The 62989-nt window shown below is 36.0% G+C and overlaps 1 protein-coding gene across 3 annotated transcripts; it reads left to right on the top strand.

Annotated features, from left to right (window-relative positions):
- Positions 1 to 3863: 3863 nt before the first annotated feature.
- On the top strand, positions 3864 to 35978 carry LOC144965161 (D-3-phosphoglycerate dehydrogenase-like). 3 transcript variants are annotated; one of them, XM_078900194.1, is made up of 12 exons: positions 3864 to 4115; positions 7811 to 7962; positions 9603 to 9668; positions 11997 to 12150; positions 15118 to 15250; positions 16026 to 16174; positions 18152 to 18304; positions 18739 to 18874; positions 23943 to 24076; positions 25256 to 25472; positions 30736 to 30904; positions 32428 to 35978. In XM_078900194.1, exons 1-12 carry the CDS (start codon positions 3981 to 3983, stop codon positions 32528 to 32530), a joined length of 1701 nt encoding a protein of 566 aa, XP_078756320.1. In that variant the 5' UTR covers positions 3864 to 3980; the 3' UTR covers positions 32531 to 35978. The 3 variants fall into 3 exon arrangements, with proteins under 3 accessions (XP_078756320.1, XP_078756321.1, XP_078756322.1); XM_078900195.1 differs by having other exon boundaries at positions 3865 to 4115; positions 30826 to 30904; positions 32428 to 32662; XM_078900196.1 differs by lacking the exon at positions 30736 to 30904 and having other exon boundaries at positions 3867 to 4115; positions 32428 to 35564.
- The last annotated feature ends 27011 nt before the right edge of the window (positions 35979 to 62989 follow it).

Here is a 62989-nt window from a genome sequence, read left to right as displayed (position 1 = left end):
TGAAATGAGCAAATCAATATTCATAATGTTACCAAAGAAACCGGAGCCAACAAATGTGGACTTCACAGAACAATCAGTTTAATGGGTCATATTACAAAAATCTTGCTTCGTATATTGATGGAGAGAATGAGGAATAAGATCAGACCAGAAATTAGTAATCTTCAATTTGGATTTGTACCAGATAGTGGGACAAGACATGCTATTTTCATATTAACAACATTGATAGATCGCTATCTTGAAATGCAAAAGGATGTGTATATATGTTTCATTGATTACAAAAAGGCCTTTGACCGTGTAAAACAAGAAAGAGTTATTGACATTCTGCAGAAGTTGGATATAGATGGAAAAGAATTTCGACTTGTTAGAAATATTTACTGGGAGAAAAAAGCGGCTGCTCGAATTGATAGTGAGGTAAGCGAGTACACACACACTACACATACTGCGAGGTGTGAGGCAAGGATGTGTCCCATCTCCCGACCATTTCTATGTACAGCGAGTTCATTCTACGTAAAATACAGCTGAAGGTTGGAGTGAATATAGGGGGACATATCATCAACAATCTAAGATATGCGGATGACACTGCTCCAATCGCAGAATCAGAAAAAGAGTTACAAGAACAACTCGATAATGTGGTCAAACATAGCGTAGACATGGGGTTAGAACTCAATGTGAAAAAAAAAAAAACAGAATGTATGGTCTTGAGCAGAAATAATGTTAAACCACCCTGCAAGTTATCCTATCAAAACGATGAGATCAGGAGAGTTGAAAGTTTTACATATTTGGGATACAGTATTACATCTGATGGTAGATCCACCCATGAAATTAAAAGAAGAATTGCTTTAGCAAAGAACACATATAATCAAATCAAAGCAAATCATGAACAACCACAACATTGAGATGGCAACAAAACTCCGGGTAATGAAATCATACGTGTGGTCTGTGCTTCTTTATGGCAGCCAGCGAGTGTTGGAAAATTAACAAAGAGTGTGAACGTAAAATAACTGCAGCCGAAATTTGGTTTTATAGACGCATTCTTAGGATCTCATGGAAAGATCAAATTTAAAACGAGGAGGTATTAAAAGAAATTGGAGTACGACCATAGCCCTACTATAATGACTCTTTTAGTACGCCATGAGTACGACCAACTTTGGTAAACACCGTCAGAAAAAGGCAGTTAAAATTTCTCGGACATATTTACAGAAAAAAAAACGGAATTGAAAAGATTGTACTTACGGGTATTTGCTGGGAAGAGAAGAAGAGGGAGACAAAGGATAGATTACATTGACAATCTGAACGGATGGATTGGTGGAGGAGGAACAGGAATCGAGCTATTGAGAAGATCTGAGGACAGATATGGTTGGAGGGACATGATCGCCGATGTCTGCAACAGGCCTGGCACTTGATGATGATGGTGATATAGCTTACAATTCTGTAGTCAATCTCAAGAGTTACATGAATGCAAGTCAACAGGTTTGTCATACAAACCAATTTAAAATCGTTAAATTAAAGGCAAGTCTTTCAATTTTGCTTTTTCATTTTCATAAACATTTACCATAGGTGACAGGTCTCAAATATATTTCAAGATTTCAGACCAAAATTAGACATAGATAGAATGAAAACATTGAATAGTCCCAGTTTAACATTAAAAAAAATGCATGTGTGATTTGAACAGTTTAAAATCATGGTAGACGCAAGTTAATTCCGATTTAGGTATGATTTTAAAAAATTACTCTATGAAATTTTTACAATTTTTAGTTAACTATGAAATCTTTAATGTCACCAGCAGTCCGTAAATGTTAGTTTTGACTTCGCATTGCCAAATTATAGATATTCTAGATGTTTTCATTACTTTAAACAATTTATAATAAAAAACCAAACACACACACACACACACAACACACACACACACACACACACACACTAAATTTAATTTCCTTATGGACCATGCTTTTTGAGCGGCATTTAAATGATTAAGTCATAGATTTGGCCTTGAATGAGGTAAGATAGATAGTAGTTCACAGCTAGATAGAGGTGCTATTGAGGGATGTGATTTAAGTATGAGACATAATTTGTTTGTTTTTAGAACAGCTAGATTACCATGAGGCAGAGTTTGCGAGACAATTAAAAGATTCATAAACTAACCTTATGAAGAACTTTGTTCTATTATTTGCAAATTTGATTTGTAGTATCGGAAGCAGCGTGGCTCAGCGGTACGGTCTTTGCTTCGTACTCGAAAGATACCGAGTTCGATCACCCGTCGCCGCGCTGTTTGGCCTTGAGCAAGTCATCTCGCCTTAGCTCAATTTGCGGCGCTGCACTGCGGCCGACCCCTGGGTTATTCCAGTCTTCCCTTGGACTAGATCCGAGAGACAAATGTCCCCTATGGGATGAATAAAGGGATTTTTTTTTGGTATTTAAAGATAAACGTTTAAACTGTTGTTTTTCAGTATTCGTTTGGTTCTATTAAGTGACAAGATTGGTAAATTGTATGATATTTAAATTTATTTTCTTAAAAATAAATGTTTGTGCCAATTTCTTTGCTTTGTGCGACATGAGATACTATGTATGTCAATTTCTTCTTTTGTTTGTCATGATTATTAGAAGATAGATATTCCTTACAACCCCTGACAGATTAGACAAAATCAAAGTTATCAAGAACTATGCTATATCTTAGTCTAATTAGTAATCTTGTTATCATTAGAGCAGCTAATTATTTGAACCAAATTCGTTATTTAAGACAAAAATACTAATCAAGTAAATAAAAAATTGTCGACAAAGTACTGTTTCTGATAGGTAAAAAGAACGACGAAAGTTTTTTTTTTTTTTTGTTGTTGCTTTTTTTTTTCAGAGTACCTAGATCTTCTTTCTAAAAAAATTCTCGTTCTTTCTATTAAAAGAATATTTTGTCAATGCTCAATTCAAATGGTATGTAACTATTTCTCAAAACCTATAGTCAGGAGACAACTTTATACATGTTAGAAAAACATTCAAATGAGGCACAATACCATCGTCTACTGCGCTATTGAAAATCATGGTTTGGTCTTTCAAATGAGTACGTAGATAATTACTTTCCCACATCAGTGTTAAATGGCCACAAGTTGCCGTGGTCGTCCCACGTTGACGTAATCACACGTAATAGCAAACACTGTATGCACCATACATGTCTACGGCCGAGAGCAATTAAATACGTATGCGCGCTTCGGAGGTAATGGAGTTCACCAAACTAAACCAAGTGGCTCGGAGTTCTAAAGACATTTTCCTTATACTTATAAACCAATTCCCGCCCCAGCTCTAGTGCGGACTATACCATTGTAGGTTTTTAATTTCCAGTGGCCTTGAGTTGTTAAACTTTGTACTTTTATCTCATTTCATTGTTGAAATTTTGTGCTTGGGCTCATAATTTCAATCATAGGGAATACTCCCCGATCGACAAGGTCATTTGTCTTGACTTGTACTAGGCTAAGCTATCATAGTTTACCCAGTAGAGCTTTTAACAGTCTGCCAGGCCCAGTACCCAGCGTGCGTCTACCAACTGCCAACAGTTCAGGGGAAGGAAGAATGGAAAATTATTGGCCCGCTCCAAAAAGCGACAAAACACGTGATATGTGAATGAACGACCTTTGAGCTGTCAGTCTTAATTCAATATTCTGTTTTAATCCATAATTCCATTTGAAATATAGATATTCAAACTCGTTATTTCACTGCTTTTCTTCATGTGATATTCCCTTGTTGGGATAACGTTGTGAAAGATGAAAACAAAATTTAAACCAAAAAAAAAAAAAATGAAAAAAGGTAAAAATCGTCTGCGCTTGACTTTGACCATGAAAAAGGTAAAGGTCAAAGGCCACGAGTCATGGGTCACTTGTCACCACAATTAAAGTCAACGCGACCCATGTCCCATGCCACACTTACTTTTACTTAGGTAACATTTAAACGCAAGCCGGTCTCATTGTGATAATTGTTTAGTCTACGGTTGCAAAATGGTAATAAAACTCGGTAAAGTATTGATCAGCGATGAAGTTGATCCAAAATGTGTACAAATTCTTCAAAACAACAATATCGAAGTTGTGAAAAATACCAAACTTTCAGCAGAGGAGCTTGTCTCTGAAATTGCGGTAAGTAAACGTATAGAATTAGAATAAAATTAGACTCACTGTCACGTCACTATCACGGCTCTGTCGTCGTTTCTCCATTCGTACATTTCGACAGGGCTTTTACTATTACTATTACAATTTTACAATCGGTATCTCGCATTATTTTTGTCTCTAATTGTCTCAAAATTAATTGATTCAGAGATTTTACCATGCCATTATTAGTTTACAATTTTTTTAGTTTTAGTCTAGTGAACTTGTATTTTGAAATGAAAGTGTGGTAAAGAAAAGGGGAAAAAAACAACATAAAAACGAATAAAGCAAAATGAAAAAAACCCCAAAAATATAGGTATTTATGATTATGATCCTTCAACTATCCAGCCAACGAATTTCTAAGTAAGCTCATGTTTGTTTGGGTTTACTTTTCTTTTCTTTTCTTTTTCTTCTAAATTTTAAATCAGTGGCGGTTGGAATGGATGGGAAGGGTGGGCATTGCGCATTGAGGAAAGTTTCAACTAACTCAATCATACTATAGGATTAAATTGAAAATATATTAATTTGGATCTTTTGGCAGCAAACTATTCCTATGTATTTTATGATGTAATCAGAATTCCGACTTCTAACATCCTGTACAATGTGTAATCCTGGAGATGCTCCAGTTTCTTTCACTCCTCCCACTCTTTTCCCATTGCCACTGCCTTTAATTTTTCGAAGTGACTATTTCTCCGAATGCTCGGGAAAATAAACTTGATCTCTATTCCTCCAAACGGTTTCCATTCTCAAGATCATCTCTGTTATGCACTGTACTGTATAGTATTATTATGTGGCGCTTATTATGTTTTGTTTACATATTATATATGATTTGTAAACATTTGAATGTATTCCTCTTAGTAGGACCTGTGCTTTTGTCTGGTTGAGACTTTTAGGTGAGCGGGTGGTTGGATGGGAGCATCACCCTTGAATCATATACCTATGATGTTCGCATGGGTGTACGATCCGATAGTGATGTCGTTTCTTCTTCTCTTTACTAGCCTATCCTGCGTCTTTGGTTTGTGATTGTATTTTTGACAGGGGATATTTTTTTTCCTGTAAATCCTCTGCCTGTTTGTTCTTGGTTATTTATAATTTAGCTTATGATATCTTTAGGTTATGATTTTGATTGACATTTGTACTATTTTTGTTAGATTGCTTGTTTTTTTGTTTCAGCGGTCTCTCATATAACCTCAATTGTGTTGGAAGAGACCTAAAGCAACAAACAAAAAAAAAACCAAACTTTTAGGTGATCTCAAACTAAGTACATTGATGGTGTGCTCTAGGAATCTACACCTGTTTACTGTTTCCTATTTGAACCAATTCCCTTTTGTCTTACCTTTTCTTGGACTTTTTACTATCCCATTTTCATCCTTTTTACTAGCACTGATATGACCTTAATGTGTTGCAGGCGCTGTAAAACCCTTAGAAACAAACAAAACAACTAGAAGTAGATAATTAATGCCTTGATAGTGAAAGATATGTACTGCCACTCTCTCAAATGGTCCTTGTGATAAGTCGATTTGCAATAAAGGCTCACGAGTCTGACTTCTCTCGTACATATTGCGCTGCATGACTTGACATAGTTTGGGATGTCGTTTTTCATTCCGAACCAAAAACATTTCGTTATTCAACCAGTTGGCATTTTTCCTGACGTCGGTGGCCTGCATGAATTTTTTCCAGCATCAATTTTTGCAAACTTTTAGGTACACTGATGACTCTTCCTTTTAATACTTGTCCATCATCGACTGACAAGATGTCTTTTATAGACCAATTGGCTTTACGGCTTTCGGTATACTTCTTTTGCTATCCAGCCATCCATTTACCATATATATGTTAATAGTTTAAGCACAAGATCATTTGCCGTTTCCTGTTGTAATTCGGTTTTCCTTTGCTCACTATCCATTACTTAGTGGATAGTAGAATCCAGTTGTATAGTTTCTCATTTAGTCAGACATAATCGCGACAAGTAATCGGCAAAAATCATGTCTTTCCCTCGCTTGCATTGAATTGTTCATTAGTACTGTTGTATCTACAGTAGCATTCTTTGTAGTTTCGGTGGTGCCTTCAATATGTTTTTGAGTCGTATCGTTTCCAGTGGTTGTTGGTCTGTGTGTACTGTAATTTCTTTCCCATAAATATAGGTATGAAAGCGTTCTAACTCAAACACAACAGCAAGTATTTTTCGTTCAATGTTCGCATATCTCCTTTCTGTGTTAGTAAGTGATGCAAATGCCACTGGCTTGCCCTCTTAAAGGAGATACGCTCAAGTCCCTGGAGTGAGCTGTCATCCCCCAAGTGGTATCAAGGTTGCCAATTTTCCGTATATTTACAGAATTCAGTATCTTATAAAACCTCAGTATATTTTCCAGTCACCTGCTAAATGGAAAAAAGTAAGTACATTTGCATTTTTCCTGGAGTCCAGCACTCAGTATGGGGTTGTCCATGTGTTTGTGTAAAAATTCAGAAATTTTTTTGCTTCCTGAATTGGCACCACAGTGTTATGATTCTGTCGATCAAAGTAAGTTAGGCACATTTCATCTTTATGTGTCTGGAAGACTTTTTCATGGGAAGGACTCCAATTCCATATGTTGTCTTTTTTTTTAGCAAATTTCTGAATGGGGCTGTCCTGTTGCTTAGTCTTGGAATGAATGGGCTCATATACTGAATCATGCCAAGAAATTTCTGTAGGTCTGCTTTGTTCGATGGGGATGCCTTTGTTTTAATGTTGTCACATTTTGAGGCATCTGCTTTCCACGTCAGGCCGAAAAATCACATCTCTCCCATTGTTTGATATAACATTTTGAAGTTTTGAAAACCAGTCGACTTTGTTTCGCAACTTTCATATAAGACTGATTAGATTAGTATCGTGTTCTTCAGCAGTGACTCCGTACACGCATATATCATCTGATATCCCAATAGTTCCAGGACATTGTTCCTATATCTGATCCATCTTGAGCTGGAAGATGTCCTGAGATACGCATAGACCAAAGTGAAGTCTTTTGAATTTATACCGCCCAAATGGTGAATTGAAAATTGTGACAAGAATCGATTCATCTAGTGAGATAGCCCAGTACCTGTGTTAAGCATCCAATTTTGAGAAAAATTGCGCATTCATGAATTTATGTGAAATCTCCTCTGCAGTTGGAGTTTTATGGTATACTTGTTTAATTGCACGGTTAAGGTCTTTTGGGTCTAGACATATTCTGAGTTTAACGTTTGATTTTCTACTGAAAGCAAGGGAGTTTACCTAGTCTGTTGGCCTATATATCTGTTTTATCACTCCAATTTGTTCCATTTTCTCCAGGTCTTTGTGAAATTCCGTCTTGATGTGATTTCACAGTGCAGTTGCTTTTTACAAGGTAGAGTTCAGTTGAGGCATTCAATCCTAAAATATTCAGGCTATTAGAATCAACAATGTGGAAGTCTAGACTTTTTCCTTCGCACTAACTGTAATGGTGCCATGCTGTTCAATTCTGCCTCCTCCGCAATCTAGATTTAAGTATTATTGGTGAATAACATATTCCTGTTATCAATTATTATTATTATTATTATTATTATTATTATTATTATTATTATTATTATTATTATTATTATTATTATTATTATTATTATTATTATTATTATTATTATTATTATTATTGTTATTTTATCTTCATAACTTTAATTCATCATGTTTTTTCTTCCAGAAATATGATGGCTTGATTGTTCGTTCAGCAACAAAAGTCACTGCTGATGTCATAAATGCAGCAACAAATTTAAAGATTATTGGAAGGGCAGGAACAGGAGTGGATAACATAGACACTGATGCAGCTACAAAAAGAGGAATTATTGTAATGAAGTAAGAGGATTGCTTGTCTGGTGCATCTGAGGTTACTCACTGTTATGGACAATTTTTATGGGATACCATACGCGCGCAACTGCATATCTACTTTTCACACTTATTCATTCAAATTCTGTTTATTTGCTTTGTCATCTTCTTTTCAAGAACATCTGTTTCAATGTCACCTATATTAGTTATTTTTATAAAATCTCATTAAATCAAAACAAAATATAGCTGATGGCTCATCCAACTTCCCCACAACACCTTACCAATCCTTGGCACAATGCTATACTGTACCTATCCTTATCACAACACTGATACTGTATCGATCCTTGCCAAACCACCATACTGTACCGATCCTTGCTACAACTCTCCAGAAAATGTATACTGAACTGTTGCAATCTTCACAACAATATCCCACTGGATTAAAGCTTGATAGCTCCCCTCTTTAGTGAATACTTTTTTATTCTTGAGATGGGTATCAAATTCAATTTAAACCTAAAATGATAAAGTACTGTGCAGTTTTGTTTATTAGATTTTGAATAAAATTTCAGAAAAAAAAGGTTGAGCTGTCTGAAGATGAAAAACAAGGAATTTGGGAGGGGTGAGAGGAGTTGGAGCGCTTCAATGACCACGACTTGATGGATAATTATTGTTCATTGAGATTTTTACTGGTTGTCACATGTTTGGGTATTTAACATGCTCAGATTCACTCCAGAAAGTAGACTCTTTGCATTGCCTAATGATAAGTCCACTGCTCTCTCCCCCACTGTTCTATTTTTCAATTGTTCACAACCTAAGGACTTCTAGTCAATTTAAGGCACATCCTTGTTAATGGGTTTCTTTGTCCGTAATATTATCAAATCATTTTCACGGAGGGGGTTGAAGTTGAAAAAGAAAAGTTTCTTACAAATATTTTGCTGTGCAATCAACTTGTTTAAATTTGATTGAAAATATGACATTTATTTCTTCCATATCATTCAATATAATGAAACATGGTTGCTTCTAAGACAATGTTCTCAGTATAGACATTTAACCCAGTATCATAAAGTTGAAGAATCAATAATTATGACTTTATAGGCTATTTCAAGTTAGTTTTGTATTTGAAATTTTAATCAAAAGTTTTAAGCTGGGTACAATGGAATATAAGTTAATTCTGTCGCAAAACATTTAAGGCTTGTATAATTTTGTTTGTTAAGAATTTTTTGGCTGTTGTTATGTTATGTTTTGCGCACGAATGCATGGCTCAGCGGTACAGTCTTTGCTACATACCCGAAATGCTCTTAGTTTCAATACCCATTGCGCTGTGTGATCTTGAGCAAGTTCTACATGTTACATGCTGCTGTTGGTCAGGGACCCCTTGTAAAGCGCTTTGAGCACATTTAGATAGACATTCGAGACAAATTTTTTTCTATGGGATGAATAAAGGGAATTTTATTTTAATTAATTAATACATTTTATTGTTGAAACACATTATAGTCACTAGTTTCTTGAAATTTACTAGTAGGTGATATGTATAGGCAGTATGAATGTTTTGACATGATTTGTTGAAAGAAAAAGCGTTTTTTTCAATTGTTCTTTTTTTTTTTTTTTTTTTTTTTTGATTTATTGTTGTTACAACTAAGCCATTCTATTTATTAATTTTTCCCCTTTCCCAGCACTCCTGGTGGTAACACTCTTAGCGCTGCTGAACATACTTGTACCCTCATTATTGGTCTCACCAGGTATGTCTTCAATGCTGTTGTACATTTTATTAGTTCATTTTATATTCACTTTGGCCTTTTTCCCGATTTTTAAATAAATTGTTTTAGCTTGATATTGTATTACACTCTATAGGTCTTTGATTAATGATTATTAGAATGCACAGTATTTGTATGTCAAACCAGATAGGATCGAGGACCGTTTTTTTTTTCTTTTGAAATGGGATACAGTGGAAACAGAGTATAGAAGTCATTGGATATGTGCACGTTCTGCAAAGGTGATAGATTAAGAAAACTATATGTCTAAGAGGTTCTCATATCAGTACCTTAAAAATTCAAAGATGGCCATAAATTTATTATTTTTATATTCCACATTACTACAATTGCTACTTTGTAGTCTCCATAACGTGATTCCATTTTAAGGCCATCTGCAGAATTGAATTGGAATGCCTCTTAATTGGAACTATTTCGGTGCAACGCCGCTATAAGTTGTTTTGACTTTGTTATTATAATCTCATTTCTTTGTCTCTTGACCCACTTCTTTCTCTGATTGTATTACAGATTCAAAATTGGTTTATAAACCCACACTTCAGTGTCTTCAATTTCATAAGATATTGTGCGATTGTAATTAATAATGAAATTTATATCGACAGCCTTAAATAGAACCTTTCATACTTTCCACCTTTGCTGAATATCTCACATCTGTCAACTAGGTACAGTAGTACGTGGTCACTAAATTAATTAACATTGAACATTAACATTGAGGATGTTGATAAACAAATCGATAACATGGTACAAACAATTGATTTTTTATATTAAGAAAAATTGCCAATATAAAAGATTTTTATTCTTTAAACTCTTTAAAAATGGTTGTATTGTCCTTAGTTTTATCTCGTTTAGACGATTATAATTCTCTTCTTACTGGTCTACCTGAAGTTTCATCTCACTACTGTAATTCTCTTCTTGCTGGTCTGCCTGATGTCCAGTTAACAGTCTGCAGTGAGTGCAGAGCTATGCTGCAAAATTAATCCTTGGATTTACTTATTTTGATAGTGCCACTGTATTGCTAATTTGATTGCATGACTGCCTATGAAGAATTGAGATCGAGTATAAGATCTTGTTTGCGTTACAAAGCAGTTGTCGACCATCCTGTTTGCATTTACTAAGATTTAGTTACTCCGTACAATTGTCAGAGAGCACTCGATCTACTGATTTGACAGAGCAAAGTTTGGCCCTTCTACATAGAATTCCCTTCCTGAAACTTTAAGAGATAGTCTGAGCCCGATTCTGTTCACAATATACTTAGAACACGCTCTGAAAGAAGTTCGAAAAGTCATTCCAAAACCAACGACTCATATTGAGAATGCAATCCCTAGAGAAATCGCCTATGCAGATGATGTAGATTTTATTGGATCAACACCAGCAAATATAGACATCATACAAAATACCCTCATGAAATATAACCTCCAAGTCAATGCCAATAAAACCGAATTTACAACAATATCGAGGAACAAAGAGGAATGGAAAAGAACAAAGAAAGTCGGCTCACTAATTGGAGACACCGAGGATGTACAAAGAAGAAAACAGCTATCAAACGCCGCACTCAGTAAACTCACCAATGTATGGATTAGAGGTGACAAAATAAAGAGAAAAACCAAACTGAAACTGTACCGTGCTCTTGTAAAACCGGTACTTCTGTATAACTGCGGCACTTGGGCGTTGACAAAATCCGAAGAAGAACATCTGGATGCCTTCCATCGCACACAGCTAAGAAGGGTACTGGACATCAAATACCCAAAAAAGATCTCAAATGAATCACTCTATAAGATCACAAAAGAAAGGCCAATCTCCCTTGACATTTTACAACAACGATGGCAACTTTTCGGTCACATACTACGCAGGGACAAAAACATACCAGCTAACCAAGCCATGTCGGGATAATTCCAAAAACACAGGAACCTTTTCAGAGGAAGACCGATCACAACACTCCCTGTGATCCTAAACAAAAACCTCACAACACTTGGACAAAGCATTAGTCTCATAACGGCAGGGGACCTTGAAAATCTGAGAACCCTAGCAGAGGACCGGCAATATTGCAGACACCTCACACAGGAAATACTGGAAACAGCCAAGGCGACCCGATCTTTCGGTCGAGATGCGAAAGGCATCTAAGTCAAGTCAAGTCAAACTTTAAGATTGATAGCTTTGAAACATTTAAGGAACTCCTCAAAACTTTCCTTTTTGATGAATACCTATTGTGAACAAATTATTGTTGTTTTATAAAAGCAATTGGGCTACTCTTTTTTTTTTTATAGAATCTAATTTTAATATGCCTCTGATTTGTATTTTCAGGAGACTTGGGGCAGCTGACAAGTCTATGAAAGAAGGAAAGTGGGACAGGAAGCGATTTATGGGATCAGAGTTGAATGGCAAGACCCTGGGAATTATTGGTTTGGGAAGGATTGGAAAGGAGGTAGCCCTTCGTATGCAAGCCTTTGGGATGACTGTACGTGGTTTTTGTTTTAAAAAAAAAAATTGTTGATCAGTTGTTTTTATATTCAGTCCAACTTGTACTCTCCTTTTGAGGTCAGTGCCACTGGTTGCATACAATTTAGTAAATTTTATGTTTGTCACTTGGATTCTACCAAACCAAAATATTATGATAATCATCAGTTGATAGCAGGCTTTGGACTGTCATTGGCTTAAGATTCGGTTTCCTCATTATTTGATTTTAATCATTTTTTTGTTGTTGTTGTAGTTTGTTATTATTATATTTTAAATTATATATTTTTTGATGTGCGTGTTACACAATAAAATAGATTTTAGTCAGTTACTCAAAACCAGTAGTATACAAACCATGGACTTTTAAACAAAAAGACATCTTTCAGTGTTGCTTGTGCTGTTCTGCTGTACATTAATGAAAAATTTTTCACATATGAACAACAAAATGTTTACTTCATACTGTCCAAACCGGTATTGGGATGCCACTTTATTGGGACGATTTGTTGGGAATGGAATTTTTTCTTAAAGAGTAATACCCTTTCCAATTCCCAGCCGCTTAATTTGGAAGTCCCTCTGCTTAATGGGGACGAAATTTGACAATGACCATCCTCATAAAAGAGCTTTTTTGTTCTCTACAATCATTGGTTCATAAGGTGCAAATTAGTCATTTGGGACAGTCAACCGGGTACGTGGTCGTCCTGTTCATCAACAATAGAATCTACCTGTATCCCTTGTCAGGGATCATCATCACGTTCATGATCAAGGTTCAATAGCCACGATGCTAGGTTCACCAATGGTGCGATGAGTAATGGGTGCTGGCTTTTTGATCAAGGTTGTCACCACCAAATGGTTTGTTTGTTAATGAGACAAATGAGTAGATAATGTAGTTTTAATCCATTGCTTACTTATGCAGTTGTAATGAGTGGTATATTCATTGTTTTGTGTAGCTTGATTCGTCTCTCATTGTTTGAGGTAGATTAAGATAAATCTGAAAATTGCTCAATTTCATGGCCGCTGCTTAATTGGGGTGCCATGCTGCTTAATTGGGATGATTTGTCGGGAACCGAGCCGTCCCAATAAATCGGCCTGGACTTTTATTTAAAGTGACACCCCCAGTGAATACAGTCTTAAACCTGGAACTTCTTTGAAGTCTCAGATTTAAGACTTTTTGATAAGTTGTTCTGAGTCATTTTAATCTTTTCATAAAATTGTTATTGATAAGAATTTTCTTGCTGAAATAAGGAAAACACATTGTGTAAATGTATGATTGTGTTAAGGGTTTGATGTCTCTCTGTCTCTCTCCATCTATGGAGATTTCATTTTCTATATGTTGACCTAGGGTTGGGTCCAGTCCTTTCTATTCTCTTTTTCAGTGGGGATATCCTTATCAATAATTGGTGAGAATCAAAACTGGATTATCAAAATGTTAGAATTTTAATATCGATGTAATTATGGTGCAAATGCAGTGAAGCCATCTAAACTTGTTGGCAATTGTAATGTTGTAAGTTGTGATATCCTCTTTCACACCCAATCACCATCTGTCCTGCTCATTATTGTGTATTTGCGCAGCTGTCATCAAATAAATTGAACTATCAGTTTGGTCATGTTTTACAATCTTAACGACTTGGAGGGGACTTAAGGACATAACTATTGTCCACCTTTTTTTCCATGTCTGCCTTGATCATCTTGTAAAATCGCTACTCTCTCACCAAATTTGATTGGTCAGGTGCATTTTAAAATTGTCTAATGCAGTCAGTGTCTGATTAATATGGTTTATCCCTCATTTATGTCCTCCACTTGTCTTGCAGACTTTAAAACTCAATCAATGATTCTGCTGAGGTGTATTGTTGCTTTGCCTGGCAAGCTATTAACATCGATGTATTTTTTTTCTATTATCTTATAGTATGAGTCTAGGGTTATTCAATTAACATACAGTGCATACACTTTTGATAATCACATTAGTTACCATATATTTTATCAAAACTATTCGAATGAACATTTCATTGGTTCTATTTTTATTCGAAAATTTAAAAATAAGTATTTTTTGCCCTTGTTATCAACTGTGAAGCCCCGACTCAATAGTCAACTTTAGTACTTGCCTATCATCTGAAGCAATCAGCCTCATAGCTCTTGAGCATCACTCACAATTTTCTCAAAGGTGATAAAAAAAAATGCAAAGTGTCATCATGTGTCATGTGGCAATTCCTTAATCAGTGTGTCAAAATACTGTGATCTATACTCACACACTGTAGGGCTGACTGAATCGGCTGCTTGTACTAAAGGTAACAACTGACCACATCGAGAAATCCATCTCAAACACTTTTCATGTTGCCTTTATTGGCTTTGGGAAGGGAATGAAAAATACTCCACAAACCAAACATTTGAGGTTCACGGTCATAACTGTTCCACATATGCACCACTTCTAAAATCTACTTTTTGTTCCCCAGATATTATAAAGTCAGGGAGACGGATTGGGCTTAATGTTAAAAAATATTTTGATTGTTTAATGCTGGAATCATCAATTGTCACATCTTATTAGTTAAAAAAAAAAAAAATTTTAAATGTGACTCATCGTCTCAAAACTGTATCATGTCGGGATGCACCAGGCACTAGAAATTGAGTTTATAGCCATAAATATGAAACTGGAAGTATATTTCTCTTCGTAATGGTGAAAAATAAATACTGCAATCTCTAGCATTGGAAAATATTCTAAGGTCATATTTCTCATCGTTTTATCTCTCAATTCAATTTTCGGGGTCTGATTCACCCCGGCATATTAACGTTTTGAGATGGTGGATCATATATTTGCACAGCAGTTTCTTTAATTAAATTCCTTGTAAAAAGGTATTTTGAAATTTTGGGCAGGATATGTAACATTTATTATATGATATGAAATAATGGCATGTTTGAATTATTTTTTAAATTTGTATTTATTTATTATTTTTTAATTAATTTCTTTTTGATTTGATAGACAATTGGTTATGATCCTTTCTTTCTGGGAGATGTGAGTGCAACATTCAACACAGAGTGGGTTGAGCTGAAAGAGATATGGGCTAGATCGGATTACATTACTGTTCACACCCCTCTCATCCCCTCAACCAAAAGTAAGTAACATCTTACACTCGAAATTATACAAATAAAATACATGAGAGCTTAAACAATTATCCACTCATATCTGTTAGGAACGCATTATAAGGGTGCAGATGTCAAATGAATCAAAGCTTCTTGGATAAATGACTATAGGGCTAATATCCTATTAATGCCCTACCATAAGCTTCAAAATGAGATTAAACTGAATCATTTAATGACTCTATAATACAAAGTTAATGTTGGTTAAGTTAGAAAGAACAGCTCATAGAGAGAGAAGGGGTTGGTATTGGTTCATCTCATTGCTATGTATTGGCAGATGTATGCCATTGATGATGTTGATGGTGGTGTCATCAAAGAGATTTATTATTATTATTATTATTATTATTATTATTATTATTATTATTATTATTATTATTATTATTATTATTATTATTATCATCTCCATCCTTTCCAAACCGGAATATCGGTTCACTCCATACTATAAGTAGATCATCCATAAGCTATCTTGGGATAATTTTAATCATTGTCCACTTTATCCAGGTTTGTGAAATTTTTGATAAGATCCAAGTCAATGTAAATTATTCCTTTACAGGTAAGGTTAAAAGATGTGAAGTCTCATACTTGAGATAGGATATGTTCGGATATGTATGAATTGTATCTCATGATTGTTTGCGTTAGAAAAATGGCATTTATTTGTGAGCAGAGATACTTTTAAAAAAATGATTGGTTCAGCTATTTTGTGGTTTATGTTAATGTACGACATGTTGCTCCCTTTTTATAAATCATCAGACCTCCTCAATGATGATGTATTTGCCCAGTGTAAGAAAGGTGTCAAAGTTGTCAATTGTGCAAGGGGTGGAATCATTGATGAGGCTGCTCTTCTTCGAGCTCTTGAATCAGGGCAGTGTGGTGGAGCTGGCTTGGATGTCTTTATTGAGGTTTGCAGAGGCGCTTAGAGTTTTTAAAACAATTTTAAAAATTAATCCTTATTTTTCATTAAAAAAATTATTTTTTTTTAAATGACTGTGATTATGTTGTGATCATGCTGAGAAGTTTGAAGATTGATAAAAATCTTTTGGTTAGTTTTTAGACATAGACAGTGATGCCACAACTCCGGTTTCACTGGAGCAAAAAATTCTGGGTTACGGGCAACTTCTGTGAAATTCCTGTGAGGTCATATTGCTCCAAGGGAACACCTCCCCCCCCCCAACACCTCTACCACCACATTATCATCACTGACACTACTTTTACAACCACCACCACCACCACCACATCATCATTACTACCACAACTACTACAACCACCATAACCACATCATTATCACTACCAATACTATAACAACCAAGACCACCACATCGTCATCACTACTACAAACACTACTACTACAACAATCACCACCATGTCATCATCACTAACACGACTACATCAACCACCACCACATCATCACTAACACGACTACAACAACCACCACCACGTCATCATCACTTACACGACTACAACAACCACCACCACCACCATCACATCAACATCACTAACACCAATACTACAACCACTACATCATCATTATCACTACAGCCATCATCGCTACTGCTACTACTACTACTACTACTACTACTACTACTACTACTACTACTACTACTACTACTACTACTACAACCACCACATCAATATCATTACCATCTCTACTACAACCACCACCACCACACCATTATCACTATCACTACTACTATAATCACCACCACCACCACATCATCATCACTACCAATACCACTACAAGCATGTATCACTAATATACCATGTATTATTATCACTACCACCACCATTAAGTTTTGGAGCTTTACTTCATTTGAAATAAAGGAACTTTGGATGGGATAGTATTTGGCATTGTGTTTAATAATAGTATAGTTCTAATCGGCTATCAATCTAGAATTATAGTATATATAAACACAATGACAAATAGCATCCAAATTCCCTTGTCTTGTTTACGGAAATTCCTCTGAGTGGTGTGAGAAATTTCTGTGAGCCAAATTTTAAGTTGGCGTCTCTGCATAGAAAAAGCTTTTGTGTTATGGAATTTATAAAGGAAGCTACGTGCTTTGATAAATGTTATTTGAATGTCAGATTGAATTGATGGTAAAATTGAAGGAGGGGAAAGGCCATTTCTTTATATTACAATACCACAGTTATAATAGTCCAAATGCTGATGGAAGATTAGCAGAAAAAATATAAACAGTAAGGCAAAACAGTTTAGACAAATTTGATTTTAGCACTCCTTCTCCAATACGCATTTCCAGGGTTTCGTCTTCACTTTCAATAATTCTTTATTTCCCAATTTGGACATGTAGAACACAGTTTTTATTTTATACAATACTGTTGCAGTTAGGTAACCATTAATTCATATATATTAATTAATTAATTTTTTTTGGCTGGTTCTTAACCAATTTTACTGGTTACTTTTGGCATTATTGTGTGAATATTGTCCCTAGCATTTCTCTGAAATTTTGAGTTGAAGGTAGATATTCTCAACCACTGGATTCTATTCCCATGCCCTATTGATCTCTTAATGAGGCCCGAGCCCCGATTCTTGAATGATGCTATTTCATGTTAATCATAGCCTTTATAATCAGAACAAGAACAAGAACCTGACAGATAGGTGAAAGCAGATAAGTGTAACTTATTTTCAGCACTGACTTCAGTATTTCACAAATTTTGCTTAAATTGTTTAAGCTAAATTTGTGAAATACTGAAGGCAGTTGTGAGTGCGGCTTTTTGGGCATTCATTTCTCTAGGCCAGGGTTTGAGTGTCTGTTTCCTTAATCTGCCTTACATAAGTAGGTTAAATCAATATTTGAAAACTTTTGACTCTTTGTTTTGGATTAGATCTCACAATCCTCACTTTCCTCTCTATCTCACAGGAACCCCCTAAAGACTTCACTTTGGCTAAGCATGAGAAAGTTATTGCTACTCCTCATCTTGGTGCTAGCACTATTGAAGCTCAAACACGCGTTGCTGAAGAGATTGCACAGCAGTTTGTTGACCTGGTGCAGGGAAAGTCTTCATTCGGGGCTGTAAGTATGGGTGTTGCTAGTAATAAGATTGTGCTCATTCCATTTTTTTTCTTACTTCGTTTTTATTGTGCACTGAATTTATAGAACCTATTATGTAGGAGGATAATAACAATTCAGACAGGCTAGAGATCAAGAGCTGCTCTGCAAGAAAGTTCAAGGTAATGTTTTACTATGGGATGAGTTAACAAACAGGTAGAGACTGCTTATATGCAATAAGAAGTGTCCTAATATACATACGATGGATCGTAAATTTAAAAAAAAAATAATCAGAATCATGCAAACTTTAAACTCAGTTTAGAAGATGTTTGCTTGGATTTAGACCTCAAAATTAACTTTTCAGTGTTTTTATTGTATAATTATCAGTCCTGGTAGCTATTTGTCTGAAATGTTATAACTTTAAAAGAAAAACACAATTTTCTCACACTATCACACAGATCAATGCATCAGCTTTAACAAATGCCTTAAGTCCGTCCTCCCAACCATGGGTCAGTCTAGGTCAGAAACTTGGAGTGATATCTGTTTGTCTCAGCAATTCTCAATCTCCTGTCAGTGTACAAGTCACAGTCTCAGGTTTGTTGAAAATGTGTACATTATTTTGTAGATCAAACAAAACAGGAATACTGACATTCTTGACATTTATGATAAGAACCCAAACCGTTGCTTGGTAAATATTTTGTTCTTTTTTAAAGCTGTTTTACTCATTGAAGAAAGTGCAGTACACAGCTTCTAGTATTTAGATACACAAGTAAATCAATTCTAAATGAAAATCATGGCTCTTGTTTTTTTGTTGAGTGTTGTTATTGATCTTTGTCTTGAATTTTGAATTTTCTTCTAAAAATATACAGATTTTTGTTTTCCTTAGTCTCTAGAAACATACGATTAAGCTATATTGCACTTGTTTTTATATGACAATGAGACATACATTTGAACATTAAAAGGCCAGACCTAGAGTATGAAGCATTAAGTTGAATGATATAAGAAAATAAAGTAGGTGAAGCAGACAATTGTCATAAGGATAACCCTACCTTATTTATACCAACCATATTACAATATAGTTCATTGCCAGTACAAAATAGGTGTCTAACTAATTGATGTGTTCCGTATGACCTGCTTGGAGAATAAATGAGTGACTGAAGCGTATTGGCTTTATTGAAATATGTTTATATATATATATATATATATATATATATATATATATATATATATATATATATATATATATATATATATATATATATATATATATAAACATTTGAAATATAATTAAGATAGTTTGACTTCTACAACGTTGTTATCGAGCGTTGCTCTCATCAGGAAGTGGAAGTGAAAGTAGATTGTTGTGTTTTCGTATTTTTATAGATTCGTGTTTATGGATGTTCGTAATTTTTTACATAAAAGGTGTTTGTTTCTGTGTCTGCATGAGGAAGTTAGTTCATTTCTTCTGTTGAGTGTTGCTATGTTCGGTTTAGTGATGATGAAGAATTTTTCTTCCAAGCAGAGGTTGCAAATCTTAGAAGAGGGGGAGTACGACTCTGCTCTGGAGATGATTTTCCATGTGATGCTGTGTCAGAGCTGCCAACCTACTGCAAAAAATGCGGAATTGTACTCATTTTCAGTGATTGTACGCTTGTACACATTTCCCCCAAGATTGTACCCATTTTAGTGTCACTTCAGTTTTCTTTAGTTGTAAATCATATTATTACTAGCCTATTGAGAAACCTTGGTGACCAAGTGGATATTTATATATTTTTTGACCAATTATGATCTTCATGCGGGGAGGTAGAATTCTGAAAGGATTGGATTATAGTCTTGGGAACATCATTGTTGCTGCAATTGAGCTTGTGTGGTGTGACTTATGTAATTAAACTTTCCTCTTACTTTCACAATGGTTAGTTTCCATCGATTTCAGAATTGTACCCATTTTTATGAAATCTCCCCCATTTTGAGGTCCCATTGTACACATTCTCATCAGATGGGGTTGGCAGCTCTGCTGTGTTGTATGTTTTTTTCTTTGAGGTTCCAAATGTGTTCGCTTAGTGTAGTAGAATGTCGTTTGTGTATGTTTCTGAAGGAAGATGTATGCAGGTTGTATCTGGTTTTGAATGGACACTCGGTGAGGCCAATGTATGTTTCTTGTTTTGGTGTGTCTGGTCGTGTTACTGTGGCTTGATAAATTACGTTTTGAGTCAGGCAATTGCCGTTTAGTGGGCATGTTGTCTGGGTCCTACAGTTGCATTTTTTCTCTAGGTTGTTGCTGGGCTGATCTGGCTGTGATAGTTTTCGGTTATTGTTGGATGAAATAATGTTTTGTATGTTTGGCATGCAGGTGTATCCTATTTTGATGGTGTTTTTGTTCATGATTGGGTGTAGAACGTGACCGGGAGGGAAGCATTTTTGTAGTAGATTGAAGAATTTGTTACCGATAGAAGTTGTCACATTCTTGCTGTAGGGTGGGTTGAACCATGTTATGTGTCGTTTTCTTTGTCGTTTTTTTGTTGGGGTGGTAATGGTCTCTTCCTCATATTCTAGTTTGTAGTTATATCCACTTTTTTGTAGTGCGTTTGTGTACGGTGGGATTGCATCGTTGAATATGTTGTTGTCTGTAGAGTTGTTAGATAGTCGTTTGTTAATGCTCTCGGGGATGTTTTTTATTATAGATGGCGGATGATTGCTGTGTCTATGAACGTACAATGGGATGTTGTTGGGTTTTGAAAATGGTTGATAGGTGCCGTCGTTTAGGTTGATGGTTATGTCTAGGAAGTCGAATGTTTTTTTGTTGGCTTCGATTGTAATTTTCAGATTGTTGTCCTGGAAGATTTTGCATATTTTTTTCTTTATTAATTCTGTCTGTCTCTGTGTTTTATTGCACAATGCGAGTCCGTCGTCCCTGTATAGTCCAATGTTTATATCGAGATTTTGCATTTGAGAAAGTAGATATAGTCCGACGAGCTCGCATGTTTCTGCTCCATCGTAGCTCCCCATGGTGACATCAAAGTTTGTTGATTTTTTTGTCCATGCTGTTCCATTATTGTAAAGTGATGTATTCTTCGAGTGTAGGATAATGTGTATTTCTTCTTCGGTGATGTTGTCGAAGGTTTTTGCGAACTGTAGTGCTTTGAGGAGTAGGGTTTTGGTGATTGAAGGGTAGAAATTACAGATGTCAAAGATGATTGCGTTTTGTCGTTGTTTGTTTTCTGTGTTTCTGTACCAGTTGATAACTTCAGCGGTGTTTCTCCATTATATATATATATATATATATATATATATATATATATATATATATATATATATATATATATATATATATTATATATATATATATATATATATATATATATATATATATATATATAAATTATTTATATCAGGATGGAGACAATCTTTATGGTGATCATTATTAAATCCTTGTTGTGAGGAATTGACAACACTGTTCTGGCAACAACTTTATTCTTAACAAAAATTTAACCATTTGCTTGCAAGGCGTTTCAAGAATATTCTTTTTAGGACATAACCTAGCAATGACTATGAAAAATGTTTTTTTCTCTTTTTGAGGAAAATGTTTGTCTAAAATCAAAGCCCTATCTCCACTGAGTAAAAATGTTTTTGAATTTTGAAAATCCATTCATAAATAAACAAGTTATGCAGTTTCAAAGGTGTCATTTATTTGGATGACTCACAAAGAAGAAAAAAACGCAAAAATATGGGACGCTTTTTCAGCATTTTTTTCGACCTTTGGTTGTATCTTGCGTAATAAGTGGATTAAAAGATTGAAATTTGGCAAATTTGATAGAGAAGAGTTCTAACTTATATAATTTTAGAGCTGGATGGTATATAACACACACACACACACACACACACACACACACACACAGAGAAGAGGGGGGGGGGGGGGGGGGTGAGATATTGCGTACATAAACGAAAGAAATATAGAAGGAAAAGAGAAATTGGACAAGGGGACAAAGGTTACTGGTGGAACGTGACTTGGAACACATTAATTAAAGCCATGCTGAGATTGTAGATCAAATTGCAATCGAAAACTTTTAACATCATAATTTCTTAAATTCTTGTAATTAAAACAGTCAAATTATCAACTGTTTATTGAACCCAAACTCAATGGCAGACGATAAACACCCCTCTGCCAGTGAGATCGCACAGATATTTTGACTAGTCATGAACTTTAAAACGAGGTCAACCTATCAGAAAGCGCTTTGCCACGACCCACTCAGCCGCTCAGTTTGGTGCCAAATCGTTTTGAACTTGTATTGTGATTCAGGCTGTAGGGGGGCAAAATGGCTTTCTGTCTTTTACGAATGAAGAGCAAATTAGGATGGTGTTTTGTAAAATACAGGAAAAGTACTCGTCATATTCATATGAAATTTTACAACTAAAAAGAAGAAATGTTCATGAATTACCTTGTCAGCGACAAAACCCCCACGCCCGGTAGTTTTAGAAATATTTTACTCCAAAGAGTAAAAATCTATATTTAACGGTCTTCTGGTAATCGCACGAGTTTTGTCGCTTGACATTATCTAAAATGACCTTTTTTTCTAACTGTGCCAACTTTCAGTCGTATTCATCGATAAACAGCGTCGTAATAAATTTTTTTAAATAGCATATATACGAAACCGCTTCGTCCCATATTTTGTCGCGAATTCGGGCACTTTGTGAGCGAAAAAGAGGCCCAAAGATTTGTGCGGGATAGTCATTGCTACATAACCATTCTTAGATGAATTTAATGCATGTCAGAATGACTTCCCAATAGTCAATGCACGTGATTGATCGCCATTTCATGCTATTGCAAAATCTCTGGAAAATTTTCATTGGTTCAATCCCTCACCCCATGCACGCACAATGGAGCTCATGTCAATTGATTAGGTAAATTGTTGGCATGAAATGCCTGTTTAGATGGCAGTGTGATGCCTGGTATTGTCTGGGAGAAGAGTACCATTATATTGTACTCTATCTCTACTCTGTAAATTTGTATAAAATATGTTCGGAAAATTTGTATAGGTGTTAGAATGTGGTATAAATGCCAGTGAAATGCTCCTAATTTGAAAGCAGTTGTGGAAATGAAATTGTATGACAATATTGTTATGCTCATCTCTGTAGTTTTGAAATACTTCATTTCCAAACAATAAAGACGTTACCTTATAATTATTGATTGGTGCCATCTAAAGTCAAAGACGGAGATTGCTGTAGTATTTTCAGCATGCCATTTTACCAAAATGGGAGAATTTGGTATCCTAATGTAAAATGAACACAATGTTTCATAAGGATGCTATCATTCATAATGATCTGGGGTAAAAGTGTTGCTTTACACCTGAAGCCAAAGTCAATATCTGATAACATAACTAATGAGAATTTTTTTTTTTTTAATTCACGATTTGGAGCCAATTGAAGCATTATGTTGAATGTTATGATTTTATGCAAACCTCATTATTGACAAATTGTCAGATTATCCCTATTATAAAGTTTGTTAGAAGAATTTAATTAAATTTATTATTATTGAAGTTTTAAAACTTGAATGGAATCCCATAGGATTAAACAAAACCAGAGAGTTGATTGTAAAGTTCTCATGACTTTTTTTTTCATTTTAAAACACCAAGCATATAGATTCTTTTCTACATTTCCGATACAGGTAATTGTCTTGAGAAAGCTACTTCTTATCTCCAAGCTGCAGTCTTAGCAGGATGTTTTAAGGCTGTCAACAAAGGAGATAATCATGTTAACTTGATTAATTCTTCTCTCTTGGCCCAACAAGCTGGAATTAAAGTGAGTTTCTTATATGTTTTTTTTTCATTCAACATTATAAAGTTCTGTTGCTTTCAAAATGTCACAAAAACAAACTGAGATTTCCTTTTCTTACGACAATAAGCAAAACCTAAAATATTCATAAGAAACAAATTCAGCTATGCCATGGATATCTTAATATTGAAAATAATTGGTTGGTTTCCATCTAATGGAATTGTAGGATATGAATTAAAAAATAAAAATGAGAACAAGTACTTGCGAATGTGAAGGGTGTCCAGCAAGGTCGTCAAGTTGTAAAAAAACCTCTTAAATTTGACCTCTTGGTCGTAAAGGTCGTAAATGGTCGTAAATATGCATCCATGGTCGTGAAAAAGTCATAAATTTGTTGAATCAAAGAATTAACATTTGAAAAAGTTTATTGAAGATATAATCTGACAGCACAAAATTACGAATGCAAAAGACGATGAGGATACATCTAGCAGCCATTTTGAAAATCCTTGGCACCTGTTAAACATGGTCTTGACTATTGTAATGTCCCTCGGTGGTCATTTTCCTTCCCCACTTTGATCAAGTCTATGGGGTACTCTGACCCCATGTGAACTCAGCACAAGATTATACCATCACTAACAACATGGACAACTCCTCACAATACTCCTCCCCCTATCTTTAGCATCTGGAGATGTTATTATTGCTATTATTTCTACTACGACTACTACTACTACTACTACTACTACTACTACTACTACCACTACGACTACTACTACCACTACCACTACTACTACTACTACCACTACTACTACTACTACTACTACTACTACTACTACTACTACTACTACTATTGCTTTATTAAACACCACCAACTGGATTGGGTTCCTACCACCCATAGCGGGCAGGGAGGTACTTGCTGTGTCTTCTATCCCCTCTTATCTGTTTTCCAATTGCTTTCTGTCTTTGTCTTGGAATGTGATTGCTTGGTTTTGTCCTGACCTTGGTCAGAGTCCTTGGCTGAGAGGGAAACAGTCGAATGTATAGTATAGTTTTGGGAGATGATATTTTTTTCCTTGTAAATCATCTCTCTGTTATGCATTGTATTATGTTTAGTTTACATATTATATTATATGATTGGTAAATATTTGAGTGTATTCCTCTTAGTTGGGACCTGTGCTTGTGTAATCTCTAATTAAACTTTCTAACCCACAGACAACATCAACGTATGTGTCTGGAATGGACATACCATCAGTCAAAGTGGAGCTACAGTACAGTGGAAGGGAATCTGTGGTTGTGTGTGGCACAGTCGAAGGCTGTCAGCCCAAGCTCACCAGTGTTCAAGGTCTGAGTTTTGATATACCAGCAGTCCTGGAGGGCCATATCATTTTATACCAACTGGATAGGGATATCTCTATCGGTGATATTATTGGTAAGGATATGGTAAAGTAGTCTTTCAGAACCATTAGGCTCATGGAGCTGAGTTTATACCCGTTTCTGTAGCGTGAAAATGACAATATCTTGGATAGTATGCTTGTCTATCACAAAATTGTTGTTGTTGGTGTTGTAATTAGTCAATTCAAATGTCTTTCGTTAGAATAAGTTACAAATGTTAGTGAGTAATATTGCTTTATTAAACACCACCAACTGGATGGGGTTCCTACCACCCATAGCGGCAGGGAGGTACTTGCTGTGTCTTCTATCCCCTCTTATCTGTTTTCCAATTGCTTTCGGTCTTTGTCTTGGTATGTGTATGTATGTTTCATAATAACTATGTGTGAGTTTGTGTGCATGTATATGTGTTTCATATGTATTCTCAAAATTGTCAAAGAATGAATGTTTGAATGACAATTAATATTGTAAAGCGCCACTGAGCACTTATGTGGAAGTTGAGCGCTATTTATATAACTTATTATTATTATATTATTATTATTATTATTATTATTATTATTATTATTATTATTATTATTATTATTATTATTATTATTATTATTATTATTATTATTATTATAATTAAGCTCTTTCCGCCAGATCTAACAGACCCAATACCCAATGACTGCTGGGAGGACAAGGGGTACGAAAACAACCTATTTTAACTTTAGTCGGGATTGATCTCAGTCCTATTGTACGTGAAATGAGTGCTCTACAAACTGAGCTATCAGGACCCCTTAGTGATATAGTGCGATTTAGTTATTTTAATGAATTGAAGACAGTTATTTTAAAAAAAATTAACATGCTCTTCAATTTTTTATTATTGATAAGATCCTGACACAATCAATGATTTCGAAATGCTCATCTAAAATCCAGGTTGTAAAATCGATTGAAAATCCAGGTTGTAAAAACGCCCATAATGAGAAAACAACTCACACATTGGCTTTTTTTAGGACAGATTCATGAATGAATGTTCTTGAGAAAGAAAAAAAAAAAGAGACAGTGGCGGTCAATGCTCTTTATATAACTAGTTGTTTTATTTATTATATATTTTTATTTTGTAATTTGATGAGGGATGATAAATATTTACACATGGACTACCCATGGAATTTGTGTTAAGTCTATATCTGTCTTGAAACAGACTCGATTCCATTTGCATAGGCTACTAGTCTATCATAAGTATTCAATCCCATATCAAATCAACTCATTTTACCTTTCACTGCTGTGTGGACTTACTTACTTACTTATCCGAACCAGCGACCACCTGAGCTCTAGCCCTTCGGTCTTGTGCCATAACGTAGAAGTTAGATGTCTTTTGTAGTTGTTCCAGGTGACTATAAAGTGTGTTACTGATGCTTGGATTTGGTGGGAGGAATGTGCATCTCAGATCTTCAAGAGGTTGACATTCAAGCAAGTGGTGTGTTACTGTTTCATTGGGGTGTTGACATAGGGGGCAGGAGGACGATGTGTCTTTTGTAATTTTGCTTAAATGGTTGTTGAGCGGTATGTGTTGTGTTCTTAGTTGAAAAATGATGCTTTGCTGGTGTCTTCTGAGCTTATTTAGGCAATCAGTCTTTACAGGAGTGGTCATATGGGAAAACATACATCTACCCGTGGTGCTCATTGCCCAACTGTTCATCCATTCTTCTCTCTTATTTGTTTTGATTATTTGTTTCGCTGTGTCTAAGGATACTGGAAATGATGGTTGTAAAAGTGTTGATCCGAGTCTGGCTAGTCTGTCTGCATTGTCATTTCCTGGTATATTTGAATGTCCCGGTATCCACTGGAGAGATAAGTCTACTCTGTGTGTTGTAAGGAATTCATCTAGTTGAGATCTTAAACTATTGAACGTTGAGGAGAGTTTATCTAAATCGAGAGCTTGGAGAACCGATTTGGAGTCTGTGAAGATGACAGTGTTTTGAAGTTTTGAAGGGTTTAGCTGGAAAACAGAAGAGAGGTGTCGCAGTGAGGCTTCTATTGCAACTGCCTCTGCCTCGTAGTTTGAGCAGGAGCTTCCGCAAGAATTGTGGATTTTATCACAGGTTTTATCTGGGTATTCTACTACAAACCCATACCCAGCATTTTTAGTTCCTTTGTGGGCAGATCCATCTGTGTAAACATGTATCCAGTTGTCTGAGTATTCTTGTATTGTCTTCATTGCTAATGTTTGTATATCTGATTTGTTTTTATTTCTTGTTGTTTCTTCTATGAGGTTAGTCTTTATTTTTGGAAGTTTTAGTTCGGCGTATGGAGGTTTTTGACTGATTAAAATAGATTTTTCTCTGTTTTCTGGGAGTCTGTGTCTTTCATTCAAGTTGTTAGCAATGTGTAGCAGGGATTTTTGTTTTAATCTTGTTCTTGGTTTCCATTTCTCTGCCAGAATTCTGTTTGGATGGTTTTCCTCTTTTCGTTTGTATCTTTCAACCATTTCAAGCACTGCTGATTCTCTGCGAAGTCCAAGTGGTTCCACATTAGTATGTATTTCACATGCTGCTGTGGGTGTCGATCTCAGGGCACCGGAGATGAAGCGAAGGGCTTGGTTTTGTACTCTGTCCAAGGTTTTGTGTGTGTTTTTACTACCTACATTTTGGAGGGCTAAATTGTAGTCCATGACGGAACGCACATAGCCTAAATAGAGTTGTCGAAGCGAGTTTTTGTCTGCTCCCCAATTAGTACTGGCTAGTCGTTTTAGTAACTGGAGTCTCCTTGTGGCTTTGATTTTTACATTCTGAGTGTGTTTGTTCAGAGATAGTTGTCTGTCTAACTGTATGCCCAAATATGTGGGGTTTTCTTCTTTCGCGAGTCGATGGCCTTGGATGGAGAGTGTTATTTCTTTCTTGGAAACAGGATGGCTCTTAGTAAATATAGAGTAGACTGTTTTATTGCAATTTACTTTTAATTTCCATTTATCACAGAAGGTGTTTAAGCTTTCTAAATCTTCATTTATTCTATTGGAGGCTATTGGTAGGTGCTTTGTAGTATACCACATAACTAAATCGTCAGCATATAGGGCCTTTTCTGTCTGTAATACTTCTGGTAGATCATTTATAAAAATAAGAAAGAGAGTACAGCTGAGGCAGGATCCTTGTGGGAGACCTTCCTCTAATACTTCTCTGTTTGACAGTCCGTTATTAATTTTTGTTTGGATTGTTCTGTTACTGAGAAATTGTTTAATCCAGAAGTAGAGATTTCCATCAATTCCGTAGTCCATCATTTTTGATAACAACCCTTTCCTCCATACTTTGTCATAGGCCTGTTGGAGATCAACAAAAACCGCGACTGTATGTTTTCCATCTTGAAAGCCATCAATTATTTTTTGACTTAATCTAAACAATTGATCTTCTGTTCTTTGCCCTATCCTAAAGCCTGCCTGATATTTATTTAGTAGGCCACATGTCTCCAGCCACCAGTATAATCGGTTATTTACCATTCTCTCCGCGATCTTTCCAACACATGAGGTGAGAGATATTGGTCGGTAACTTTTCGTTTCGTCGGGTGGTTTATCTTTCTTTAAGATTGGAATTATAATAGCATTTTTCCATCCCCTTGGTACTATTCCTGTCTCCCATGTTAGATTTATAAGTTTGAGAAGCATCTGTTTACCTCTCACGCTAAGATGCAGGAGCATTTCATTGTGTATCTTATCTGGTCCAGGGGATTTCCTTAACTTGAGTTTTTTCATAGCTCTGTGAAGTTCTGACATGGTAAAGCCCTCTTTGAACAGATATGAGATAGCTTTTGGGGCCTTTTCTTGATGTTTAAGGTCTTTAATCAATTTTTTGTCCTTTTCACTTCTTTTTGATGCCTTGTTTACTGAAGCAAAATGTTTGTTGAAGATCATGGCTTTTTTTTGGTCATCTACGATTGTTCCTTCTGTAGTTTTCATGGGCTTTGGGTTGGTTTTCGGGGTTTCATTGTTAAGATGATTAAGTAAGGCCCATGCTTTTTTCCCATTTTGATTGAGGTCAATATTAGCGCATGTGTCTGCCCATTTCTTTCTTTTAGCGTTGTTAATAGTTCTTTTGACAATTGCCGATGCTTTATTGTACTCAATCTTGTTTTTAATGGTTTTGTTTTCCTCTAAGTTTTTCCCTGTTTCCTTTCTTGCATTTACTGCTTTTTCAATTTCTTTGCTCCAGAAGGGTTTGTAATTCTGTCGACTACCTCTTGGAATTCCTGCTTTTGCAGCTGCAAGAATGGCTTTGGTGAGGGCTTCGTTTAAATGTTCTACACTTGATGTATCTGTAATTTTTGGAAGCTGGTCATCTAATGTTGCTGTGAAAACATCCCAGTTTGCTTTCTTGAAATTCCATTTGGATTTCTGCTCAAATGTTTTCTTCTGTGTTTGAACTGTTATTTGTGTTAAAATTGGTTTATGGTCACTGCCTATTTCATCCAGGACTTTAATGTGACAAGAATTCAGAAGGTCAGAGGAGATGATGGTTAGATCGGGATGACTCAGGGACATATGAGCTCTGTGAAGAAGTGTCGGGACTGAGTCTGCATTTTGTAAAATGGTGAGGTTGGTTGTATTGCAAAGCTTTTCTAGTTCTTTTCCTGTGTTGTTTAGATTTTTGTATCCCCATAGTGGAGAGTGGCCATTGAAGTCACCAGCAATTATTGTGTTGTTGTATTGGGAACTGTTTTGATCTGTTAGGTTTATAGTACACCGTGGAGGGTTGTAAATGTTGTAAATGGTAAATTTCTTATTTAGGTGCCATAAGGTGACTTTCTGTACATCAGTTGAGTTCTGTGATGGTTTAGAAGTAACATCTCCCGTGATGTCATTTCTTATATAAGTAATAACACCACGGCAGTCGTCACATTTGCAGGTATAGTATGTATAACCAGCAATATATGGATCGCTATTTTTATACAGGGTTTCCTGAAGTAAAGCAATGTGAACTTCCTTTTCATTTAATAATTTCTTCAGCTCTGTCTTTTTATTCCTGATTCCACAAATGTTAATTTGTAAAATATTCAAATGTTTGTGGAATTTCTTTGTCCCAGTAGCTGACTTTTCGCGCAGATCAGCCTGGGTACTCACTGTCTGGCGCGGACCTTTTTCGAGGCGACGTCCGAGCTCGTATGCTTTCCTTTTGTTTGTCATGGCATGCTGGGGAGTCTCTGGTCTGTCTTCCCACCCTAACCTGTATTCCTTGTCAGCTGCATAACATCAGGAGTTGAGCTGCAGATGCATGTTCCTCATATAATTAATTTTTATAGGGTCTAGTCAAGTAGCCTTCATTTCGTCTTTCCCACAGTCTCTTTCATGATTGACGGTCGCCCATTCCCCGCCACCTACTGTTTCCTGGCTTGCAGTTATCTATTTCAGTTATTCTTTCTGCTTAAAGGGCCATATTTCATAAACAGAGGATCGTCACGTCCTGGGTCATTTGTGTCGATGAGAGATTCTGTGGGCCTAAAACAAAGGTATACCAGCCCTTTCCCCTAAAAATCTCAATTTTTTAAGAAGGATACATGATTACAATCAATCACAGATAGTCATACAGAAGACATGGGCCACAGGTCGACCAAAGAGGGAGTATAGAAGTGTTAAAGTTACAGCACTAGGAAACAAGTATGAGCTATAGGGTAGATTAAGAAAGTAAGGACATACAGAGGACACCACACTAGAGAATGAGTGTGAGGTGGGTGGGTGAGGAGCAGAGCGTGTACCACTCATCGGTGGGTTCTGTCTCCTGCACCTTAAGAGGAAGGGGTCCCACCTACTCCCTAGCCCGGTTATACCGCCGGGGACTCGGTCGCGCCCATAACAAACTCAGTAGAAACGGGGAACACCACGGGAAGGTGCTGTTATGGACACAATAATGCATGAGAGGCCATATGCAATAATCTCTGTCAGACAGGATTACGCGGCAATCAATGCACCTGGAAATGAGAGGTGTTGGGTTCGAAATGCACATCAATTTCCTTTCAGCAAGCGGGACGTCCGGCCCAGACCTTGCAGCTCCCCACTGCTGTGTGGACAGGTTAATCTTAAGTCTCACTGAATGTGAGGTTGAGCACAGTTAGTTTACATTTCAGTTTGACACTCAGGGAGCCATTAGTCCCATCTTAGTACTAAAGTTTTTAAGAAATGAAATAAACATCGATAAAGAGGATTAATTTTTCTTGCAAAGTATGTAGCCTTCTGTCTAGTGAAAGTAAAAGTTTTGAAATATTGGTTGCCTTCCTATTTGTTTTCTTAAATGCCTTCCACTTACCAATAATCATGTCCATTTGTTTATGTGAAGAATATGTAATTGAAATTTAGAAATGCATAGTCTACTATTTGATTAATCTATAGAGTTCTGACCTCAATGTTTGGATGTTCCAAATTCATGTTTATTCTGATCATTAAACATTTTTGGAACTGACTCGAATCAAAGTATTATCTAAAGTTAATTTTTATTTTGAAATTAATCTATCATGGTATAATTTTTAATTTTAATAGACAGTCTCAATACTGAAACGTTTATACCTTTGTATAACGTCCATGACATCTCATTGATGTTATGTACTTTGTGGGTGTAAAATCTGTCTGCTGGTCGGTCTTATGCAATTAAAGGGTCGTGTAATTTGGGAACTTATAGATTATGCCAGCAATAGATAAATGCCAGCTTTGATTTGCACTGTAAAAGAAAATATTGGCATAATTCATTTCTTAATGTTCCTCCTTTTTGTCATGCCGTGAATGAGTTAATTTTAGTTTTATCCAAGGGGCAAGAGTACAATTAATTATCTATATGATCTGTTTAATGAGAAAAAAAAAAAAAGGATTGTTTCTTTGAGAGCTGCACTATTCTTCCATATCATGATCTCTGTTGATTGTCCACATTCAGGATTAATGAAATAGATTCTGGGTCTCTCATGAAAATTTGTATTCACCAGATTTGATCATAATTTTCTTTCTCTGTGTCTCAAAATGTTTAATTATTTTTTTCCTGTTTCAGGTGCTGTGATAAAGGATGGAGGGCAAGTCTCAGCCTTTGCCTCGTCAGAGGTGGTAAACTCAAAAAGCTTTGGTGTCATCAATTTAGCCAGGCCATACCCTAACTCTCTTGGCAATCTCAATGGATTGGCCAGCAAGTGTGTTGCTGTCTCATTATAAACATTTTTACCAACTCAATATAGGCTTCTTAATTATTATTACAGACTGACGTAATTACTAGTTTTACTGACATTATTTTTCTTTTACCAGAATATTAATGTATGTAATTCCATGAATATTACGGTGATTGGTGCAATTAGTATCATTTATCAACCAAAGACTGAAATTACAGTGGTTTGCCTATTTAGAAATAACTGAGAAAAAGTAACTCTAAAAATTTACACATTTTTGTTTATCATGTTGCTAATTTTCAGGTAAAATTCAGATATAAAAATTAGGAGCAAGTTAAATAAATCAGTTTGCAAAGGATGATAAAATAGTTTTGTTTTGTATAATGTTAACTAAGGAAACTTTTAAATCATTTTCTTTCGAAATGAGTAAAATGATTTTGCATTGTAAAACTTATGGTGTAGACACCAATGCTTTATGATTCCATTGGATACAGTTTTAGATTATTACGCTGAATGGAAATATCTAAAGATGAGAATACAAATTTAATTGATATTCAGTTTTAAACAACTGAATACTAGTAGGCAACAGTTTATTTTTATTGTGTTTTTATATGTTATAATTAAGTATTGCGCCTTTTGAAACTTTTGTTTTATTGCCATAGCTGGTAATTGCTGAATAGGGTGCATGCTGCACACATCAAATTTGTTACCAAGTTATACAGATATACAAATAGTATTGAAGATTATTTTTTAATCTACATATTTCTTGAATTTGAAAGACATCTAATATGAAATTAATCTGGGGACTCATTTCTGTATCACTTGATGGTAAAAAGTGTTTGATGCCATGCTACATGTTTTCGAGATTTGAGCATGAAAAGTAGAAGCAAGACTTGTAGATGTAAGGGTTTGGTGTACTGAAATGCCTGTTACTTTGTCCGCCTAATTAAGATATTTTGAAAATTTAAACTTCATTTTTATAGGGATGATTGCTCTGTACTTTTTCAATAACTACAGAGATTCAATTTTTAAAACCATAGTGCACCTTTTATAAGGCCCCTTCAAATAATATGTCTGATTGTTTCTCATCCAGATTCCCACTTCTTCTTCTTTTTCTTCTTCTTATTTTTGGGGATATTATAATACCCGAGTCATAATTAGTAAGAATTATTAGATATCCATGTTTCTCATTAACATATATTCACATTGGATGTTCCTAATAGTCTTTGTGTAATGCTTATTTAACATTACTTTTGAAAGACACATCGAACTTTTCATTTAAAAAGATTAAATTTTTATTTGAAATATGTGTGATCTGTTCATTGGAAACTTGTAAAGTAGATAAAACTCTTAATTTAAGGATATGTTTTCCTTCTTTTGCTATGCTATGATTTTAGTAACCCTGACTTCAGTGTGTTCAAACAATTCAAACTTGGTCAAATTTTACCTATCAAGATGAGTTGTGAAAAAGAGTTTAACATATTTTTAAAAGCTTTTTTATGTCATTATTTGGAACAGATTTTTGATATCTTGAAATATAATTTTTATCTAAAAATGAAAAATGCTGATTTTATGTTTATATCTCTTTTTTTTTTGTTTTTGTTAGCAGGTGTGATGCAAATCTAGAGATAATATAATATGTCGCAAATTTTTTTTATGTTTATCAACCGATGTGCTCATATTTGCAGGTCTGATAACCAATTGCAATTATGGTCTTGATTTAATATTGTTATTATGGTTTGAGAGATTTCCATTGCAATAATGAGCCCATGACAATTTGGATTATCAGACCTGAAAATAATTACATATCATTAATTACCAATGTTTTACAGGAATCAATTTTTAAGAAATTGCTGTTAAGCAAGACCTAATGATCATTAATTGTTTTACTGTAAGCTTGCAAGTTTATTTAAATATACAATTGGTTTTGCATCTTACCTCTCATTATTCCATTGTTGCAACATTTACAAAGCTTACATTTTACAATATTATACATTTTACTGGCAAATACATTAATTTTTTACATGTTTTATGCATTAATTTTTTAATCAGTGATACACGCTTGTTCATTTGTTGAGATGAAAATTGATATTATGTTGTCTTTGAAATGAAATCCTCACAGTACGCAAATAGATGGGCATATCTCAAGGGTTCAGCCTTTACAAAATATATTAATCATTGACAAGACTTTTAAATGATACTAAGCTGCTAGAAGCTGTGGACTGTAAAAAGTAATTAAAAAAAAATATGAATATAACAGCTTAAAAAAAGAACAAAATACCAAACATGGAACATTTTGGGTTCAAAACCCTTCTTCAGCCCACTAATTGATCTTTGTAATTGGCTGGAGCAGGGTTTTGAGTCCGAAACATTCCGTGTTTGGTATTTTGTTCTTTTTTGAAACTGTTATATTTATTTTGTTTATTGCTTTTTACAGAATTGAGTTTACATTACTAGACCCCTTTTCTTGATTGCTTTAAGTTTAAAGCCCGTTAAACAACAGTTTTTAATCAACTATTCCACATGCCTATTTTTCAGGAGCTGAAATGGCTTTAGACAGTTTTACAAGCTCCTATAATTTTAAAAAAACCCAAACAAATAGAACACACATCTTGTCAATCTCTAAGTTACAAAATGCAGTGGTTCTTTAAAATGATTCTATAATTTTCTTACTTTGATTAATGCCATGGCCTAAGAAGATTATTAACAGATAATATCGCAAAATTGTACAACTGGTAATGCTATCTTTTTATGGGTGATAGAAAGTTTTGTTTTTTTTGGTGATAGAAAGTTAGTGTTTTGGTTCGTCTTGCTTACTGTCTCCAAAACTGCTTTATTGGTAAGTAGAATAGACAACAGGGTCGTGCTTAGAAAGAGTATCGCTACGCTAATCAGTTAACTGCCGTACTCTGGAAAGACATTAAAAATTCTGACCATAAAACTTGTCCTTTTTTGTTTTGAAAACGAAGTTCTGGTGCCAGATTTATCACATAAAGGAGTTAATAACACCCCCCCCCCCCCCCCCCCCCATCGATTTTAACTTATTTAACGATTAATTTAACGATTGATATTTGAAGGACAAGTTTTTAAATACAATGTCTTTCCACGTTAACTGACGAATTAATTTTACAAGTCCTTTGGTTTTTAAAAAAAAATTATAATGCATTAATTTTTATGAAGTCAATTGTTTGGTTTATTTAACTGCATTGAAACTTGATGAGGTTGCTTCCTTGAATGTAGTTTGTCTTTCAGTACATTAAGAATACGGCAAATAAGACACAATCTTGGATATTACTATATACTTAAACTATTTTGCAACTAATATTATTTTGCTCTTTCGCGCTGTTTTTTTTTTTTTTTTTTTTTTTTTTTTTTGGGGGTTTAAAATTTAAAAAAATTTTTTTAGCCTTAAGCTTATATAATAAATATATATATAACCTTTTTTGTGCCTCTTCTTCTTTTATTTTACAAATTACATATGTTACCAATATATGAACTATTGATAGTCTGTATCTGTCAGCCTTTTATATATGGGTTTCTGTCCTTTCCTTTGAATTAGAATAGGATGACTGTGTGGGGATCTTGACCAACCATAGTGGGCAGGGAGACACTTGCTGTGTCTTCTATCACCCTGTATCTGTTTTCCAATTGCTTTCTGTCTTTGTCTTGGAATGAGATTACTTGGTTTTGTCCTGATCCTGGCCTGAGTCCTTGACTGCGTGGGAAACAGTCAAATGTATAGTTATAGTTTTGGGAGATGATATTTTTTTCCTTGTAAATCATCTCTCTGTTATGTACTGTTATTTTGTTTATTTTCAACATATGATTTGTAAGCATTTGAGTGTATTCCTCTTAGTGGGGGCCGTGCTTGTGTCCGGATGAGACTTATTGGTGATCTCAAACTAAGAACATTGATGGTGTGCTCTTGGAATCTACATCTGATCCCTATTTGTTCCCAGTTCCCCTTTGTCTTACTTTTTCTTGGATGCTTTAATTGTAATTCTAGAACTTTTTACTGTCCCATTTTCTTCCTTTTTACTGGCGCTGATATAACCTAAATGTGTTGCAAGCGCCGTAAAACCCTTAAAAACAAAACAAACAAACAGACTTTTAGTTGGTCTCAAACGAAGTACATTGATAGTGTGCTCTTGGAATCGAAATCTATTCCCTATTTGAACCGATTCCCCTTTGTCTTACTTTTTCTTCACGCCCTTTTAATTATTGTACATCAAGAATGTCTTAAGTATCCAATTTTCTTCCTTTTTACTGGCGCTGATATGATCTAAATGTGTTGCAAGCGCCGTAAAACCCTTAAAAACAAAAAAACAGAATGGGAAGAGAAGCTTTGGATGGGGTCTTTGACCTCCCATGGTGGGCAGGAGGTCACTTGCTATGCCTTCTATCCCCCTTTAATTTTTTCAGAGTTGCTTTCTGTTTTTGTCTTAGACTGGGATTAGTTGGTTTTATCCGGGCCCTTTCCAGAGTCCCTGGCTGAGAGGGTATAGTGTTTTGGAAGGTGATAATTTTTTTCCTTGTAAATCATCTCTCTGTTATGTATTATTTTATAATCGTTTGTAAACATTTGAGTTTATTCCTCTTGGTGGGATTCTGTGCTTGTGTCTGGATGAAACTTTTGTGATCTCAAACTAAGTGCACAGTTAATAGTTTGTTCTTGGGATTCACATCTCTTCCCTATTTGAACTATTACCCGTTGTCTTATTTTTTCTCGTGTGTTTTCAATTGCAAATCTAGAATTTTTTGACTATCCCATTATCTTCCGTTTTACTGGCGCTGAAATAACCTAAATGTGTCACAAGCGACATAAAACTCTTAAAAGCAAAAACAATTTAAAAATAAAAAGAACAAAGAGAAAGAAAAAAAACGATGAGAAGGCGTTGCCCTGAACCCGACTGATGTTTTTTTTTATTGCGTGAGAGGAAATTAAATGAGAGCTTTTTCTGTTAAGATTTTTTTGTTTTGTTTATTGTCTCTTTATCTCTCTGAATTTGCGTTTTAAACCACCTGTACGTGAGAATGAGGACCGGATAGCTATAACTGTGGGAAACTTGTTTCATCTCAAAAATGGTGCATTGGTAGATTGCTGTTCGATGTCAGATGACGTTCTTTCATCTCAATCATCTTCTTCGTCTTACTTCTTTTTACAGGACTATGGACATAGACATTTTTATTACAAATTTATCTGTATATTCTTCCTTCACCCACGCTCTGATTTGATCTATGGCCACACATTTCTGGTGACTTTTGTCTTCCCTTGGCATTGTGGCTCAGCGATACGGCGTCTCATCTTGTCACAAAGATCAACTGGTGTTAAGCGTGGTCAGTTGCCAGACAGTGATCATACAAAATTTTGGTCCCGGTGTTGTGTCCATGCGTAAGGCACTTCACGCAAATTAATTACCCAAATGGGCTCTAGTGTGATTGGGTCCCTGACTGTAGGCAGTGACTGATATTATAAGAGTGTTAGTTCAAAACAGACAGCTGACAGGTGATTTGTATATGAATATCTTTTCCATTGGCCTTTTAGGGAAGTATATCTCGCGTTGTGAAGCGCATTACGCATGGACAATTCGTGGGAATGCGCTGTATAAATGATCATATATATATTTATTTATCTACTGTCTTGCGAACTGGGACGGTCATTCTATGATTTAACCAACCTGTGTCTTTAGTCCTTACCATGTGGTATTGTGTCCTTGCTCTGGAGTTTGACCATACTTTGGCTCTTGGGAGAATATTGTTGAGAAGTAGATAGGTGTATTACTTCTTTTTGTTTTAAAAAAAAAAAATTCTTGTTAATTTTTTTCTTGGAACCCATCTCTCCGATATATATATCATGTCTTTTTTTAGTCGTAATGGTAGAATTTAATTTGTATATGTTAAACATATGAGCGGTCATCAACTGCGTCGAAACATGGCTTAGCAGACCTATAAATAACTAGACTTAGAATGGGATTCACCTCTGTTTTTTAAAACTAAACTCGCAAAGTTTAACCACTCAAAAATGTGCTTATTTATTATCGTTAGATAGTTAATTTATATGAGCGTATCTCTTGCTTCCCTTACGCTAATTCTCTTAGCGCCAGGAGGCGCAAAAGGCCTGAAGTTTCACGTTATTTGTTCCGGTCCCTAGCTTTATTTCTTACCTGCTGCCAGGAGTATATGCCAACATTTCTTTTCCTCTCCATCATTCTGCGCCATGTTGTTTTGTGGCATCTCTTTCTCCTCTTTCCTCCCGGTGTCCATCCCATCGCTATATATTTCTCAATACATGTACAATCCAGGGAATCTCTTTGTGAAGACACACACTTTTGGATAGGAAGGTCCTGGGTTTGAGCCTCGTACAGTGCATAGTTGAGTCCTTGGTAAAGGCTCTTTACTCACATTTCTTTTTCAACGTATCGGGTGTGAAATGAGTACCTGGCCGTTTACAGCATTGTTTCTGTGGGAAAAATTGTAATATCGGCGAACAGGCGCCGTTTCTCGTTCTACATGTCACGTGTTGCTGTCGATCAGAGACCCTTTGTAAAGCGCTTTGAGCACTTTGGTGGATATTGCGCTATAAAAAGCTCAAGTAAAAACTTGAAGCTCAAGTACTCTTCTTCCATCTTCTTTGTTAATTTTCCTCGTTTCGCAACAATACAGTAATACTGCCATGCTTAGGGATTTCAAGAGCGTTATCGTTGTTGTTCTGCCGATATCCTTTGCGTTCCAAACTTTTCCAAGCCTTTGGAAAGCTCCCCATGCCAGCCCTATCCTTCTTTTCAAATCTTCTTGCTTTACTTTGTATATTTTTGAATGATCAGAGATCAGACACGTAATATATTCTTGTTTTTAAAATTGACCTTTTATGTTACACTTAAACGAAAACAAGCAACTGCAAACTCAAATCTAGACTCTTTTTTTGTTGTTGTTGCTGCCGTCGCCTTCCTCTTCCCTGGTGCTGCTGTAATTAGCTAAACAGGTCACATGCACTGTTCAACTCAAAGAAAAAAAAGAGTTCAGGATGATGTAGAGAAGCAGAAATGGATGATAGAGTAGATCTATGATCATGTTTCAAAGTTTCAAAGTTTATTCAATCTTAGGCTTTCGCCGATAAATCACACAATTTGATGACAACATACATGAAAGTGGGAAAAAAAAGGTAAATGGAACCAAAAAATAAACTGATACCATTAATAACCACACACACACAAAAAATACAACAATCGTAATACTAATAATAATAATAATAATGGGAATAATAATAACAGCAACAATAATAATAACAATAACAATAATAATATTACTATTACCACTATCATTACTACCACCATTACCATTATCACCACCCCCATCACCATCATTACGTTTCCAATCAATTTTTCTCGTTTTTTAAAAAATTCATACCCATCACAACAGACCTCCTTACTACTAGGGAAATTCCCGTAGAACTACGAATTTTCGGCTAAATCCCGAGCTGTATATAATAAAGGTTTTTAATTGAATACCATTTCTTGAAAACGAAGTTCTGGTGCCAGATTTATCACATAAAGGACACCCCCCCCCCCCAACTCAAATCTAGACTTTTTTTTTTTTTTTTTGCTGCCGTGGCCTTCCTCTTCCCTGGTACGATAATTAGCTAAACAGGTCACATGCACCGTTCAACTCAAAGAAAAAAAAAAGTTCAGGATGATTTAGGGAAGGAGAAATGGATAATAGAGTAGATCTATGATCATGGAGTTACACTTTGTAAAACTTAGAATTGTGTAGACAGATTAGTTCCATGCAAAATAAAGACGATCACCGAAAAGATAATTCTGACCTCATGTTTACTTTTGTTCATGATGAATGCTTTGCCATCAACGTTTCTGGGTCGTGTGTCTTGACCTCCCATGGTGGACAGAGATGTCGCTATGTTTTGTCTTCTTTCTCCCCAACAGTAATTTCATTTTCCGGGTTGCTTTCTGTCTTTGTCTCTCAATGGAATCACTTTGTTTTACTGGGTTCCCAGGCTGGAGTCCTTGGCCCTTGGCTGAGAGGGAAATAATCAGATGTAAAGTAGTAGTTTTGGGAGATGATGTTTCTTTTCCTTATTAATCATCTCTCTGTTATGTACCTACTTTTCTAGTTTCTGTTTTGAATATAATATTGTTAGTATGTATCTGAGTGTATTCCTTTAAGAAGATTCATGCTCTTGTATCTGGGTGGGACCTATTATAATATGTGATCTCAAACTGAGAAAATCGGTAGTTTGTGCTTGGAATCAACATCTGTCGCCTATTTAAACCAGCGCCCTTTGTCTTACATTTTCATGCGTAAATCTAAAAATTTTGACAATTCCATTTCTTCCTCTTTACTTGCACTGAAATGAACCAAAAAGTGTCACAAGTGCTATAAAACCATTAAACACACCAAAACACACATCAAAGTTTCGAGGGGGATTCGGGACATGTTTCCCACAAATACACCAGATAATATGTGACCCGATGCTTTGATCGGGTATTATGTCGGGATGCACCAGATGCAGAAAAGAGAATTCAAAGGTTAAGTATTAGATATTGGATATTTTAGTTTTCTTGAACTTATGAACTATATTCATTCTCTTAAATAAAACAAACATAACCGAGAGAATAAAAGAGACACGAAGTATCCAGTGATTCCAATTCATAAAACAAAGCAAAACAAAACAAAACAAACACGAACAAAAGCACAATCCAAAAGCAAAACAAAACAAAACAACAACAAACAAATCCCATCTAACCTCTCGCCAATCACAACCCCCCCCCCCCCCCCCCCCAGGGGCGTGGCTATAATATTGGTTGATTTGGTGCCTGGCACCGCTCCATGGATTGCAGCATTAAAAAAAAAAATAAACTGAGAAATGGTAAATACCGCCCCTTACTCATTTGAGTAAGTCATTTCTTCTTTTTTTTTGTCTTTCTTTTGTATTTACAAATATAGAATGCTTTAAGTCATTTTCTTCTGATTCTGGAACCACCTTATACTGTAAGCACGCCATGCCCCCCCCCCCCCCCCCCCCCCAAAAAAAAAAAAAAAAAAAGCAACAAAAAAATCCCCCAAAAAACAAAAGAAAAAACAACAACAAAACAAACAACAGCACAAAATAACCCCCCCCCCCCCTAAAAACAGACCACCCCCTCCCAAAGAAAAAAAAAATCACACATTTATTGAAGTTTGAAGAAAAAATCTAACTGCGAGTCATGAATAAAGAACTACGCTTTCGGGTTTTTATGTAAATGTCAACTCACTGAGAAATCAGACTATTCCTTTTCCATTTTCTTTGCCACAAAATAAAATCAAATTTCATGTTTTAAACAAAATTTTTATTGTGGCCCAATACAAGCAGATTCCGGGATTCTAAAATCGAGGTCCTTATGAAGAATCATTCTCCGCCACCAGTCTGGTTTGGTTACTTTAGAAACATTTGCAAGGAAGAGGTGGGGGGGGGGGGGGGGGGGGGGGGGGGTTATGGTATAAATATAGCAGAATGTAGGAAAGAGACAAATAGAGAGAGAGAGAGAGAGAGAGAGAGAGAGAGAGAGAGAGAGAGAGAGAGACCTATAGTCTGAGGATCATTCTCCTCTGGTACCCAACTCCTATAGTCCGGATTCAATTACCACTGGAATCCATCCCTCATAGTCTCAGGTTCATTTCCTGATAATATCCTCTCCCCACGGGTGTCCCTCCCCTGAGTCCCTGATCCACTCGCATTGCCGCCCATTTCCCATAACTTTTGACATTTATGATAGTTTCCGAAAAAAAGAAGTACTTCTGGTTTCACTCTTCACTGGTATCTACCTTTCGTCGTCCCAGGTTCAATCCCTCTAGTCTTAGGTTCATTCTCCTCTGGTGACCAGATCCCATAGTCCTGCTTCAATTCCCACTGGTATCCATCTCCCATTATGATTGTCCCAGGTTAATTTTCCACTGATATCCTATTCCCATAGTCTCAGGTTCACTCTCACTGATGTGCACTTCTCTAAGTCCCAGGTTCATTCCCCATTGGTGCCAGTCTCCTATAGTCTCAGGTTCATTCTTCTCTTGTACCCAACTCCCTTAACCCGGCTTCAATTAACCCTTGTATCCATCCCTCATAGTCCCAGGTTCATTTCCCTCTGATATCCTCTTCCCATAGTCCCACTGGTATCCATCTCCCATTGTCCCAGGTTCATTTCCCACTGATATCCTATTCCCATAGTCTCAGGTTCACTCTCACTAATGTGCATTTCTCTAAGTCCCAGGTTCATTCCCCATTGGTGCCAGTGTCCTATAGTCTAAGGTTCATTTCCCACTGGTATCCGTCTCTCATAGTCCCAGGTTCATTTCCCACTAATATTCTATTCCCTCGTCCCAGGTTCACCCCCCTCCGGTGTGCACTTCCTTGAGTCCCAGATTCAGTCCCAGATTCATTTCCCTCTGATATCCTTCTCTTAAAGTCCAAAGTTCACTCCCTGCTGATGTAGACTTTCCTGAGTCCCTGGTTCACTCCCCACTGATGCCCATTTCTCATAACTTTGATCGGTTTCGGCCGATTTCGTGAAAAAGAAACAACCTCCTCCTCCCATAGTCCCAAGTTCACTCCCCACTTTTGTACAATTCCCTGTGTCCCTGGTTCACACTTCCCACTGATGTTATTACTTTGGTCGGTTTCGGCAGGTTTCAGCCGGTGTACCACGCAAGAATGACTACCAAAAGAAAGACTCTAGAGTAGACTACTACTACTACTACTACTACTACTACTACTACTACTACTACTACTACTACTACTACTACTACTACTACTGCTACTACGACTACTACTACTACTACTACTACTACTACTACTACTACTACTACTACTACTACTACTACTACTACTACTACTATAATGATGATGATGATGATGATGATGATGATGATGATATTAGAAATAATAATAATAATAATAATAATAATAATAATAATAATAATAATAATAATAATAATAATAATAATAATAATAATAATAATAATAATAATAACAATAATAAAAAGTAGTAGTAGTAGTAGTAGTAGTAGTAGTAGTAGTAGTAGTAGTAGTAGTAGTAGTAGTAGTAGTAGCAATAGTAGTAGTAGTAGTAGGAGAAGAAGAAGAAGAAGAAGAATGATGATGATGATAATGATGATGGTGATAATAATAATAATAATAATAATAATAATAATAATAATAATAATAATAATAATAATAATAATAATAATAATAATAATAATAATAAAAATGATGGTGATGATAATAATAATAATAATAATAATAATAATAATAATAATAATAATAATAATAATAATAATAATAATAATAATAATAATAATAATAATAATAATAATAATAATAATGACGATGATTTTGATAACAATAACTAGTAGTCGGAGTATTAGTAGTAGTAGTAGTAGTAGTAGTAGTAGTAGTAGTAGTAGTAATAGTAGTAGTAGTCGTAATAGTAGTAGTAGTAAACGAATATTTGATCGCAGTGCGACAATTTCAAATGCAAAAGTGCAAACATTATTTGATTAAAGCAGTCAGTTTCAACTTTGTCATTTCAGATTAGAATTTTTTTCCAACACTGTTTAATACTCAAAGTCTCTTGTGTCTTAGTCACAATAGGGACTCTTAAAAGTCAACTAGGGAGAATGAAATTTAAACAAAATAAGTGAAGTGAAATCTTCTTAACCCATCCCATTAGGTAATTAAACCCAAAGGCCTATATCATTGTGCTGAGACACCATTAATCGTTTCAATTAATAATGCAATTGTTGGAGAGCTCCAAAGTTTGAAATTTGTGCGGCTATGTGGTCTTTGGTAAAACACTCGTCTTCGGACCGGAAGAGCCAGGGTCGAGTCCCACTCTGAGCGGCGCATAGTTGAGTCTTCATAAAAGGCTTTTTAATCATATTACCTCACCATAGTCAGGTGTAAAATGAGTACCAGGCCGTTAACAGCGCTGTCTCGGTCGGAAAAATTGTCATATTGTCCTACATGTTAAATGTTTCTGTTGGCTTTGGCTTTGAGCACGTTTAGTGGATACTGTGCTGTATAAATGCTCAAGAAATGCTCAAGAAACATGACTGAGATGAATTATTGTTATTTAGTTTAGTACTAAATTTAATTAAATGTTTTATGTGTTTTATAAATTGCACAGTATCTAAGCATTAGATTATGAACTTTTTTTTTTGCGGCGCTCCATTGGGGTTGACGCCTGGATAATTCCAGTCTTCCCTTTGTATGATATGTTACCCACAGATATTATATACATTATCTTGCTTAAAGAAACAAATAAAAATAATTTACGAAGACAGGTGATTTGCACCTTTCGGATTTCCCCATTGTCAACAAAACACGATAAATGAGACACTAAAGACGAATGAGAGATGACAGAATGGGGTTGTTAAGGCGAATTATAGTATAGGGTCTGACAACTGGACATATGATTTTATTTAAAGTAATTTTTAAGATTTTTAGAATAGAGAAGAAAAGTGTGATGTAAAAATACTGGTTCCTTTCTCATTGAAAGTGTATAACCACTCTTCAGGGGGACTGAATACATACCTTATGTAAATGATCTTTTGGTTTCAGAGTGATGGCATCTCGTTTTTTAGTTAAAATTATATTATGCAGGTCGTCAATAAAGATCATCCATCCACGCTCTTTTAGAATCTGCTTATACATCCAGCTACTAAAATAGTTATGCCACCTAATGAATCAATATGTAACCTATTCATTACTGATCTTCCAGAGGACTGGTTACATGCACCTTCCAAGAATTTTGGACCCAGAAAGCAGAAGGTGAGACGTCACGTCTTTTCTTCCCGATTTACATTTTGCTTTTTATCATGATGTTCCTCATAATAATTTTCTCTACCTCGAAAAATCAAATTTCTTCTTGAATCAAAATACAAATTTGTGGTTATTCAGAAGATTTTGATTAAATATTGCCTTTTTCACTTACTTCTTATTTTTAAAAAGGAGTGGGCCTCTATCTCGGGTAATATCTACTAAATGTACTCAAAGGGCTTTGCAAGCTGTCCCAAGTCAAAAGCAACACTGCATGTAGGACGAAACATGACGCATTTACACGTACAAAGGATTTTTCATCAACAAGGTAGTCGTCATTTATCACCTGAAGTGATTAGAGATTGTGAGTAAAGAGCCTTCCTTACTCGCCCTTCAGATATCGATCGATTGAAAGGAAGTCTCAAGTTTAAGGTTTTTTTTTGACAATTTGAGGGTCATTATGATCGTGTTTGAAGGATGAATCTTCTGGTCCAACTTTTTAAAATGTATATATTCAGAATACAGGTCAGGAGCAGAACGAGAGCATCTTTTATTTAGCGCAATATCCACTACACTTGCTCAAAGCGCTTTACAGCGGTCCCTAGCCAACAGCAACACTTAACATGTATGACGAGATAATGAGTTAGTTAGATTTTATTTGACAGAGGCAATACTGTTAACAACCATGTACTCATTTTCCACCTGGTTACGGTGAGAGAATATGAGTAAAAGACTACCCTGGAGCCTCCCATCCGAAGGCCAGTATCATACAACTAGACCACATTGCCTCAGAGGGGTATAGGCCTTCCACCAAACCACAAAACTTCACAAAGGCTGTAAACCTCTTACCTGTATATCATGCATGCCATAAAAAGATAAATTATACTTTCCGTCACGGCATCATTAGATGTCGCCTAGGCATTCAATGCAGGAATATAGATAATCCATCAAACAAGATGTCTGATGTCAACAGGAATCATCTATGTTGTCCAAAGTGAGCAAATTGGTGGTTAGTAATCTTGTTCAATGAAAAAAGATAAAAGTTCCTGAAGCGGGGCCCGAGCCCGGGACTTCCGGGTCACAGTGCAATGCCTTAACCACTCAGTCACGTTCCCCCCCCCCCCCCCCCCCCCCCCCCCCCACCATATTATGCCAAAAACTGCTTCATCCTCACCCCAACCCGTTCTTGATATTCTCATTCCCCACGTTTGGGTGACCGGCAATCAATAGTAAAATAATAGTAAAGAACAAAGAGAGCTTAGCGGATATGACGGAATATCAATTCACCATTTTTGTTTATTACATAAACCATTCTCTTATCACCTCAAAATGGTATTGTGTCCTGATTGGTCAGATGCCAAAATGGGATTTTATCGTTGAAAATAATCATAATTGTGGGACTTTATTTATTTGTCACTTTAGAAAATCTGCATTCATTGTCCCCAGGTAATAAAAAACCCCATTAAACCCAAGTTTCACATTTTAACTTTAAATTCTAATCCAATCATCCTAGCCCCCCCCCCCCCCCCCCCCATTTAATAACGTTTTAAGGCGGTAGATCCCGAATGAGATAGAGAATAATAAAAATTAGATGGCGCATGTAATTTTGCGGCCACGTCTGAAATAGTCGTTCAGCCATTTTTTAAACATTTGCTCCATGGTCCTTTACTGGCAAGCAACCAACTTTACCTAGCGAAGTTCCAGGTTTGAGAGTTTTTTTTCCAAGATGAGGGTCATTTAAATCGATCGATATTTGAAAGACGAGTTTTCTTGCCAAATAAAAAAAATAATATGGGTTTTTCCAGAGTACGGAAGCAGGGGTGGGGGGTGGTGGTGGTAAGAAGTCTGGAGATCACATAACCAGTAACCTTCAGATCCGCACTTGCTAGATTTATTGGCTATGTAGATTCGAAACTTGCATCTTCCACGAAACGGCTCACGCTGCACATCATCTGTCAGCAAAGGACCAGGGAAGTAATTTTTTTTTAGTGAGCATTCAAACCTATTCCAAACATGCCTTGTAGGATAAAATTTTCATTTTTCCTTCTCTAACTTCTGTTCTCCTTGTAGTTAATACGGAGGTATGAAAAGGGCATTACCAATCAGTGGATACACTTAATAAAAGCGCAGGTCCACATATAATTAAATATTAATGTCAGGTCAATGGTTCCTTAATCCAATGAATCAAGGTAGAGGACAGTAGCAAAAAAATTGCACGAAGTTCAGTTCAATTTTGTCATAATCTGTCAATTCAGTGTATTTGACAGAGACCCTTCCATTTTGCAATTCACAATCGTTTTCAACTCATCGTCATCCACGAATCTTCCAAATTAAATGCTTCTTCTGGTGAAGAAATGCCTTATACAAAAACTCTTTGCCAACTTCTTACAATGTTTCTAACAGGTGTTAATCGTACACTTGGCTCCTCTTTAAACTATGTTGATCCATCGTTTAACTGGGGTTCTATGTTCTATATCTTTATCAAAATCATCGTTCAAATTTTCATCGGAAAAATGAATTGATATCACGAGGAGATATCCACCCATCTTCATGTGAGTCATAATATGATATTGCATAATCAGAATTTGAATTAGGTTGAAAGCCTTGCATCAAGTTGAAGACATATTAGAGCATTTATATAGAGCAATATTCGCTTAATGTGCTTTACAAGGGGTCCCTGACCAACAGCAACATGCACCATATAAAACCAGACATGACGCCCGTTAGGCGATATTACAATTTTTTCCCGACAGAGACAACGTTGTTAACGACCAGGTACTCATTTTACACCTGTATACGATGAGAGAATGTGAGTAAAGAGCCTTTTCCGAGGACTCAACTATGCGCCGAGCGAGGCTTGAACCCAGGACCACAAGACCACATAGCCACATGAAAAAACCCCAAATAAACAAAAATTATGTGGATCTCAAATGCCAATAAGTTTCATCCGGAAATATGTGAATCACATTGCAGTCACTTTTCTTTTGATCTACACTATCGCATCGTGGTCGGTGTGAAATTCAGTTCAATTGGCTAGTATACAATTAAATGGAACATGAAATATTTATCTCTTAATGTAACAACAGAATTTTGTGTGATAAATTAAGTCCAACAGAAACGTACGACTAATGAAGACAGAGATTATCTCAGCTTTTTAGTGTTAAAAGAACTGGTTACAATTACTTGTTACTGCTTGGGTAGGACACTGGTCTATCTCAAGGTTCGTAGGCAAGATCTCTAGAACCTCAGCAATAAATTCACTTCAATCGCCTTGGGTGATAGAAGAAGTGTAATTCGCCAGGCTGTTCAAAGTCGGGATCAAACTGGAGTATACCTCAACGAAGTGTTTGAAAACTGGGTTGTGAAAACATCAAGAAGATATCTTACATAATCTATAAGCCATTGTGTAACAAAGTTGTGCTATGTTTTAGGATCCCACACCAAAACTAACCTTGATGAATTTGAATGCCATTCTGGGGCTCTAGGCTTGCAACCTCATACACGAAACATAAACAATAACATCGTGGTACATCTGTCAAGAACTATAACTTGCGACGCATTCAGAGGAAGTGTCTAAAGAGTCAAGGGAATGTAACTCATATAATAACAGTGAAGTCTTTATGTTCGGCTTTGGGTTATAAACAACCCATGAGTGTGTTAGCGCCAATTTGTCTTCGTTAAAACCTCTGGTTTATGGGTTACCCAGGAGTTAATTAAAGGCGTTCAAAATTAAAACATTAGTACCTTAATTATTTATGCACTTATTTCACTGGGTCGGTTATGTATGATGGGTGAGGGCACAAAGGAGGCATATCTAAAAGGAGATGTCTGTCAGTCATAATCGCACAGTTTCCTTTCAATGATCCTAATGGGTGACCAGTCACCCTAGTAGTATCCTAGCACAGCAGCATACTACTAGACCTTAATGTCGCACAAAGACTGAAAGTCTCTTACCTCTATCATGAAATCCCGGATTTTAGTTTTTAACACGATGAAGGTCATTTAAATCGATCGATATCTGGACAATGAGTTTTCCGGGCAAAATGTTAGAAGTGAATTTTTTTCAGAGTGCGGCAGTGTACTATGACAAAACTGCCAAAATATTCTCCCTAAGATCTGCATTCTGTTGTTTGAATCTAAAGATAAAAAGTTTTTTAAACTACTAATTCTGTTTTCCATTAGGACCCATATGATGCTAACATTTTTAGTAAAAATTTTATTCCCAAATGGGATCCCGATAGCTCAGTTGGTTGAGCATTCGTTTCACACGCAAAGGGATCGAGATCGATCCCGGGTGCAGTCGAGATTTTTTTCTGACCACCTGTCCACCCAGCAGTCATTGGGTATTTGGGTCTGTTAGATCTGGCGGAAAGTACTTTGCAATAGACTAGCGTCCTATCCAAAGGGTATCAATCAAATGCTATTGTCTGTTTCATGCTATAGAAACCGGGATAAACTCTGGCTCCATGGGCCTAAAAGGCTCTAAAGGACTACTTTTATTTTTATATATATTCCCAACTGACTTCTAACAAGGTCATAGTGGGGAGTCCTTGTGGTCGAAAATCTACTCTTAAAGAATTAAATTACAATTTGAATTGGCCATTTGGTTTATGATTTAAATGTATAAAAATATCCCGCTTGCCAAGTTTTATATAGCAATAGATAGCAATAATAATATCACTATAACCACAACGACATCATCATCATCAACGACCTCATCCTCATCATTGTGTGGCTATGTGGTCAAATGGTACGACACTCGCTTTCGGATCGGAAGGTCTTGGGTTCGAGCCTCGCTCGATGCATAGTTGAGTCCTTGGAAAAGACTCTTTACTCACATTCTCTCCCAGAACTCAGGTACAAAATAAGTATCAGGCCGTTAACAGAGTTGTTCTGTCCGAAAAAATGCAATATCGCCTCATGTCTCGTCCTGCATGTTGAATGTTGCTGTTGGACTGGGACCCCTTGTAAAGCGCTTTGAGACTTCGAGTGGATATTGCGCTAAATAAAAAGTCTCATTAAATTAAACTATTAAATCATCATCCATGATGATGATGATGATTATCATGATCATCATTATTATTATCATGATCATCATCATCATCATCATCATCATCATCATCATCATCATCATCATCATCATCATCATTATAATCAGTATCCTCATCATCACCACCATCATTAACTACTAATATTATTTCAAAATTCATCATTGCATTTCTTTTTTTCTGAATCACCAATTCGATTTTACTTTCACTTTTTCTGCTTCAGATTACTATGGAGACAAAAGCTTTCTCCTTCCTAATTCCGCTACTTGCGACGATCCTGTGTTTCACTTCTACTGTCCAAGCCGGCAAACTAGAAGTAGGATGTCAAAACAGCCTCTGTGGACCAGGCTCTGACGGTTATCACCACCACAGCTTTGACTGTAGCAAATTTTGTCGATGTTCGAATGGAAGGGCCTATGAAATGAATTGCGCACCTGGCACTGTGTTCAGCGACAAGATAAACGTGTGTGTCTTCAAAGGGTCAATTCATGATGACTGCACTATCGGTTGCCCGAACAAGCTCTGTGGACCAGGCTCTGACCTTTATCACCACCACCGCTTTGACTGTAGCAAATTTTGTCAATGTTCGAATGGAAGGGCCTATGAAATGAATTGCGCACCTGGCACTGTGTTCAACGACAACCTAAACGCGTGCGTTCATAAGGGGTCACTTCTAGATCTCTGTACACGATCGACAAAACCCCCCAAACCGACAAAACCGACAAAACCCCCAAAACCGACAATACCGACAAAACCCCCAAAACCGACACTACCGACAAAACCCCCAAAACCGACAATACCGACAAAACCCCCAAAACGGACAATACCGACAAAACACCCAACACCCCCAAACATTTTTGCCTGATTATAACCCATCCAATTCCTGCTATAAGGCGTCACAGACGTCTGTAGTAAGCCGGGCTTCCCGGTTTTTCTCTTCAAATTCTTCATTAACTCCAAACTCAAAGTCTGTTTTCGTATAATGAGGTCAAAATATTTTTTTCAATTTCTCTCTTGTTTCTAATTTATATTTCTCGAACAAATCTTTATTCATTTTTCTGATAACGTCTAAACTGTCCAGTCTTCATTTCTATGATAATGACAGACTTCTTTACACAACTGATGAATTTGTTCCCTCTTAATTTCATAATAATTCTATTAAAATAAATTATTAAATAAAAGCATTCTGAAAGACATTTAGCTGAATTCGAATTGTTTTTTGACTGTTTTTGTAAATCCTTGTGCATATTGTGTACATCCTTCAACTGACTCTGTCTTCTGCCTTTTTTCTGTTGTTTGAATGTCTGCCTTTGATGTTAATCTGGTTTCGTTATCGATCTAAATAAAATGTTATCGAGTTTTATTGTTGGTCGTCCTCTAGGTCGATTGTTTTGGCCGGAGAAATGGTGGTTCATTATTTTAATGAATTCATAAATTAAGTGAGCAGGCATGGGTGTAAGATAAAGAACTGAACGAATATTTAGGAAAGGTGCCATACAAAGCAAGAAAGGAAAATACAAGGAAAAAAACCTTCTTCGAGCTTGCCCTCTCGTGTTTAATTTATGTTTTGGGATGTTTTTTTTCTTGTATTTTTTCTTGCTTTGTCTGACACATTTCATGCACATTTGTTCAGTTGTTTATCTTTCACCGGTGCCTGCGCTTTAATTTCTAACTTTGATATTTTCAAAAAATCGTCCCCTCGTGTTCAATTTATGTGTTGTTTGATGCAAGCGAGGGTTCACAGCGTAAAACGTGTACCTTTGTAAAGAATCAAGGTATTAGAATTGTCCCAACTATCGGGAGCCTCTGTGGTGTAATGGTAGCACGTCTGACCGGCAACCAGAAGGTCTGAGGTTCGATCCCCAGTCGAGGTCGACATTATTTTATTGTGATATTAAGATGCTGTGGAATGTACAAAGTATTAAAAAAGTGAATATAACAGCATCAAAACAGAAAAAAATACCCAACACGGAACCTTTTCGGGCACAAAACCCTTATTCAGCCAACACAAAAGCAATGAAAACATAAATACATGAAGAAAATACCAGATCGACGACAGAGAAATAGTCGTCCGTCTTCTCGGTCAAAAATCTTTGAATGACTTTTCTGCAGGGAAGACGTATCAAATATTGTTCTATTGGCAGGACTGTCTAGTTTACAACGAAGAATGTGACCGGAAAGTTTCCACTTTAGCACAATAATTCGAATTAACAATGCACTTTTTATTCAAGTTTTAGATAAAAGCAGACATAATAGAGTCAAGTTGAATTTCATGTAATCGAATCATTATCTAATACATAAGAAAATCACTTGGATCTTGGAAAGAAAAGGCTACACACAGTCACAAAGCAAAATAGTGGATAGACAGATCACATCAAAATTTGAGAATTATGTCAACATCTTCGATTTGGCACAGTTCGAGTTGCATCTATTAAAACAATCGTCAAAATTGTGTGCATTAAGTTAAATAAATTGGTTTAATTATGGTGAAATTTCAAAGTAGCAACAGTTATGGTCCTGCGGTTATAGACTTCTAAACATTTCCAGTTTTTTAAAATAGAAAAAAAAAATATAATCAACCTTTGTTTGATATCTTTCCCAGATAGATAGTGTATAGATATAAGTAAGTAGTAAGTCTCGCAGTCTGAATGGCGCTTGCTGAGAATTGTGTGATTCGGGTACAGATTAAAAAAAAAACCTCGATGAGTATAGCTGCTCTTTCCATGTTGGTCATGGTCATGGGTCAGAGTTTTGAGACTATCAAGATCGTGTTGTGACTTTAGTACGGAGGGCACTGCAGATCTTCTGATCTGAATTTAGAAATTTCTGATATATTGAGAGATCCTGGTTCAGGGTAGTTACTATTGGTGTTGGTGGTTTCCCTACATATTTGTTGCCATGAAGGAAATATTCTGTCATTGTCCTTTGGGCTGGGATGATATCTTCTCGACGTAAGATGTGACCAAGTAGCGTCCATCGCTGTTCCTTTATTATTGTACTCAGGCGTAAGAAAAATGCGCTCAAAGTAAATTGTCAACTAATACAAATTTTCGATACTGTTATAATATGAAATATATAAAAAATCACGAGTTGTTTATTCATCATTTTGTTTTCTTGAATACACCGTATTTTTCAATATCTTTGAAAAATGTATTGAAATACTGTTTACATTTACAATTATTTCTAACATAGAAAAGAAAAAAAATGAGTTCATGCCACTGTTTCACCTATGACTAACATGGGCATTAATTTAAGGTTCTTTCACTCTTGCTCGTTTGAGATTCTGGACGTGTCCCCAATCGCTGCACGAGCTTGCGAGTGCGTGGATGAAATTAGTAGCTTACTCTACTATATATCGGGCAGAAACATTTTTTTCTCTCCAAGTCCATCTATGCTTATGATGAAGATTGCAAGAATCTACTAAATGCAAAAGAAACTCAGGAATAATTTGAGGAAGAATTTGCCTGAAATAAAGCTTACACAATGGAAAATTCAACAAAGTTAGATAATAAGAAATTAAAAGTAAGTGAAGCGAAGATTTGAAGAAGTTTATAGGTATTGACTTTTATTAGTTTTTCGATCAACACCATAACTCAAAATCTGAATCCATTAAATTAAAATAAACATAAAATACATTTTCAAAGTTGAAGAATCAATGGTAGACATTGTTATGCATACATTTAGGGACATACATTTTTCTAATAAATTACCAACATTCGGCTTTATGTTTATGTTTTTAAGGGTTTTACGGCGCTTGCAACACATAAGGTCAAATCAGAACCAGTAAAAAGGACGAAAATTGGATAGTGAAAAGATTCTAGATGTACAATAAAAACGACTTGAGGAAAAAAGTAAGAAAAGGGGGGGGGGGGGGGGGGGATGGGGTGGCGTACGAAATTTCAGAAAAAAAATCGGGGGGAGGGGGCATCTATTTGATACAGTAAAGTAGATGTCTTCTAGCACAACTTGGTTTTTACAGGAAAACAGCTGCATCAAATGATTAGAATGTTCAAATGATAACAAGGGGGAGTCCAGTTACAGTTATGTTGAATCCAGTGGCGGTTCTAGCCTATTTATAGTGGTCGGGCAAAGATGAGTCGGTCATATATATATATATATATATATATATATATATATATATATATATATATATATATATATATATATTTTTTTTTTTTTTTTTTTTTTTTTTTTTTTGTCTTGTTTGTTTGTTTGTTTTGTTCGCCTTAAAAAAAATTATTTCAACCACAAATAATCACATTCACAATGCAATGACAATACCAGTAGATTTTAATTATTCCAAACGTAATCAAAAATGAATCACGAAAGAGAATACAACAAAAAATTAAAGCGAAGAGACATAATGCGACAACACCTTCACAATACAAGTCCATCTCGTTCACTCGAAAAATTAAAGAGATGCTTTAATCCCTCAACTGCGAGATTAATATTTCTGTTACATTACTGGTTTTCAGTAGTACGTAGTAACTGTAAAGTTTTTATCGAGAAGCAACAACAGCGATATGACTCGAGTTTCATTCAGAGCTCAAATTGCATAATTTTACTGCTCTCTTGGTGGTTAGAATGATTGTGCCGGTGGTGGTAGTGGTTGGAATAGTGGTAGCGGTGGTGGTGGTGGAGGAGGAGGAGGAGGAGGAGGAGGAGGAAGAGGAGACGGTGAGGGAGGATGTAATTATGGTAGTGGTTTTGATGGTGCTGTTGGTTAGAATGATAGTTGTGGAGACGATGACGGAAATTATATGATGATGTTGATATTGTTTTTATTTCTATTGTAGTACTTGATGTTAATGTTGTTGTTGTTGTTGTTGTTAATGATGATGATGATTATGATGACAACGACGATGTCGTCGACAATGATGATTACAATACGATATTACAAAGTTTATTCAATCTTAGGCTTTCGCCAATAAATCATAAAATTTGATGACAACATACATGAAAGTGGAAAAAAATGATAAATGGAACCAAACAATAAACTGATACCATTAATAACCACACAAAAAAAAAAAAACAAAAAAAAAAAAAAAAAAAATCGTAATACCACCAATACGTACAATAATAATAATAATAATAATAATAATAATAATAATAATAATAATAATAATAATAATAATAATAATAATAATAATAATAATAATAATAATAATAATTATTATTATTATTATTATTATTATTATTATTATTATTATTATTATTATTATAAATAATAATAATAATAATAATAATAATAATAATAATAATAATAATAATAATAATAATAATAATAATAACAAATGATAATAATAACAATAATAATACGAGTATTACCATCATCATTACTACCACCACCAACATAATTACGTTTCCAATCAGTTTTTCTCGTTTTTTAAAATTTGATACCTATAATAGACGAAAATTCCGGTGATTTTGTTCAGAAAAGTGAGTGGAGCAGGCACTTATGTTGGTAACAACAAGATATGAAGTGAATATTGTTACCAACATAAGTGCCTGCTCCACTCACTTTTCTGAATTAAAAATTCACCCCATACACCGGAGCATACTCAATGTCTCAATCGTTTCTATGTTATATGTTTGTGTTGAGAATATTGGCTATTAAGCTTAACTGCTGGTCAAAATTATTCGCGATGGTGGTGTACGAACGAATCGGCGGTCTCAAGAAGTAGGTGAGAGAGGGATATAGTAATGACTTTGAGTTTGAAACGAATATTTTTGTGTTCGTGGATAGCTCACACGGTAGAGCCACGCTCTCACCTGCCAGGCGGAGTTGTCGTACCAATAAGGTCGCAGGTTCAAACCCCACCACCGCCGCGAAAATTTTTTATTCTCTATTGTCTTCTGGCACTTTTCTATTCACTTCATATCTTGTTGTTACCAACATAAGTGCCTGCTCCACTCACTTTTCTGAATTAAAAATTCACCCCATACACCGGAGCATACTCAATGTCTCAATCGTTTCTATGTTATATGTTTGTGTTGAGAATATTGGCTATTAAGCTTAACTGCTGGTCAAAATTATTCGCGATGGTGGTGTACGAACGAATCGGCGGTCTCAAGAAGTAGGTGAGAGAGGGATCTAGTAATGACTTTGAGTTTGAAACGAATATTTTTGTGTTCGTGGATAGCTCACACGGTAGAGCCACGCTCTCACCTGCCAGGCGGAGTTGTCGTACCAATAAGGTCGCAGGTTCAAACCCCACCACCGCCGCGAAAATTTTTTATTCTCTATTGTCTTCTGGCACTTTTCTATTCACTTCATATCTTGTTGTTACCAACATAAGTGCCTGCTCCACTCACTTTTCTGAATTAAAAATTCACCCCATACACCGGAGCATACTCAATGTCTCAATCGTTTCTATGTTATATGTTTGTGTTGAGAATATTGGCTATTAAGCTTAACTGCTGGTCAAAATTATTCGCGATGGTGGTGTACGAACGAATCGGCGGTCTCAAGAAGTAGGTGAGAGAGGGATCTAGTAATGACTTTGAGTTTGAAACGAATATTTTTGTGTTCGTGGATAGCTCACACGGTAGAGCCACGCTCTCACCTGCCAGGCGGAGTTGTCGTACCAATAAGGTCGCAGGTTCAAACCCCACCACCGCCGCGAAAAATTTTTATTCTCTATTGTCTTCTGGCACTTTTCTATTCACTTCATATCTTGGTGATTTTGTTAAAGGGTAGTTAAAATATCTACGATTTTATTAACCCTGAAAACTACGATTTTTATTTTCCTATTTCAAGTAGGCAGGTCTGCTATTAAGTATGAGTTCCATAGTCAAAAAGAAAAAGACAAACAAAAACAAAGTTTATTTAATCTTAGGCTTTCGCCAATAATTCATACAATACAATTAAGACAAAATATTGCTACTAATCTCTCCTCATGCATTCGTTAGACGATAACAATAACGACCGTGTTATCTTTACTCCTTACCCAACCAACCCCTAGCTTCCCGCCTCTTCATCACGAACTATCTTATGTATGTATTAGCTTTAGGACGGGCAAGTGCGGAATCTGCCCACCCTTCCTTTAAACGTATCTATTTCCTCTTAGAATTCAACTCTCTCCTTCAGAAGAGTATTTCTCGTATACTAATTCAATTGTTGAGAAAACCAAAATGGTGGTTGTATTTTATATATTTATTTAGTCGTGACCTTTGAATAAAAGTGTTTTGTTTTATTAGAGGAAATGCAATAGAAAATTACATTGTTTTGCAAAAATATTTAGTATGGCAATAAAAATACAGCGGTAATTACTTTAAGAATTTGAAGAAAAAAAAAAAGAACAAATTAATTTGTTAAAAAAAAAAAACAAAAAAAAAAAATCAAATAAGAAAACAATTTAAATAAATGAGTTTTGAGAAGCACTAAAGAAAACGAGAAAAAAATAAATTTAAATGGTTAAACAAATATATAAAAACAACACAAGTTAATATTAAATTGATATATTAGTAAATTAATAAATTAAATTCAATACTGGAATCTTCCCATTGTCATTACATCAATGGTACCAGCACAAGTAAGGCAATAAATTAGAAAAAGTACGTTTGCCAAAATCTGCATTTAGTTTATAAGGTGGGCTCATTTGAATTAGCCCGACCTAGTACTAGAGAGGCCAGACAGCAAACTCGGAGTTCAGCGTCAGGCGACGTGACGATGGGATGACGATGTGGGCGGAGTGGAGTGGTTGGGGAGAGGGGGGGGGGGGGGGGGTTGATAAAAAAAAAGAACAGGAGCGTATCCTGGTTTATGTATTACGGGGTGCATGGTGATTCTCAATCTATCAAAAATACACACAAATTGATTTCAGTACGAAGTATCAGGTTTAAGTACTAACTTTTGAAATTATCTAATTTAAATTAGATTATTTCGGACCTGGTAATACAGCATATAACTTGAAAAAACAGGCTGGTATTTGCCCACCCTGCCCATTATTACCAGCCGTCCCTGGTTGAATCGGACTGAACTGTTATTACACATTGATAAACCACACTGGCTAATACTCAATAGTACGTGGTAAACCGATAAAATATAGCCTATCAAATGATATGGGCCGTTTATTTTCAAAATTTCTACTGGGAATAGACCGTGAGCTTAAGTAGTCCTTCAGAGCCATTAGCTCCATTGAGCCAAAGTTTATCCCAGTTTCTATAGCGTGAAACGGACAATAGCAATTGCTTGCTACCCTCTGATATCGCAGTGTACTCTCCGCCAAGCCTAACAGACCCAGTTACCCAATCACTGCTGGGTAGACAAGGGGGGGGGGGGGGGGCGTAAAAATCTCGACTCACACGGGATCGACCTTGATCCCTTTGTTTATGAAGCGAATGCTCTACCAACTTAGCGATCCGGACCCCAGTCTGTGAGCTTAACGAAAGTGAGTTATAACAAATGTCTTTACTGAAGAGAGTTAATCTATACTTCTTCTAAACCTCTAAATAAATACATTTCCGAACTCTGAATATTTGGATTTTACACTCTATTGCGTTGCTATTTGGTGGCCGGAAGGTCCTGGGTTCTAGCCTCGATCCGAGCGGCGCATAGTTGTCCTTGTGAGTCATCTCACATTCTTTCAACATCCTCAAGTGTAAAATGAATACCTGGCCGTTAACAATGTTGTCTCTATTGGACAAAAATAGGGGTCATGTCTCGGCCTATAATATGGTAAGTGATGCTGATGTAAAGCGCATTGAACACATTTAGTGGATATTGCGCTATTTAAATGCTCTAGTTTTTTCGATTAATTTTATTTATCTGATTTATTCAAATATACCTTATACCAAATCCCCACAGAGGGTCACTTCACATCATAAGTAAAATTTCGTAACTTTTCAGTATCTGGTTTATCCAGGTCTGATAACCCGAATTATTCTGGGCTCACTGTTGTAATTGAAATACCCTCAAACCAATGTGAAATATTGTCCATTATAACAATGTAAAATCAAGACTATAATTGCGTTCGGTTGTCAGACCTGCTAATATGCGCCATCAGGGTTTTTCCCAAGGTGTACTTTTTTCCAGGTCTTATAACCCGAATTATTCTGGGGTCATTGTTGTAATAGAAATACTCTCAAACCAATGCAAAATGTCCATTACAACAATGTAAAATCAAGCCCATAACTGCGTTCGGTTATCAGACCTGCTAAAATGTGCATCTAGGGTTCCCAAACGCCTATTATGCCTTTTGTATTCCACTAATATTATAAAGTTTCTGTCACTCAATACGCTGACCTGCCTGTATCATTCCTATCACACCCTAGGGACTCTCAACTCACACACCGCCGCCACGCTTACGTCTCATTCATGCTTTAGCCACCCAGGCATATAGACATTTGAATTCTTACTACATTTTGTTTCACTTAATTGCAACGTTCCTTTTGCTGACGATGGGTTCGTCCCCGAAACGTCCATTGTCTGTACTGTTCCCATCCCAAGCCTCTTCATTGCCATCTTTTCTTTAGAATCTTAACGATCCCAGGGTTCAGGCATCCCCCGTCGCTCTCAGCATTCGTTCAATGATGTCTATAAGAGTCGTATTTTGTCAGAAAGGACGAGGAATTGAGATAATATCTCCAACATCGGGAGCATTGATACAACACATCAAAATAACAGCTTACCAAGCTGGACATATACATATGGTCAGCCAACCTCCCCAATGGAATGGGGTTGGATAAAGTGTGAGGATCGACATGAACCACTGTGGGGCTTATTTGCAGAATTGCCAAAAGTGTCCCCCCAAAAAAAACTCATTAATGAAAGAGAATTATCGGCACCAGGTGTAATTGTTTAAAGTCTAGCTTGCCTAGTGTAGAGGCTATGTGGTCTAGTGGTATGACACTCGCTTTTGGATCGGAAGGTCGTGGGTTCTGGCCTCGCTCGGCGGATAGTTGAGTCCTTGGAAAAGGCCTTTACTCATTTTCTCTCACGATACTCAGGTGTAAAATATTTGGCCGTTCACAGCGGAAAATTTGTGGAAAAAATTGTAATGTGCTCAATCTACATGTTACGTGTTGCTGTTGGTCAGGGACCCTTGTAAAGCGCTTTGAGCACGTTTAGTGGATATTGTACAATATAAAATTTCGATTTTTTATGTTAGTACAGTACTGAGTAAAATTCTCCTCTCTCTCTCTCTCTCTCTCTCTCTCTCTCTCTCTCTCTCTCTCTCTCTCTCTCTCTCTCTCTCTCTCTCCCTCTCTTTCTCTCTCTTTGGCCCTCTCCTTCCCCCCCCCCCTCTCTCTAACGTCTCAATATATCTTCCCCACTCTCTCCCTTTATACTCTATCTCTTTCCCTCTCTACATTTATCTCTCTCACTCTCTCTCCTTCTATCTCTCTCCCCCTACCTCTAACACACACACACACACACACACACACACACACACACACACACACACACATTCTCTCTCGCTCTCTCAATCTCTCCCATTCACTCTCCCTTCTCTCCCTTCTCCCCTCTTTAACAACACGAAACAACAACCAGTTAGCTACCGTTAATGGTTAACAATGCCTGTGAATACATAGAACGCACATTGTATTCTCATGGTTACTTCCCTTGGATAAGTAATGCTAGAAAGGGAAAAATAAAAGTGCTACAATGTACTGTTATGATAAATTGCGTAGAGTGGTTCTATAGCAAATAGCAAGTGTCATTTATATGGGTCTTAGCTACATGTATGCCATTTTTCATGCTTTCAACCCGAATTTGCACGATTTCAGCCTAATTCCCCCTACTACCTAATGTGCATAAAGCGCCTGTTAGGTGATTTTACAATCTTTTCTTACATAGACAACTCTGTTAACAACCAGGTACTCATTTTACAACTGAGTACGACTAGAGGATGTGAGTAAAGAGCCTTTTCTAAGTTCTCAACAATGCGCCGTTCAAAGCGGTCTCGAATCCAGGACGCGAAGGCGAGTGTCATACTACTAGACGACATAGCCGTATACTGAGAACAGACTATGCTACCGATCTGGGGAGACAAATGTAACCAACAACGACTTTTGATACTTTCAGAGAACAGAGAGGATTGGAGAGCTATGTGTTCTTGTGGTATGACACTCGCTTTCGGATCGGAAGTTTGTTTTGTTTTTGTTTTTAAGGGTTTTACGGCGCTTGCAACACATTAAGGTCATATAAGCGCCAGTAAAAAGGAAATGGGATAGTAAAAAGTTCTAGAATTACAATTAAAGCACAAAAGAAAAGATAAGACAAAGGGGAGTTGGTTCAAACAGGGAACAGATGTAGATTCCAAGAGCACACCGTCAAAGTACTTAGTTTAAGATCACCTAAAAGTCTCATCCAGACACAAGCACAGGTCCCAACTAAGAGGAATACACTCAAATGTTTACCAATCATATAATATAATATGTAAACTCAACATAATACAATGCATAACAGAGAGATGATTTACAAGGAAAAAAATATCATCTCCCAAAACTATAACTATACATTCGACTGTTTCCCTCCCAGCCAAGGAACTCTGGCAAGGATCAGGACAAAACTAAGTAATCTCATTCCAAGTCAATGACAGGAAACAATTGGAAAACGGGTATGGGGGGATAGAAGACATAGCATGTACTTCCCTGCCCACTATGGGAGGTCAGGATCCCCACCCAGTCGGATCGGAAGGTCCTGGGTTTGAGCCTCGCTCGGCGCATAATTGAGTCCTTGGAAAAGACTCTTTACTCACATTCTCTCACCGTGCTCAAGTGTAAAATGAGTACCTGGCCGTAAACACTGTTGTCTCTGTCCGAAAATAAATTGTAATATCGCCAAACAGGCGTCATTTGCGCCCGTCATGTCTCGTTCTACATGTTGGCTAGGGACCCTTTGTAAAGTGCTTTGAGCGCGGTTAGTGAATATTGCGCTATATAAAAGCTCAAGTTTTTTAGAGAGAATTTATTATCACCTTAAATTATTATCATTATCATTATTAGGAAATTCAATTTTATTATTATTATGACGTTGAACGACTCTAGTAGTTGAGATTGCAATAATGATAATATGAATACTTAAAAGTGTTTTGCAAAACGATAATATTGATAGTGATGATGATACTGATGGTGATGATAATGGATACTTCTACGATCGAATGCTAGTAATAACAACAACAACAACAATAATAATAATAATAATAATAATAATAATAATAATAATAATAATAATAATAATAATAATAATAATGATAATAATAATAATAATAATAATAATAATAATAATAATAATAATAATAATAATAATAATAATAATAATAATGATAATAATAAAAATAATAATTATAATAATAATAATGATAATAATAATAATAATAATAATGATGATGATGATGATGATGATGATGATGATGATGATGATGATGATGATGATGATGATGATGATGATGATGAGGACGAGAGACGCATGCGCACAATCAACATGACGTTCTCTCTCTAATAACTTTTCCGCCGGTGACGTCACAGACTATGGGTGACGTCCAATCAAGAGACGCTACTCTTCCGCTAATCTCATTCCCTATACGTATCACTTGCATTTCATTGACTTTTAAACGAGGAAACTGGCTTTAAATAAGTTAAAGTTACCTT

This window comes from Berghia stephanieae, chromosome 2, assembly GCF_034508935.2.
Source record: "Berghia stephanieae isolate SIO BIC M18660-M18661 chromosome 2, UCSD_Bste_1.3, whole genome shotgun sequence".
Taxonomy (NCBI): Eukaryota; Metazoa; Mollusca; class Gastropoda; order Nudibranchia; family Aeolidiidae; genus Berghia; species Berghia stephanieae.
The sequence above is the reverse complement of the archived record's forward strand: the minus strand, read 5'-3'. Positions and strand labels throughout refer to the sequence as shown.

Excerpts from the sequence above, each read along its gene's own strand:
- LOC144965161 (XM_078900194.1), top strand. The coding sequence starts at position 3,981 with ATGGTAATAAAACTCGGTAAAGTATTGATCAGCGATGAAGTTGATCCA. Across the intron at positions 16,175-18,151 it reads GCTTGGATGTCTTTATTGAG|GAACCCCCTAAAGACTTCAC; the intron begins GTTTGCAGAGGC and ends TCTATCTCACAG. Across the intron at positions 24,077-25,255 it reads CCCAACAAGCTGGAATTAAA|ACAACATCAACGTATGTGTC; the intron begins GTGAGTTTCTTA and ends TCTAACCCACAG.